The 72,089-nt window shown below is 40.6% G+C and overlaps 1 protein-coding gene and 1 pseudogene across 1 annotated transcript; both read right to left on the reverse strand.

Moving 5' to 3' along the window:
- Positions 1-22,767: 22,767 nt before the first annotated feature.
- On the reverse strand, positions 22,768-23,847 carry LOC123461527 (olfactory receptor 10AD1-like). The gene has a single exon (XM_045152221.1). The coding sequence runs from the start codon at positions 23,845-23,847 to the stop codon at positions 22,768-22,770; it is 1,080 nt and encodes a 359-aa protein (XP_045008156.1).
- Positions 23,848-47,861: 24,014 nt separating this feature from the next.
- On the reverse strand, positions 47,862-47,940 carry LOC123461769 (annotated as a pseudogene).
- Between the last annotated feature and the right edge of the window lie 24,149 nt (positions 47,941-72,089).

The raw sequence follows: 72,089 nt of genomic DNA on the forward strand, positions 1-72,089 counted from the left end.
CTAGCTTACTGGCATCTGAGACTGAGTTTTCTTCCTACTCACATAGAAGTCCAATAATTTGTAACTAGGATCCACATGAGAGAGAACATGTGACATTTGGCTTTCTGTGCCTGGGTTACCTCACTAAGTATAATACTTTCCAAATCTATCCATTTTCCTGCAAATTTCATAACTTCATTTTTCTTTACTGCTGAGTAGAACTGCATTGTATAAATGAGCCACATCTCCATTATCCACTCATCAGTTGAGGGACATCTAGGCTGGTTTCATTTCCTAGCTGTTGTGAACAGAGTGGCAATAAACATGGTTGAGCAAGTATCTTTAAGATAGTGAGATGAGTTCTTAGGATATATGCCTAGGAGTGGTATAGCTGGGTCATATGGTAGAACTATTTCTAGCTATTTAGGAACCTCCACACTTGCCGCGGACTGACTCTCGGGGAGATCAGGACCGAGGGAGAACAAGGGCGAAGGCTCAAGGAGAACTCGGGATTCGGCGAGGAAATGACAGTCAGACACACTCAAGTTGAATATGCTGCTGCAATTTACTGAAGGTTTTATGAAGGTTTTATACAGATTGAACAGGGAAACTTAGCAAGCCAACAAGTGATCTCAGAAATCATTAATCTAAACAATCTTAAGTATTGTTATATTGTAAGCATACATGTAATATTTATCAGGCAGGAATGTACCCATTTTCTGAGAAGCATGTCTCGCACCATTGACCACAACATTATACGAACAGAAACTAGGGTAAAAGGTGTAAGGTGAATAACAGGTTACTTATTTCTTATACCCCAAGGACTGTATAAACACCAAGGCTTACGCTTCCTTGCTAAGTGTTCCCATAAATGGAAGAGAATGCCATAGCCTCCTTTTTCCTTTATAATTTATTCATCTATTACCAAATTCATCATATCCTCCCTCATAGGGGAGTGGAACTAAGTAGATTTTAGCTCTAGGAGTCCACCATCTGCCCTTGATCAAGTATTGAACATATCCCCCAGGAAGTTTCCTGGTGGGAATGCCTAAGTTTTGTAACTCCTTTTCTGCAGAACTGTCATGCTTCTAATGAACATTACCAATTAACATTTCTACTTTCACTTTCTCAGGATCAGTATTGTTCTAAAACATCATAAGCTGTTTCTACTCTACACCATCTAAAAACTGTTCTAGAGTTAATTTTTTATTCCTAGTAGAGTTATACATTTCCTCCATTGCCCTAATCATAGGAGGGGCACATTCAATACTCAAATTGTTACTTTGATTGTGTGCATGATTAATAGTAAGCATAGCGTAGAAACTAGCTGTTCTTTGACAAACAACTAGAAGGGAGCAGGAAAGAAACAGAGCGCAGAACACAGCTCATTGGCACCGGCAATTAGGTCGTCGTGACTTCATGGGCAGCAGGAACCTTTACAGTAACCGACTGCCAAGGGGTCACCAGGGGCATCCCTCCGAGGAGTGCTGGCCCTCTGTCCTCAGCTCTCATCCAGTACAGAAGCATCTCTGCTTGCTACACAGGCGAGGTCGCCGTGGACGTACCACACACTGATTTCCACAATGGCTGGACCAGAATGCATTTCCACCAATAATGCATCCTTGCTAGCATTTATGGTGCTTTCCATCATGGTAGCCAATCTGATAGGAATGAGATTGAATCTCAACATAGTTTTAATCTGCATTTCGATAATAACTAGGGATACAGAACTTTTTTCTAATGTTTATATTCCATCTTTATTTCTTCTTTTGAGAACTCTTTATTTAGTTCCATATCCCTTTTTTAAAAATTGATTTCTTATTATTTAACTTTTTTGGTTCTTCGTATATCCTAGATATTAATCCTCTACCAGATGTATAGCTGGCGAAGGTTTTCTCCCATTCTGTACGTTGCCTCTTTGCTCTATTCACAGTGTCTTTTATCATACAAAAGCTTTGTAATTTCATGAGGTCCAGTGGTTGATCTGTGGTTTTATTTTCTGAGCAATTGGGTTTATAGTCAGAAAGTCATTGCCAAGACCAATATGTTGAAGGGTTTCCCCTACTTTTTTCTCTAGCAGTTTCAGAGTTTCAGGTCTCATATTAAGGTCTTTGATCCATTTGGACTTAATTCTTTTGTATGAGGGAGATAAGGATCTATTTTAATCCTTCCACTGATACATATCCAGTTTCCCCAGCACCATTTGCTGAAGAGGCTGTCTTTTCTCCAATGAGTATTTTTGGCATTTTTTTTCTTTTTGTCAAAGATCAGGTGCCATAGCTACCCAGACTTATATCTGGGGGTCCTCCATTCTATTCCATTGATCAACATGTCTGTTTTTCTGCCAGTACCATGCTGTTTTTGTTATTATGACTCTGAAATATGGGATAAAATCACACATACTGAGACCACCAGCCTTAATTTTTTTCTTTTCAAATTCTTTTTTCTTTAACAACTTTCATTATTATGAAGAATATCCCATGATAATACCCTCTCTCCCACTTTCCCCTTTGAAACTCCATTCTCCATTACATCCCCTCCCCATCTCAATCAGTCTCTTTTATTTCGATGTCATGATCTTCTCCTCCTATTGTGTAGGTACTGTCAGGCACTATGAGGTCATGGATATCCAGGCCATTTTGTATCTGGGGGGAGCACATTGTAAGGAATCCTACACTTCCTTTGGCTCTTACATTCTTTCCTTCACCTCTTCCGCAATAGACCCTGAGCCTCGGAAGGTGTGATAGAGATATTGCAGTACTGAGCACTCCTGTCACTTCTTTCCAGCACCATGATGCTTTCTGAATCATTTCAAGGTCACTACCATCTCTACCAAAGGTGAGAGTAGCATTAATGTAAGTGTATGAACATTAAGAGAAATGCTTACTGGGCACTTTGATTTAGCCAGACAGCATCAAACATTATACCCCTAGGGCTCATGACTACCCCTGTTTTTTTTCTTTTCTTTTCACAATTTTTATTAACATTTTCCATGATTATAAAAAATATCCCATGGTAATACCCTCCTTCCCTCCCCCGCACTTTCCACTTTGAAATTCCATTCTCCATCATATTACCTCCCCATCTCAATCATTGTAGTTACATATATATAATACCAACCTATTAAGTACCCTCCTCCCTTCCTTTCTCTTCCCTTTATATCTCCTTTTTAACTTACTGGCCTCTGCTACTAAGTATTTTCCTTCTCATGCAGAAGCCCAATCATCTGTAGCTAGGATCCACATGTGAGGGAGAACATGTGGCACTTGGCTTTCTGGGCCTGGATTACCTCACTTAGTATAATCCTTTCCAGATCCATCCATTTTTCTGCAAATTTCATAACTTCATTTTTCCTTACCGCTGAGTAGAACTCCTTTGTATAAATGTGCCACATCTTCATTATCCACTCATCAGCTGAAGGACATCTAGGCTGGTTCCATTTTCCAGCTACTATAAATTGAGCAGCAATAAACATGGTTGAGCACGTACTTCTAAGGAAATGAGATGAGTCCTTATGATATATGCCTAGGAGTGCTATAGCTGGGTTGACTACCCCTGTTTTAAGTTTTCAGTATCAGGGATGTATTCCCTCCCATGGAGTGGGCTTCCAGTCCAATTAGAGAGCAGTTGGTTTCCACCATGACAGATGTGCTGCTATTGCACCCAATGGCTCATTCGGCCTGACCAGCCTTATTGTTGTTGCTCAAAATTGTTTTAGATATTCAAGGTTTTTGTGCTTTCAAAGGAATTTTTGGATTTTTTTCCTATTTCCATGAAGAATGTCATTGAAATTTTGATGGGGATTGCATTAAATGTGTAGATTGCTTTTGGTAAGATTGCCATTTTCACAATTTGATTCTTCCAATCCAAGATCAAGGGACATCTGTCCATTTCCTAGTGTCTTCTGCAATTTGTTACTTGAGTGTTTTAAGGTTTTCATTGTAGAGATCCTTCAATTCCTTGGTTAGGTTTATTCCAAGGTACTTTATTTTTATTTTTTATTTTTTTTGTTTGTTTGTTTTTCAAGGTAAAGTCTCACTCTAGCCCGGGCTGACCTGGAATTCACTATGTAGTCTCAGGGTGGCCTCAAACTCACAGAGATCCTCCTACCTCTGCCTCCTGAGTGCTGGGACTTAAGGTGTGTGCCACCATGCCCAGCTACTTTATTGATTTATTTTTTTGATGCAATTGTGAATGGGAGTGATTCTCTGATTTCATCCTTTGTGTTTTTGTTGTTAGAATATAGTAAGGCTACTGATTTCTGTTTGTTTATTTTGTATCCTGCTACATGGCTATGGGTGTTTATCAGCTCTAACAATTTATGGTAGAGTCTTTAGGGTCCTTTATGTATAGAATCATGTCATCTGTAAATAATGATAACTTGATCTCTTCCTTTCCAATTTGTATCCCTTTTATGTATCTCTCTTGCCTTATTGTTTATGCTAAGACTTTCAGTACCATATTAAATAAGAGTGGGGACCGTGGACACCCTTGTCTTGTTCCTGATTTTAGTGGAAAAGATTCAAGTTTTTCTCCATTTAGTATTATGTTGGCTGTAGGTTTGTCTTATATAGCCTTTATTATGTTGAAATATTTTCCTTCTACTCACAGTCCCTGTAGGACTTTCATCATGAAGGGATGTTGGATTTTGTCAAATGCTTTCTCTGCATCTAATGAGATGATTATATGATATTTTCCTTCATTCCATTTATATAATGTATTAAATTTCTTGATTTGCATATGTTGAACCATCTCTGCATCTCTGAAATAAAGCCTACTGGGTCAGGGTGGATGATGTTTCTGTATATTCTTGTATTCTGTTTGCTAATATTCTGTTGAGAATTTTGCATCTATGTTCATGAGGGAGATTGGTCTGTAATTTTCTTTTTTTGTAGGATTCCTTCTTTTTCTCAACACAAACTTTAAAAGCCAGAAGGGCTTGGAATGATGTATTCCAAGTTCTGAAAGATAACAACTGTCAACCAACAGATTGGTCTGATATCCACTAAGTTTGAAAATCTGTAAGAAATGGATGATTTCCTTGATTTTATGACCTACCTAAATTAAATCAAGATGAGATTGATCACTTAAATAGACCTATAACAAGTACGGAGATTCAAGCAGTTATCAAAAATATCCCAACTAAAAAAAGTCCAGGTGAAGATGGAGTCACTAGTGCATTTTACCAGACCTTCATGGAATAACTAATGCCAATGCGTCTTAAACTTTTCCATAAAAGGGAAAAAGAAGGAATCCTACAAAACTCATTTTATGAAGCCAGCATCACCCTGATACCCAAACCAGGCAAAGATAGAACAAAAAAAGAAAATTTTTTACCTCTTTTCAACCTTTTACCCATTATTGAGATCTGGGACAATATAATTCTTGGTATGGGGGAGCTGTCATGACTATGGTAAGATGTTTAGTAGTTCCCGTGGAAGTGCCTTCTATATGCCAATAGTAACTCAATCCTTCAGTGAAGACAACCAAATGTTTTCAAACCTTGCCAAATTTACTCTTTTTTTTTTTTTTTGTTTTTGAGGTAGGGTGTCACTCTAGCCCAGGCTGACCTGGAATTCACTATGTGATCTCAGGGTGGCCTCGAACTCACAGCAATCCTCTTACCTCTGCCTCCCGAGTGCTGGGATTAAAGGCGTGCGCCACCACGCCCGGCCCAAATTTACTCTTGGAGTAAAAATTGTTTTTGGTTTGAGATTCCTCTTCTAGATGATAGATAATAGGGTTAGGGTGTGTGTGTGTGTGTGTGTGTGTGTGTGTGTGTGTGTGTGTGTGTGTGATGGGGAGAGTGAGGTTAGGAATGGAAGTAGAGAGTCTCAGTAATTGTGAGTGCAGCAGTTATATCCTCATTGCTGACACAAAACACCCAACCAAAAGCAGCTTATAGAAGGAAAGGATTTATTTCAGTTCACAGTTTCAAGGGGAAGTTTCATCATACCAAGGAAAGCATGGAAAGAGCAGACATGTAGGTATAACATCTCTTCATCAATAGGGAGGTACAGCAAGTGTGATCCTCTTTGCATTGGCAAGCAGGGATGGACTATAAAATCCTAAGGTTTTTACCCAGTGACACACTTTCTTCATCAAGGCCCCACCTCCCAAAGGTTGCACTAGCTGGGGCTTAAGTAGGATGTTCAATCACAAACACATGAAGCTATGGGGGGCATTTTATATTCAAACCAGTACAGTGAGTATATGTGTGTAAAATGATAGATAAGAGGGAACATCAAAATTATTAACTTAAATTGCACAAGATTCATCTAGGCTAGTGAAAATTTTCAACTGGAGCCAAGTGTGGTGGTCACCCAATGTAATTACAGTACTTGAGAGGCTGAGCTAATTAAGGTTCTGTTTTTAAAAAGAAATGAAATCCATCAGAAATGATCACCAATGAGATTGTTTTAGATGAAATGTCTGACAAAGATTTCAAAAGAATGATTGTATCTATACTCAAATAAATCAAAGAAGAAATCAAAGGGTTCAAAGAAGAAAACAAAAAATTAAAGAAGAAAACAAACTCCTGAAAGAGAACACAGGATACCAGATTAATGAAATAAGGAGGTCATTACAAGACATCAGTAAGGAAATAAAAACACTGAAGAAAAAAAACCAGGCTGAAATTATAGCTCTGAAGAACACAGTCAGTCAAATAAAGAACTCTGTGGAAAGTCTCACCAGTAGGATGGATGACAGAGAGAACAGAATATTTAAACTAGTTGACCAGGTGGCAGACCTATTACAGTCCAACAGAGAGAAAGACAAGCTAATTAGGAGGTATGAATATGAATTTCAGGTAATTGGGACATGATGAAAAGATCAAGCAGAAGAATTCAGGGTATAGTAGAAGGAGAATTCCAATGCAGAGACTTAGTAGGTGTTTTCAACAAAATCAGAGAAGAAAAACTTTCCCAATTGGGAAAGAAATGCCAATGGAGAAACAAGAAGCTTTTAGAACATCAAACAGACACAACCTGGAAAGAACCTCTCCTTGCCATGTTATAATTAAACTACTAAACATGCAAGCCACAGAAAATATATTGAAAGCAGGTAGAAAGAAAAAGCAAATCAGGGCTGGAGAGATGGCTTAGTGGTTAAGCGTTTGCCTGTGAAGCCTAAGGACCCTGGTTCAAAGCTCAATTCCCCAGGACCCACGTTATCCAGATACACAAGGGGGAACATGCGTCTGGTGTTTGTTTGCAGTGGCTGGAGGCCCTGGTGCACCCAATCTCTGTCTCTCTCTCTCTATCTGTCTCTTTCTCTCTTAGTCTGTCACTCTCAAATAAATAAAAATAAACAAGAAAAAAAATTAATAAAAAGCAAGTCACCTACAAAGGCAAGCCCATCAGAATAACTGCAGATTACTCAACATAAAAATTTAAAAGCCAGCCGGGCATGGTGGCATATGCCTTTAATCCCAGCACTCGGGAGGCACAGGTAGGAGGATTGCCATGAGTTCAAGGCCACCCTGAGATGACAGTTAATTCCAGGTTAGCCTGGACCAGAGTGAGACCCTACCTCGAACCCCCCCCCCAAAAAAAAATTTAAAAGCCAGAAGGGCTTGAAATGGTGTATTCCAAGTTCTGCAAGATAATGACTGTCAACCAAGATTAGAGGAAATAGGGTAAAATAAGCCATACTCAAATAACAGTTAAACCAATGAGTAAAAGGAAAATAGGAAACACTAAAAATTAAGAATGGCGAGAATACATACTTTTCAATAATAACTCTTAATGCCAAAGGCTCTAATGCCCCAACCAAAAGAACAAGACTTGCAGACTAGATTAGAAGGCAGGTCCTGCCATTTGTTGCCTCTAGGAAACTCATCTCTCAATAAAAGACAGACACTGTCTCAGGGTGAAAGGTTAGAAAATGGTATTTCAAGCAAGTGGGCCTTGGCAACAAGCAGGGGTTGCTATCCTAATATCTGACAGGATAGATTTCAAATCAACATTAGTAAGGAAAGATAAAGAAGGTCATTTTATACTGATTAAAGGAACACTCCAGCAGAAGGACATTACAAACCTAAACATATATGCAGTAACATGGGGGCTCCCAGTTTCATCAAACACACAGTATTAGACATAAGGTCACAGATAACATCAAACACAATTGTAGTGGGTGACTTTAATACCCCACTCTCATCAACTGACATGTTATGCTGTCAAAAAATAAACAGAAAGACATCTGAATTAAATGTTGTCATGGAACAAATGGACCTAACAGATATCTACAGAACATTCCATCTCAATGCTGCAGAATATACATTTTTCTCAGATCACATGGAACATTCTCTAAAATAGACCATATATTAGGACACACAACAAATCTCAACAAATAAGGAAATTTGAAACAATTCAATGTACTCTATCTGACCACAGTGGGAATAAATTGCCAATCAGCAACAAGAAAAGCTACAGAGCATACAGAAATTCATGGAGACTAAACAGTACATTGAATGAACAATGGGTCATTGAAGAAATCAAACAGGAAATCAATAAATTCATAGAATCAAATGATGTTGATAATACAACATACAAAATCCTTTGGGACATAATGAAGGGAGTCCTAAGAGGGAAATTTATAGCTCTATGTGTCTATATTAAGAAATTAGAGAGTTCACAAGTAAACATTTTAATGCTTCACCTTAAGGCTTTGGAAAAAGAAGATCAAGGCAAACCAAAAATCAGTAGACAGGAAGAAATAATAAGTATTAGGACAGAAATTAATGAAATAGAAACAAACAAACAAAAAAACCAACCCAAAGAATCAATGAAACAAAGAGTTGGTTCTTTGAAAAGATAAACAAGATTGATAAACCCTTAGCAAATCTGACCAGAAGAAAGAGGGAAAAAATAAAACATTAATAAAATTAGACATGAAAAAGGCACTGTTACAACAGATACCAAAGAAATTCATAAAATCATTGAGACATACTTTAAGAATACATATGCCTCCAAGTATGAAAATCTGAAAGAAATGGATGATTTCCTTGATTCATATGACCTATCAAATCAGGATGAAATAAACAATTTAAATAGTCCTATAACAAGTATGGAGATCCAAGCAGTTATAAAAAGTGATGCACTGGTGAATTTTACCAGACCTTCATGGAAGAAATAACACCACTGCTTCTCAAACTTTTCTATAAAATAGAAAAGGGGGGAATTCTACCCAACCCCTTCTATGAAGCCAGTTTCACCCTCATACTAAAATTAGACAAAGACAGTACAAAAAAAGAAAATTACAGATCAAAATCCCTCATGAACATAGATGCAAAAACCAAGGTAACCCAAGCCCAGAAAGCCAAACATCACCTGTTCTCTCTCATATATGGATCCTAGCTACAAATGATTGGACCTCTGTGTGAGTAGGAAGAAAACTCAGTTGCAGAGGCCAGTAAGCTAGAAAGGAGATATAAACAGAGTAGAAATGGAGGTGGTGACTTAATAGGATGGTATTGTATATATGTAAGTACAAGTACAGATTAATGGAGGTGAAAAGGCCTAAGTGAGGTCAGGGGAAGAGATTAAATAAAGGACAGGTGAAGAAAGGGATAATCAAAATCTAAGAGGATATAAAAATGTCATATGGAAATCAACTTTTTTTGGACAATGGAATACTCAGAAGCCATAGATTGTTACTAGAAAATTTTCAGTGCCAGGGATGGGATACCTCCAGTGAGTTGTTAGCCAGGGAGGTTCCTGATGCCCCCCAAAACATTACAGGACATTGCTAAGGCCCTTGGTTTCCCACCAGGAATATATAGCAAGGCCCTATTGCTGAAAATTCCACATACTTGGGCTGCAAGGTCAGTGGTAAATCCTGCTTGAACTGAGCTGAAAACTTCCTCCATGTAGACCAGCTGACAGAAAAGTGGAAAAAGCCATGCTGAATGCAATTGAATGGGAGAGAGAGAAATTGCCAGTGAAGATACTCAACAGTGGATACTGCAAGCCTTATATTTGGCCAGCCAGGCTAAATGAGTTAATGGGCACAATATTGGCATGTCTGTTATGAGGGAAACCAATCACCCTCTAATTTGACTGGAGGCTTGCTCCCTGGGAAGGAATATATCCCTGATACTGAAAACCTACAACAGGGGTAGACATGAGCTCTAGGGGTATAATGTCTGCTGATGTCTGGCTCATCAAACTGCCCAGTAAGCACTTCTCTTAATGTTCCTACCCATATATTAATGCTACTCTCAATCTTTGTTAGATAACTTATCTTTTCAAATGGCAGTGTCTTTGTGATGACTCAGAAGGCACCATGGTTCTGAGAAGAAATGACAGAGCAGTGCTCAGCACTGAAATATCTCCATCATGCTTTCTAAGGGTCAAGGTCCATTGCAGAAGAGGTGGCAGAAAGACTGTAAGAGCCAAAGGAAAGGTAGGACTCCTTACAATGTGCTCCTCCAGACACAAAAATGGCCTGGATATCCATGCCCTCACAGTGCCTGACACTTCTATACAAGACCATCATAATAGGTGGAAAAGATGATGAAATCAAAATAAAAGAGACTGATTAAGAGGGGGAGGGGATCTGATGGAGAGTGGAGTTTCAAAGGGGAAAGTTGGGGAAGGGAGGGAATTATCATGGGATATTGTTTACAATCTTTGGAGTTGTCAATAAATTAAAATATTCTGAACAAAATATTGGCAAACTGAATACAAGAATACACATAAAAGATTATTCACCCTGACCAAATTGCCTTTATTCCAGGGATGCAGGGATGGTTCAACATATGAAATCAATAAATATAATACATCATATAAATGGTCTGAAGGACAAAAATCACATGATCATATCAATAGATGAAGAAAAGGCATTCGGAAAAATCCAACATCCTTTCATGGTAAAAGTATTTCAGAAAATGGAATAGAAGGAACATATCACAACATAATAAAAGCTATTTATGACAAACCTACAACCAACATAATACTAAATGGGGAAAAACTTGAAGCTTTTCCACTAAAGTCAGGAACAAAACAAGGGTGTCCACTATCCCCACTTTTATTTATTTATTTATTTTAAAATATTTTATTTTTATTTATCTATTTGATAGAGAAAGAGTGAGACTGAGAGAGAAAGAGAGAGAGAGAGAGAAAGAGAGAGAGAGACAGAGAGGGCACCAGGGCCTCCAGCCACTGCAGACAAACTCCAGATGTGTGTCTCCCCTTGTGCATCTGGCTAACATGGGCCCTAGGGGATCGAACCTGGGTCCTTTGGCTTTGCAGGCAAATGCCTTACCTGCTAACCCATCCCTCCAGACCCCTACTTTTATTTAATATAGTACTGGAAGTCTTAGCTATAGGAATAAGACAAGAGACACTCATAAGAGGGATACAAATTGGAAAGGAAGAGATCAAATTGTCATTATTTGCAGATGATATGATTCTGTACATAAAAGATCCTAAAGACTCTATCAGGAAACTGTTTGAGCTGATAAACACCTTTAGAAACATAGCAGGATACAAAATGTACAATTGGTAGCTTTCCTTTTTACTAACAAGAAACATGTGGAGAATGAAATCAGGGAATCTCTCCCATTCACAATTGCCTCAAAAAAAAAATTACCTTGGAATATAGTTAACCAAGGAAGTGAATTAAAGAAGGCTCAAGGAAATGGAAAGACATCCCATGTTCTTGGATTGGAAGAATCAATATTGTGAAAAAGGTCAATCTTACCAAAAGCAATTTACACATTTAATGCAATCTCCATTAAAATTCCAATGGCATTCTTCAGAGAGGAAAAAACAATCCAAAAATTCATTTGGAAGATTGAAAAACCTCGAATAGCCAAAACAATTTTGAGCAGCAAAAATAAGGCTGGTGGCAACACCATATCTGATAATAAGCTATATTACAATGCCATAGTAACAAAAAAAGCATTATATTGGCACAAATACAGACATGTAGATAAATGGAACAGAATAGAGGATGCAGATGTTAATCTAGGTAGCATCTGATTTTTTTTTTTTTTCATTTCTAACTTAGATGTTTTTTTTTTTTAAATATTTTTTGTCAGGTGTGGTAGCACAGACCTTTTTTTTAAAATGTAATTTATTTATTTGAGAGTGACAGACACAGAGAGAAAGACAGATAGAGGGAGAGAGAGAATGGGCGCGCCAGGGCTTCCAGCCTCTGCAAACGAACTCCAGACGCGTGCGCCCCCTTGTGCATCTGGCTAACGTGGGACCTGGGGAACCAAGCCTCGAACTGGGGTCCTTAGGCTTCACAGGCAAGCGCTTAACCGCTAAGCCATCTCTCCAGCCCAAGATGTTTTATTCTATCATTTCTTGTGTTCATGTTTAGGTATTATTTTTTTTTAATTTAATTTATTAGTTTTCAGTAAATACAGGCAGTTTGGTACCATTGTTTAGGCTCATCTGTGATCTACCCCCTCCCATTGGACCCTCCTTGTTGATGAAAATGGGTCGTGCATTGTGGAGTTAGCCCCCTGTTATTGGTATGATAAATATCTCTGCAAATCATGACCCAACATGTGACTCTGACATTCTTTCCGCCCCCTCTTCTGCAAAATTTCCCTGAGCCATGTTGGGTTCATTTTTGGTCTGCTTCAGTGCTGAGGTGTTGGGGGCCTCTGAGGGTTTGGCTCTCTGATTTGGTAGAAGTTGATTTTTCTCTGCATTGGTCTCCTTCCCCTTTGTGCTGATATCCGATTCATAGGAAAAACATCACCCTTGCTTGTTTCGCCAGTTGTCCTTAGTTTGAGTTGGGCCCCTTTTGAGGTATGTTGGGGCAGCTCTCTTCTTAGGATCTGTATCTATCTGGAAAAGAGAAGCAGATTCTCCAACAGAGAGTAAGTTAGCACCCGGAGAATTGAGATAACACTTCCTTTTTTTTTTTTTTTTTTTTAAATTTTTATTAACATTTTCCATGATTATAAAATATATCCCATGGTAATTCCCTCCCTCCCCACCCCCACACTTTCCCGTTTGAAATTCCATTCTCAATCATATTACCTCCCCATTACAATCATTGTAATTACATATATACAATATCAACCTATTAAGTATCCTCTTCCCTTCCTTTCTCCACCCTTTATGTCTCCTTTTCAACTTACTGGCCTCTGCTACTAAGTATTTTCATTCTCACACAGAAGCCCAGTCATCTGTAGCTAGGATCCCCATATGAGGGAGAACATGTGGCGCTTGGCTTTCTGGGCCTGGGTTACCTGACTTAGTATAATACTTTCCAGGTCCATCCATTTTTCTGCAAATTTCATAACTTCATTTTTCTTTACCGCCGAGTAGAACTCCATTGTATAAATGTACCACATCTTCATTATCCACTCATCTGTTGAGGGACATCTAGGCTGGTTCCATTTCCCAGCTATTATAAATTGAGCAGCAATAAACATGGTTGAGCATGTACTTCTAAGGAAATGAGATGAGTCCTTTGGATATATGCCTAGGAGTGCTATAGCTGGGTCATATGGTAGATCAATCTCTAGCTGCTTTAGGAACCTCCACACTGTTTTCCACAATGGCTGGACCAGATTGCATTCCCACCAGCAGTGCAGAAGGGTTCCTTTTTTTCCACATCCCCGCCAACATTTATGATCATTTGTTTTCATGATGGTGGCCAATCTGACAGGAGTGAGATGGAATCTCAATGTAGTTTTAATCTGCATTTCCCTGATGACTAGTGACGTAGAACATTTTTTTAGGTGCTTATATGCCATTCGTATTTCTTCCTTTGAGAACTCTCTATTTAGCTCCTTAGCCCATTTTTTGATTGGCCTGTTTGATTCCTTATTAGTTAACTTTTTGAGTTCTTTGTATATCCTAGATATTAATCCTTTATCAGATATATAGCTGGCGAAGATTTTTTCCCATTCTGTAGGTTGCCTCTTTGCTTTTTTCACTGTGTCCTTTGCGGTGCAAAATCTTTGTAATTTCATTAGGTCCCAGTGGTTAATCTGTGGTTTTATTGCCTGAGCAATTGGGGTTGTATTTAGAAAGTCTTTGCCAAGACCAATATGTTGGAGGGTTTCCCCTACTTTTTCCTCTAGCAGTTTCAAAGTTTCCGGTCTGATGTTAAGGTCTTTAATCCATTTGGACTTAATTCTTGTGCATGGCGAGAGAGAAGAATCTATTTTCATCCTTCTGCAGATATTTATCCAGTTTTCAAAACACCATTTGCTGAAGAGGCTGTCTCTTCTCCAATGAGTATTTTTGGCATTTTTATCGAATATCAGGTGGCTATAGCTACTTGGGCTTACATCTGGGTCCTCTATTCTGTTCCACTGATCTACATGTCTGTTTTTGTGCCAGTACCATGCTGTTTTTGTTACTATGGCTCTGTAGTATAGGTTAAAATCAGGTATGGTGATACCACCAGCCTCTTGTTTGTTGCTCAGTATTATTTTAGATATTCGAGGTTTTTTATGATTCCAAATGAATTTTTGGATTGTTTTTTCTATTTCCATGAAGAAAGCCTTTGGAATTTTGATAGGGATTGCATTAAATGTGTAGATTGCTTTAGGTAAGATTGCCATTTTCACGATATTGATTCTTCCAAGCCAGGAACAAGGGATGTTTCTCCACTTTCTAGTGTCTTCTGCAATTTCTCGCTTGAGTGTCTTAAAGTTCTCATTGTATAGATTCTTTACTTCCTTAGTTAGGTTTATTCCAAGGTATTTTATTTTTTTTGATGCAATTGTGAATGGGAGTGATTCTCTGATTTCATCCTCTGTGTGTTTGTTGTTAGCATATATGAAGGCTACTGATTTCTGTGTATTTATTTTGTATCCTGCTACATTGCTGTAGGTTTTGATTAGCTCTAACAGCTTGCTAGTAGAGTCTTTAGGGTCCTTTATGTATAGAATCATGTCATCTGCAAATAGTGATAACTTGATTTCTTCCTTTCCAATTTGTATCCCTTTTATGTGTGTCTCTTGCCTTATTGCTATGGCTAAGACTTCCAAAACTATATTAAATAGAAGTGGAGACAGTGGACACCCTTGTCTTGTTCCTGATTTTAGTGGAAAAGCTTCCAGTTTTTCCCCATTTAGTAATATGTTGGCTGTAGGCTTGTCATAAATAGCCTTTATTATATTGAGATATGTTCCTTCTATTCCCAGTCTCTGTAGGACTTTTATCATGAAGGGATGTTGGATTTTGTCAAATGCTTTCTCTGCATCTAATGAGATGATCATGTGGTTTTTGTCCTTCAACCCATTTATGTAATGTATTACATTTATAGATTTGCGTATGTTGAACCATCCCTGCATCTCTGGGATAAAGCCTACTTGGTCAGGGTGAATGATCTTTTTGATATACTCTTGTATTCTGTTTGCCAATATTTTGTTGAGAATTTTTGCATCTATGTTCATGAGGGAGATTGGTCTGTAATTTTCTTTTTTTGTTCTATCTTTGCCTGGTTTTGGTATCAGGGTGATGCTGGCCTCATAGAAGGAGTTTGGTAGGATTCCTTCTTTTTCTATTTCCTGGAAAAGCTTAAGAAGCAATGGTGTTAGTTCTTCCTTAAAAGTCTGGTAAAAATTCAGCAGTGAATCCATCCGGGCCTGGGCTTTTTTTAGTTGGGAGATTATTGATAACTGCTCGGATCTCCATGTTTGTTATAGGTCTATTTAAGTGATTAATCTCATTTTGATTTAATTTAGGTAGGTCATATAGATCAAGGAAATCATCCATTTCTTTCAGATTTTCATACTTTGTGGAGTATATGCTTTTATAGTATGTCCCTATAATTTTTTGAATTTCTCTGGAATCTGTTGTGATGTTACCTTGTTCATCTCTGATTTTATTAATTTGTGTCTCTTCTCTCTTTCTTTTGGTCAGATTTGCTAAGGGTTTATCAATCTTGTTTATCCTTTCAAAGAACCAACTCTTTGTTTCATTAATTCTTTGGATTGTTCTTTTTGTTTCTATTTCATTAATTTCTGCCCTAATCTTTATTATTTCTTCCCGTCTACTAATTTTTGGTTTGCCTTGTTCTTCTTTTTCCAAGGCTTTAAGGCGAAGCATTAGGTCGTTTACTTGCGACCTTTCTAATTTCTTAATATAGGCACTTAAGGCTATAAATTTACCTCTTAGAACTGCCTTCATTGTGTCCCAGAGATTTTGGTATGTTGTGTTCTCATTATCATTTGACTCTATAAATTTTTTGATTTCCTTTTTGATTTCTTCATTGACCCACTCATCATTTAGTAGTGTATTGTTTAGCTTCCATGATTTTGTGTATGCTCTGTAGCCTTTCTTGCTACTGATTTGTAGTTTAATTCCATTGTGGTCAGATAGAATGCAAGGAATTATTTCAATTTTCCTGAATTTGTTAAGATTTGCTTTGTGTCCTAATATATGGTCTATTTTAGAGAATGTTCCATGTGCTGCTGAAAAGAATGTATATTCTGCAGCCTTTGGATGAAATGTCCTGTATATATCTGTTAGGTCCATATCTTCTATGACCTCATTTAGTCCAGATGCCTCTCTGTTTATTCTTTCCCTGGATGACCTGTCAATTGATGAGAGTGGGGTGTTAAAGTCACCCACCACCACCGTGTTTGGTGTTATCTGTGACCTTAGTTCTAATAGTGTTTGTTTGACGAATTTGGGAGCCCCCATGTTAGGTGCATATATGTTTAGGATTGTAATGTCCTCCTGTTGGAGTGTGCCCTTAATCAATATAAAGTGACCTTCCTTATCTTTTTTGACTAACTTCGGACTAAAGTCCACCCTGTCTGATATTAGGATAGCAACCCCTGCTTGTTTTCTAGGCCCATTTGCTTGAAACACCGTCTTCCAACCTTTCACCCTAAGATAATGTCTATCCTTTGTAGAAAGGTGAGTTTCTTGAAGACAACAAATTGTAGGATCCTGCTTTTTAACCCAGTCTGCAAATCTATGTCTTTTCGTTGGAGCATTGAGACCGTTGATATTAAGAGATATTATTGAAAGGTGTGTATTTATGTTTGCCATTTGTGTGTGTGTGTGTGTGTTACTTGTTCTACCTGTGCTCTCTTCTGTTAACTGGTATTTGAGTATGGCTGGTTTTTTCTAGGTTCCTTATATGTGTGCTTTTCCTTTTGTTCAGCATGGAGGATTCTATCAAGTATTTTCTGTAGAGCTGGTTTTGTCTTCAGATATTCCTTTAACCTGCTTTTGTCATGGAATGTCTTTATTTCTCCATCTATTTGGATGGATAACTTTGCAGGATAAAGTAACCTTGGTTGACAGTTGTTATCTTTCAGAACTTGGAATATATCACTCCAGGCCCTTCTGGCTTTAAAAGTTTGTGTTGAATAATCTGCTGTAATCCTGATGGGCTTGCTTTTGTAGGTAACTTGATTTTTCTCTCTAACTGCTTTCAATATTTTTTCTTTGGTTTGTGTGTTTGGAAGTTTGAGTATAATGTGGCGAGGAGAGTTTCTTTTTGGGTTTTGTCTGGCTGGGGTTCTAAAGGCTTCCTGTATCTGTATTGGCACCTCTTTCCCAATTTGGGGAAAATTTTCCTCTATGATTTTGTTGAAGATGCCTACTATGCCTCTGGAGTGGAATTCTTCTCCTTCTACTATGCCCTGAATTCTTATATTGGATCTTTTCATAGTGTCCCGAATATCTTGAAATTCCCACTCATACTTTTCTATAAGTTTGTCTTTCTCTTTGTTGGACTGCATTAGGTCTGCCACCTGATCTTCTAGCTTAGATATTCTGTCTTCTCCCTCATCCATCCTACTGGTGAGATTTTCTACAGAGTTTTTTATTTCATTAACTGTGTTCTTCATTGCTAGTAATTCTGACTGGTTTTTCTTTATTATTTCTATTTCTCTATTTATGTCTTGTATTGCCTTCTTTATTTCATTAAATTGGTGTCCTGCCTCTTCTTTGATTCCTTTGATTTCCTCTTTGATTTCCTCTTTGATTTCTTCTTTGATTGTTTTCATGTGTTCTTTGACCTCTTTGAACATATTTATAATTATTCTTTTGAACTCTTTCTCAGGCATTTCCTCTAACTCTTTCTCACTGGAGGACATTTCTGATGCATTAATACTTTTAGGTGGATTTATATCGTCTTGCTTTTTAGTGTTTCTTGTGTTATAATGTATATATTTTTGCATCTTGGATTAAGTTAGTGCTTGGATTTTCTAGCTAGCTGTGTATTCTTAGCTGTATCAATTGATTTGGTGTAATATATTTTCAGGGTAGGACCTTAAGGTATTAGGTGTGGCTCTTAAGACTTTCAGAGTATCTACAAAGATGTTCTTAGGGGTTGAGTTTCCCTGCTATAGGAGTATTCAAGCAGGCTGAGTGGAATAATATATTGGTAGATTCTAAAATTTAGCTAAACACTGTACCCATTCCATCAAAAACAGCCCCGAGTATGTATTCAAGAGTAGTTATTATAATGACCAGATCCTCTATCAACAAAGAGGTTTAGATTTCTGGTCTGTTGAGGTATCCAAGTCAGCTTGTGACCAAGTGAGACCCTTCCCTGGTGCAATCCCAGTTACCTTGGGTGATTGTGGTCTCAGTCAAGTTGCTGCCTGGGTCGTCGGGCTGCTGTTCTGATTTCTGGAGCTGGGCACTTGCTTTTCCTACGGGGCAAACTGAGCCGCTGCCGCCGCCTCTGCAGCTGTTGTAGGCGCCACCCCCGGAGCCCCCACCGCTGCTGAAGCTGCCGTTGCCGTGTCCACCGCTGCTGCTCACCCCGAAGCCGCTGCTGCGGGATCTGTCACCGCTGCCGCTCCTGGGTCCGCTGCTGCTGGGGCCACTGGTACCGGTGCTGGAGCCGCTGAAGTTGCTGCCAAATTCTGCTCCTGCTTGGGTCCCGCCGTCAGCCCAAGTTGGCGTGGCCGGGTCCCGGGCCGCTGCTGTGTTCGCTGGAGCTGGGTTCAGGCGGCAGGGGAGGGGAGGGAGCCGCGCTGTTCTGGTTGTATCGTTTCTCCACGTGTGCTTTTACTTCGCGGTCTGCTCCTCCCTCCGTTGCTCGCTGCCGCTCTCCCCTCACGTTTCCCGAGTTGCGGAGAGCGCGGTGTGAGGGGAAAATCCCGCACCTGGCTTGTCCTGCGGCTCGAGCCGAGAGTCCGGCGGTTTTCTGCCGCTCCGCGGTTGCGGCGGGTAGCCGAGCGGCCCGGAGCCGCTGTTCCCGCCTGTGCAGGCTCTGGATGCTCTGGAAGTCTTCTACTTCTCCGCTGCCGCCTCAACTTCCTATACACCTCACTTTTTAGTAAAAGTGTGTATTTTGCTGAGTTTTTTTTTTTGGTCTTCCCCCCCCAGGCTGTTTTGGCGTGGTACCTACGCCGCCATCTTAACCGGAAGTAACACTTCCTTTTTTGATAGACAGTATGATAGGTGTAGTAGTCTCACTCATCTACAACACTTAACCTGAATCTACCCAAGATACCTTACATACCCAGCAAGCACCTCATGGACTAGACAATAAGATGGATGGGAGGGTGGGGAGGGCATCGAAGGGTGGAAAACAGTAATCTGGACCCAAACGGCAATGGTACCATAAAATTCTACTGCCTAAAAGACAGACCAAATGGCTGAACCTTCACTAGACCCTTATAGGAAACACCTGAACCACAAGACACTGGAGAGGGTAGGATCAAGACTGACCTAAATCTTGTACATCTTCCCTCCCTCCCTCTTCCCCTCTCCCCTCTATCTCTCTCCTCTCTAACTCTTGTATATTAGTTATGTTTTTCCTCAACTTCTTAGTGGACACTGACCTGTAACCCCCACTTCCAGCTTGGGCCTACCATCCACAATGAGCTTTTGATCAAAGAAACCTACAAGGTTTCCCAAAACAATGACAGACTTCTGTCAGAGTACTTGATGACCTACCAAAGGCCAGTGGTAAGACCCTATTGCTGAAGACTCCATACGCAGCTGACATGTAAAATGGAATGACATGGCTGGAAGCCAGGAGAGAGTCAGTCCCCAGACAGTCAGCGTGTCTAGTGCCAGAGATGCTACATAGGCGACTGGGGGAAACGACCAAGATCTGTCCAAGCAACGCATTGTGTAACCTAATTAGCAACAAATAACTTGATGTGATGCCCACACAAGTGCAATAGTGGTACACAGCCATGGTGAGGAACCAATTGCTCTTGATTTGGCTAACTGATCCCCTCAGTGGTACTAGATCCATAGCTGGAGCTGGGAAACAAGTCAGAACCATACCCAAACACAAGCCCACTCTACAATATCAAGCTACCATCAATCACGGGGTATAAGAGGGCATCTGATTTTTGACAAAAAGCCAAAAATATTCAGTGGAGAAAAGACACCCTCTTCAACAAGTGGTGCTGGGAAAACTGGATATCTATATGTAGAAGGGTAAAATTAGATCCTTGTTTCCCTCCATGCACAAGAATCAAACACAGGTGCATGAGGGACCTTAATATCAGACCTGAATCTCTGAAATTACTATAGGAAAAGTTAGGAGAAACCCTTCAACATATTGGCATAGGGTAATGACTTTCTGAATATAACCCCAATTGCTCAGAAAATGAAACCACTAATCAGCTACTGGGATTTCATGAAATTACAAAGCTTTTGTACAGCAAAGGATGCTGTGAATAGAGCAGAGAGACAACCTGCAGAATAGGAGAAAATCTTTGCCAGCTACACATCTGACAGAGGATTCATATCTTCTGAATACACAAAGAATATACAAAGAACTCAAAAATATAGAACAATAAGAAATCAAGCAACCTAATTAAAAAATAGGTTATGGACCTAATAGAGTTTTTGTTGGAAGAAATACAGATGGTATATAAATATCTTAAAAAAGTGTTTTATATCCTTAGCCATCAGGGAAATGCAAAATTAAAACTACTTGAGATTCCATCTCTCTCCTGTCAGAATGGTTACCATCAGAAAAACAAATGACAATAAATGCTGGCAAGGATGCAGGAAAAGGGGAACCTTCTACACTGTTGGTGGTAATGTAATGTGGTCTAGCCATTGTGGAAATCAGTGTGGAGGTTCTTGAGACAGCTAAAAATAGATTTATCATATGACCCAGCTGTAGCACTCCTAGGCATATATCCTAATGCTCTTCTTACCACCTTAGAGATACTTGCACAACCATGTTTATTGCTGTTCTATTCACAATAGCTAGGAAATGGAACCAGCCTAGATGTCCATCCAGAGATGAATGGATAACAAAGATGTGGTACATTTACACAATAGAGTTCTATTCAGCCTTCAAGAAAAATGAAATTTGCAGGAAAATGGATGGATCTGGGCAACCCAGGCCCAGAAAGCCAAACATTGCATGTTCTCTCTCATATGTAGATCCTAGCTACAAATGTATAGACTTTTGTGTGAGCTGGAACCAAAAATTAGTAGCAGAGGGCCATAAGCTAGAAAAAGGCTATAAAGGAGGGAGGAGAGGGAAGGATTTAAGGGTATGGTGTTGTATATATATAAGTAGAAGAACAGATTACTGGGAGGGGAAAGGCCTAAGTGATGTCAGGGGAAGACACTGTGTAAAAGAAGGGTATGGGGGAGGGTCAATTAAAATTCAAGATATTCTGAATAAGACATATAAATCTACTTTCTTGTATAATGGTACATCCAGAAGCCATAGATTGTTACTAGAAAATTTTCAGTGTCAGGGATGGTATACCTTCCAGTGAGTTGTTGGATAAGGGAAGTCCCTGTTGACTTCAAAACATTACAGGCTATTGCCAAGGTCCTTGGTTTCCCATGAGAAAGAGATGGTCTGACCCTATTGCTGAAGACTTCACATGCCTGAGTGGCAACATCACTGAGAAATTAAGCTGAAACATTCTCCCTGTAGACCAGCCAACTGAAAACTGGAAAAAACTGAACTTTACACAGCCTTATGGGAGACAGAAGTCATCAGCAATGGAAACAGTGGACACTGGAAACCTCAAGTTTGGCCAAACAGGCCAAATGACCAAACGAGTGCAATAGTGGCATGTCTGCTCTGAGGGAAACCAACTGCTCTCTAATTGGACTGAAGGCCAGCTCTATGGGAGGGAATACATGCCTGGTACTGAAAACCTAATCAAAAGCCTATGGCAGGGGAGGTCATGATCCTTAGGTGTATAAAGCCTGCTCTTGTCTGGATAAATGCATATATTATTCTCACCAAATCGCCCTGAAAGCACTGTACTTAATCTTCACATTCATATATTAATGCTACTCTCATATCTTGTTAGAGAAGTTTCTCTTTTCAGATGGTGATGACCACTGGGATGACCTTAAAGGCAACATATTGCTGTGAAGAAGGGGCGAAGGAGTGTCCAGCACTGAAAACATCTCACACCCTCCAAGGCTCAGTGTCCATTGAGGAAGAGGTGGTGGATAGAATGTAAGAGCCAAAGAAAGGGGACCACTCCATACATACAACTGCCCAGAGAGAAATTGGCCTCCATATCCATGACCTTGCAGTGCCTAGCAAGGCCTACACAAGAGCCTTATAATAGGAAAAAAAGATAATGACATCAAACTAAAAGAGGGAGTAATGGAGAGAGTGAGAGGATATGATGGAGAGCAGAGTTATGAAGAGGAAAGTAGGGGAGGAGAGGGAAATACCATATGTTGTTGTCGGTAAGTATAGAATTTGTCAATAAAAATGTATATGCATATATATTAAAAAATATGAGCTGTACAAGAGGGAAGACCTTGGAAGTCAGAGTTGGATGCCAAGGAAACCACACATACTTTTCTGGAAATTTTAAGCATTGGAGAGTCAAGGCTGGGAAAGGGGAAATGCCACTCCCCAGGGAAAGGAACTTCTTCAGTGACCTTCCTGTGAGACAGACTCTTCCTGAGCCACACCGCTTCTCCCAAGGGCCCTCCTCATGGCACCCTGCATTTCCTTGTTGCACAAGCTATAGATAGTGAGGTTGTACATGGGGATGATGATGGTGTAGAGCAGGGAAAAAGGCTTGTCTTTGTCAGGCCCGTGTATGCTGCAGGGGTTCATGTAAGAGAACATAGCCGAGGTGTACAGAAGTATGACCACGGTCAGGTGGGAGGCACAAGTGGAGAAGGTCTTTCCCTGCCCTGAGGAGGAGGCTCTGCTGAGTATGGAGGCCAGGACGCGGGCATAGGAGGAGGCGATGAGCACCATGGGGCTGAGCAGCACCACAATGGCATCGGCAAAGATCAACTCCATACTAAACTGGAGGTCCCCACAGGAGAGGACCATCACAATGGGGGCCTCACAGAAGAAGTTTTCTATGTGGTTGTCTTTGCAGAAGGGATTCCGAAATGATATGTACTCAAGAAAGATACCGTTGATCAGCCCAAAGATCCAGGAAGTACATACCAGTCTGATACACACCTGTTGGCTCATGACGTGGGCATAGTTCAGTGGGTGGCAGATTGCAACATACCGGTCATAGGCCATAAAAGCCAAGAGGATGCACTCTGCCACGCCCACGAGGAAGACCAAGTACATCTGGGCCATGCAAGAGACAAAGGAAACAGTGTGGTTCTTGATGACCAGGTGGATCAGCATCTGGGGGATGGTGGTGGTGATGAAGCAGATATCCAGGAAAGACAGGTGGCCGAGGAAGAAGTACATGGGGCTGTTGAGCCTGGGGTCAGTCCAGGTGATGAAGATGATGAGGCCGTTCATGGCCATGGTGAGGCTGTAGAGAGCTAGGAAGAGTGAGAAGAGAAGTGCCCGAGTGGAAGGGGAGCTCCGCTCAAAGCCCACCAGGATGAACTCTGTCACTGTGCTGTCATTCCTTAGGTCCACTGTCTGGGGTCTGTTGGGTAAGGGGGACAGGAAGAGCACAAGGGAGACAGTGGTGTGGTAACATAAGGTACTTACCTGGGCCCAGTAACCCTCAGGAGAATACAAGAGCATTTACCAAAGTGATGGTAAATGTTTTGGAACTTACTGAGCTCTAGTAAGTTGGGGGTTAGTGACTTGGTGATGATGCCAGGGTAACCACAGGCTGTGTACACGGAATCATAATTTTACAAGTTGGGGAAGTGATGGTTCCACTTTTCTCTGTGTGGTTAGATCTGTGAAGGATTAGTTAGGAGCCAGATGCATTCAGAAGTGACTAAAGAAAGCAACTATGCCTGGGACTCCAGTCAATTGAGTAAAGATTTAAGAAATTGGAGAATTTTAGTGTGTGATGGAGGTGATGGTAGCTGTTACTTTAAATAATGATATTTGTAGTTACCATCTGTGAGAATTTTTTAGAAGAAAACGTTCATTATTTTTGTATATGATTTAAGATGATGAATAGGTTGACAATTCAGGGAGAATAAAAGCATTCCAATGCTTACAGTTGTCACTCAGGTACAAATGGTTGGCACCCTACTGGAGATAATCATGTCTAGCTCTCCCACTTATACCTGTTGTATAGAAATTTTCTCTGAAGGAAAAACATTCCTTTCTGGGCAGAGGAGAAGAGGAGAGGGGCATATAACACTTGGGAATTAAGCAACTTTGCAGTCTCAGGAAACTCTTTAAATTTACAAGACTCACAAAATCCATCTGTAAGTAACACTTAGAATAAACAATTATTGGAGAAGGTGAGTCTATGGCCTGCCAAGCTGCCTGTAAGGTATGTAGTGAGCTCTAGGTATGAGGTTTTCACAGATCATCACCTATGCTCAGGTGGACTTTTTTTTCTTTTACTGTTTATTTACTGGAGAGATATAGTGAAAGAATTGACATGCCAGGGCCTCCAGCCTCTGAAAATGAATTCCAGACACATATGACACCTTGTGCATCTGGCTTACATGGGTTCTGGGGAATCAAACCTGGGTCCTTAGGCTTCTCAGGCAAGGGCCTTAAACACTGAGCAAACTTTCCAACCCTGGGGTGGGCTTTTTGATGATGCAGCTGCCTTTGAGTTACCCATGCCTCTGTAAGTACCCCTCACCAATACTCTGTAAGTGCCCCTAAGAAGCTCATTGGTTCCCAAGTTGGATTTTGGTGCAATTGTTTCTTTGGTCTATCACCAGTGTCTTAAGTGGGGGGTGAATAGATATATGTTCATGTCTCCCTAGGAGAAGGCCACATAATACTTGTCATCTTAACATGAGGTAAGATAGAACCAAAGATGCATTAGGGAGAGATTGATTGTGTGGTCCTTGCCATGGGTAGCAACTAAGGCTGAACCCTCCGAAGGTGGAAGAAGACACAACATGGCTACCCTTTCCCATGTGGGGTGGGGTGGGATGCTTTCTGTGGTGAGGTATTTGCATAGGTCTTGCAGTGTATAGTAAGACATGTAAGTAAGGTTGAGTCACTGGAAGGTGGAGTCTGTGACAGGATCCTGGGGTGGCAGTCCTCCTCTGTGTGGTATAAAATGGCATGCTGCTTTATAGTCAGGTCTACTACGAGAATCAAGAGGCCACCCAAGAATGGTTGAGGTCTAGATCACATATTGCAGTACCTGAGAGCAGTGTGTACGGGGTGAGGGTGTTGGCAAGCTGCCACAGGGCCGAGATAGCTACCTAGAAGGAACTTGACTATACAAAGGAGTCGTAATGTGAAAAGGTTATGCAGCTAGCCTTCTCTGTGCCAGCCTCTGATTTGGCTGGTAAAGTGGATGAAAAAGAGGATATTCTGGGCATGGTGCCTCACGCCTTTAGTCCCAGCACTTGGGAAGCAGAGGGAGGAGGAACACTATGAGTTCAAGGCCACCTTGAGACTACATAGTGAATTCTAGGTCAACCTAGGCTACAATGAAACCCTACTTCAAAAAACCAAAAAAAAAAAAAAAGTTTCTTATGGCTGAGAGGCCAAAAGGGAAAAAGAGCATAAGTTAGATCAATGTTAAAGAATCAGGCCTAGGGCTAAGGAGATTGCTCAGTAATTAAAGGCAGTTGCTTGCAAAGCTTGCTAGCTTGGGTTTGATTTCCTAGCACCCATGTACAGCCAGATGTATAAAGTGGCACATGGGTCAGGAATTTATTTCTTAGTGGTTTTAGTGTGTCTATTGTCTTCTCTCCCTCAAGGAATCAATAAATAAAAATGCTGAAAAGAATCCCTCCTATAAATTCCAAAACTTGAACTCTATGGGAAGAATTGAACCATTTGGAGGCAGAAACAAGGTAAAAATGATAGCATGTCTGATCCTCGATATAGAGGAAGGGAAAATCTATGATTTACCATGCAGATATCAGAGGCTGTGATAGTCAGGGGGTATTCTTCTCTGCCCCTAAACTGCTTGAGTTGGGAAGGACTTTATTTTTGTTTGTTTTTAGACTAGGCTGAGTTGGAATTTACTATATAGGCTCAGGCTGGCCACAGACTCATAGCAATCCTCCTACCTCTACCTCCAAACACACTGGGATTAAAGGTGTGCATCACCATACCTGGCCAGACTTTTAAGCAAGAAGTGAAGAATCTTTTGTAGCATGGGCTGTGAGGCTGGGTATGGGTACAGATAGTGTCAGTCTGAGTAATGTAACACTTTTCTCCTTAGAACTAAGTCTGTATAACTTGGGCCAGTATTCAGGGGATCGGTCCCTGACAGACTGGCTCCCACACCCACTAGGGACACTTGGTTAACACTGTCTGAAATTCCCATGACTATACAATACAATACAATACAATACAATACAATAGAGGAAAGAAAAACATTACTTGGACATGAGTCAGGTGGTGTTTGAGGCCCAGTTCACCAAGCCAGACAGGACTGTTAACAGGAAAGTTAAGAAAGTTCATTCAACAGGGCTTTGCTGGACCCCATGGTGAGTCTTACCTTTACGTGGTAGGAGAAAACCTAGTAGATGAGATTGCAAATTGGGTTCATAAAGTGGTGAAGCATTCAAGAGAAGAGAGAAAGGCAAAACGAAGGTACCTGTTCAAGTTACTCAAAGACAAATGTGGTAATATTTGTCGAGCTGAGGTTCTGAAAAAAATGGCTAGAAAGGCAATGCTGTGTAAATGAGCTAATGGAAGACTTTAAAGCCAGAATAATAGTATTCTTAAAGTGGAAGTTGTTTGCCTAGCTTAATGGTCTCACAGCATCCTGGTGTAGCTGAGGGAGAACCAAAGGGCAAGGCTGAAGCCATGATGCCAGCTCTTTAGTGTCAGACCAGGGGAGCCAACTGGAGCAGCAGACACAGCAGTGGGTAAGAGCGTAGTCTCATTCCCCCCTGGTCCTGGGCCAGGATAAACAGCTTGAGTAGGCTCCACTGAGGCTGTCAGGGGTGAAAAGAGGTACATAAGCCCTATGAAAGCACCCTGAAGTAAGGAAGTTGGATGAATCCTGGAAAATGTGTGTGGATCATGGAAGGCTAGATGGGGTAGTGCCTCTCATCTGTGCTATTACCCCCAATACTGGTCTTTTGAAGAAATGGTTGATGTGAGTGAGCAGTGCAGTCTCTTCACTCTGTGTTTGACCTTGTGAACACTTTCCTCAGTATCCCCTTAGCTGCCGACTAATGAGGTCAATTGGTTCCTGCTTGGCAGAGAGGGAAGTGGGCCTTTAGAGATCCTGCTAATCTCTAAAAACAGTTTATGTAGTTATAATGCTCTGATGATTTATATTAATTATCAACTTGGTAGAGAAAGAGGAACAGGAGAAAAATAGCTTTCTTTTGTACAGGCAGTCAGCCAGGAACAAAACCCCAAGGAGAACGTGGCTGCCTCCTTGCCTGTCCTGGCAGGATTACAACTCACATCTGATCCAGCCTCATCCAAGATGGCTACAAGCATAGCTTAGCTTAACGGGAGCAGAGCTTGGGGAATTGTAACTCAGAGAAACAGGTGTCTCAGCTGGTCACAAAGGTGCCAAGTCACATACAGAAAGATAATAATCTGACTACTCTGTGAGGCCAATAAAGCCCAAGATAATGTTTGCTCTGGACAGGTGTGGTGGTTTGATTCAGGTGTCCCCCATAAACCTAGGTGTTCTGAATGCTAGGTTCCCAGCTGATGGGGATTTGGGAACTAACACCTCCTTGAGGCAGTGTATTTTTGGGGGTGGGCTTATGGGTATTATAGCCAGGTTCCCCAGGCCAGTGTTGGGCATACTCTCCTGTTGCTATTGTGCATCTGATATTGGGCAGGAGGTAATGTTCACCCTTGGCTCATACTATTGTTTTCTCCTGCCATCATGGAACTTCCCCTTGAGTCTGTAAGCCAAAATAAACCCCTTTCCCCCCAAAGTTGCTCTTGGTCAGATGATTTCTGTCAGCAGTGCGAACCTGACTGCAACAACAGGCAACGTTTAACTCTCCACGATTGCTGCAGTTGAAGTTCTAGTAACACAGGTGCGTCTTTTGGGAACCTGTCCATGCCTCTGAGTGTAACTCATTCTCTTATATGCCAGGGCTCCCTCGTACTTACAGTTTAGCCTCTTATTTGCCTCCATTTCAACAGACCCAGCTATTGCTTCCTTGTAACCACTTCAATATCCATAGGCACCTATCTTATCTTTCTGTGCTTCCAGCTGTAAACTTCTTTATGCTGATGCAGAAATACAGATGTGGGCCCTGACACCCTATAAGAAAAAGCCTCCAGGAGAAATCTGCCCCATTTCCAGCTAAAAGAAGTTAAAGGATTATTATGGTAAATTAGTTCTGTTCTAAAGGATTATTAAAAATAGAGACCAGGGCTGGCGGGATGGCTTAGCGGCTAAGGTGCTTGCCTGCAAAGCTGAAGGACCCAGGTTTGATGCCCCAGGACCAATGTAAGCCAGATGCACAAAGTAGCACATGTGTCTGGAGTTTGTTTGCAGTGGCTGGAGGCCCTGGTGTTCCCAGTGTCTCTCTCTATGCCTCTTTATCTCAAATAAATAAAAATCAATAAATAATTCAAAGATAAAAACATATACAAAAAAAGAAGACACCAGAACAAAGCCAGAAGATTAAAGCATTTCACAAGCAGGTTTGTGAAAGTCAACTTAGAATGGTGTGGGTTAAAAAAATTTGCTTAAAGAGCAAAAATTTTATGTATTGTCAAGATAATTGCTTATAGTTTCTAGGAAGTCTGCCAGGTCTTTAACTACTTAAGAAACCAAGTCAAAACAGAGTGAACAAAACTCACCATAGTGCTGAGAAGAAGTGACAGTGGAGTATCCAGAACTGAGACATCTCTATTACAACATCCAAGGCTCAGAGACAATTGTGGAGGAGGTGGTGGAAGGAATGTAAGAGACAAAGAAAGTGGAGGACTGCTATCATTGCTGCTTACCAGATACAAAGTGGCCTGGATATTCATGACCTCCTAATCTGGTGACTTGATGCTCTAACAGTCTCACAAAAGACCAGATTTAGCAGCTGGGCATGGTGGTGTATGCCTTTAATTCCAGTACTTGGGATGCAGAGGTAGGAGGATTGCTGTGAGTTTGAGGCCACCTTGAGATTACATAAGTGAATTCCAAGTGAGACCCTACCTCAACACCCCCCCCCAAAAAAAGGACCAGATTTAGACAATTTAAAACTCCAATGTTAAGAATCTCAGAGCTCGTTCCCACCTACCCTCCCTTATCACCTGGATATGCTAAGACCTGATCCCCTGGTATGGAAACTGAGAATACCTCTGAACACCTCCACAACACCTTCTCCTCACTGGGTAGTCACCCCTCCCCTGTGAACATGAGCACGAACCCCCAGATGCTGCCATTCTATCTTTTTTTCCGGCCTTCATTGCTGAAGGTGCATGTCTCGTTGTTTCTGGCAGTGTCTCTGAATCTCTCCCTCTTTTCTTTGACTCAGCCTACCACCTGTCTTTCTCCCAACATGCACCTTCCATTGTATGCCTGTCCTGCTTTATTTCATTCCCTTTCTCTCTCTCCTGCTTCAGCATTCCCTCATACTCCTTCTCTCCCCTCTTCCAGCCCACCGCTGCGCACACAAACCTACCCTTGCTCCCTGGCTAATCCACCATGCCATCACTTTGGGGCATACAGGCCCACAATCCACCTGTGACTCTCCTGATTCCTCCCCTCTCCCTCCTGTACCATCCCACTCAGAGTCATTAATAAAGGATTTCTCTATACCAATAAACTGTGTCCAGAACCTATGTTTGAGTCTCTAATGTAATGGTGTTTCCACCTGGTCTCAGAGGCATTACCGGGATTGACTACATTCTTGAGATGTCTCTTTTCCCCACCTCTGCCAATGCCACAGACTCTGTCACACCCACCCTTCTTTCTTCCATGTAAAACCTGCTAGATCATCAGGACACCTGTGCCACTCTTGTTTCAGAAATCTCCATGCTCAGTCAGGTGACAGTTCCCTACCACAAAGTTTGGATGGGGTACAAAGAAATTTGATCCAACTGTCATGGTTCCTGTTTGAACTAGGGTCAGACTTTCAGAGCAAACTTTAGGGGATGCCCACTATCCCTGATTCTCCCCATCTAGCTAAGATGTCAGAACAAATTCTCTCAGATATATATTATTTAGAACTAGGTAGCTCAATAATTAGGACCCATGCCTTGTCCCTCAGACTCTTGTATAATAAAATGTCAACATGGTGGGCTCTTTCCTTCTGCAGACCTCCTCACACTCCCTGCCCACATTTCATGACACTTTATTCCAAAGCCAGACTAATTCAAGGCTAAAGCCTTTTCTCCGAGCTAGCTGCCAAGCTGATGGGGTGATGCTCCGCAGCAAGCCACAGACCACATCCAGACTTGCAGATGAGTCTGAAAATCAGCATGCATTCACCTGGCCACTTCCTCCTCTCAATCTAAACAGAAAAAGTTTCCCTAAAATCGGCCTGTAACTAAAAGGCTTTAAAAATATCTGCCAAATTTTGCTCCTGGAAGGACATTCTAAAGATCAATGAAGCCTTTCCCTCTCTAAGAAAAACAGCAAAGCAAAACCTTGAGACATAAAAACAATTTTTTTTTTTTTTGAGGTAGGGTCTTACTCTAGTCCAGGCTGACCTGGAATTCACTATGGAGTCTCAGGGTGGCCTCACACTCACGGTGATCCTCCTACCTCTGCCTCCAGAGTGCTAGGATTAAAGGCGGGCGCCACCACGACCAGCACAAACTATTTTTTTTTTTAAAGGGACTGAAGAGATGGCTTAGCGGTTAAGGTGCTTGCCTGCAAAGCCAAGGGACCTATGCTTGATTCCCCAGGACCCATGTAAGCCAGAAGCATGAGGTGGTGCATGTGCCTAGAACTCTTGCAGAGGCTGGCGGCCCTTACATGCCCATTCTTTTTCTCCCTTCCTCCCCCCTCCCCATCTCAAAATAAATAAGTAAGTAAATAAATAAATAAAAGTAAAATATTAGGGCTGGAGAGGTTGCTTAGTGATTAAGGCACTTGCCTGTGAAGCCTAAGGACCAGGTCTCATGTAAGCCAGATGCACAAAAGTGGTACAAGCACAAGGCCGCACATGCCCATAGCATCTGGAGTTTGATTGCAGCGGCTGAGGCAGTGGTGCACCGGTTCTCTCTCTCTTTCTCTCTCCTTTTGCTATCTCACTATCTCTAAAAATAAAAAATAAAAAAATAAAATAAAATATTAAAACAAACAATAACAACAACAGCAACCCTGAGACATGAAGAGCCACCTTGTAATGAAATTAGCAGTAGATTCTGCCCTTGCCGCCACCTAGTGCCAGCATTTAAATAAAAATATCATACTGCTAACATTTGCTTTTGCACATTTCTTTATATAGGCTTATAACTGAATACTCAATAATATTAAGTTCCTTTCAATTTGCAATGTGAATTTTAGAATTCAAAAGCTCTTTGTGATTCTTACATGTTTTATGCCCAGTTTATGTAATCTGTCTTTTTTGGAATAAAATCTGTCATGCGTATTTAAATAGGGCGCAATTTGTCTTGTGTTCATGTTGTCTGTATAATCATTTGTGTTTTATGCCCACGAGCTACTTGACTGAATTTGACCATGAGATGGTATAGTTTTAGAGTGTGTACCAAGATGTATTTTGAGGTAATAGTGAATTACAAAAACATTCTGAATTCCTTAAATTACATCATAGCTTGAATTAAAGGTTAGATGGTTCCTAAAATGCTTATTACTTGGGCTTAGTAGTTGGATGATCTCAAATGCTTATAACAAATAATTTAGATTTATTAAATAGATGTTTTTGTAAATATTTTAAACTTTTTGGGGGGTATTTTTGAGGTAGGGTCTCACTCTAGCTCAGGCTGACCTGGAATTCACTATGTCATCTCAGAGTGGCATTGAATTCACAGAGATCCTTTGACCTCTGCCTCTCAAGTGCTGGGATTAAAGGCACGCACCACCACCATGCCTGGCTTATTTTAAACCTTTAACAAATAATTAATTTGGATCATTTGTAAGACACAGGACTATCAATACACTTTGTCTATGTTAATCAAAATTCTTCTAGGTAATGCAGATATCTCATGTAATAGTTGTCTTACCAGCACTTAGGAGTCAGAGGTAGGAGGATCGCCATGAGTTTGAGGCCACCCTGAGACTACATAGTGAATTCCAGGTCAGCCTGGGCTACAGTGAAAACTTACCTCGAAAAAACAAAAAAACAAAACAAAACAAAAGAGCCGGGCATGGTGGTGCACATTTTTAATCCCAGCACTGTGGAGGCAGAGGTAGAGGGAATCATTGTGGGTTCAAGACCACCCTGATACTACATAGTGAATCCCAGGTCAGCCTGGGCTACAGTAAGATCCTACCTCAAAAAACAAAAATAAATCTGTTGGGGCTGGAGAGATGGCTTAGCAGTTAAGGTGCTTGCCTGTGAAGCTTAAGGATCTGGGTTTGATTCCCCAGTACCCATGTAAACACAAGGTGGTGTATGCATCTGGAGTTCATTTGTAGTGGCTGGAGGCCCTGGAATGCCCATTCTTTCTCTCTTCCTCTTTCTCTCTCTCTTCCATTCAAAAAAAGGCTGATATGTCAGCCATAATTCTTCTAACAAATAAATAAATAAATTTGTCTTTGTACTGCCAAATATAAGATTTCATTTTTTTTTTTTGAGGTAGAGTCTTGCTCTAGCCCAGACTGACCTGGAATTCACTATGTAGTCTCAGGGGTCTCAAACTTGCTGTGATCCTCCTACCTCTGCCTCCCAAGTACTGGGATTAAAAGCGTGTGCCACTACACCCAGCTAAGGTTTCATTTTATTCTTGTATTGCTAAATATAAAATTTATTGAGGTTCATACATTAGTTGCTGATTTTAATATTTCATTTATTTATATATTTGAGAGAGAAAGAATGAGGATGAGTCGGCCAGGGCCTCCCTCCAGCTACTGCAATGAGAGGACTCCAGACACATGTGCCACCTTGTGCATCAGGCTTTTTGTGTGGGCACTGGGGAATCGAACATGGGTCTATTGGCTTTGACAGCAAACGCCTTAACCACTAAGCAATCTTTCCTGCCAAGTTGCTGATCTTTTGATAAGATTATATTTAAGTATCATATATAAAACACTATAACTTTTAGGTTAATTATTAAACTGAATGATGCTAATTCTGCCAAGTGTTCACTGCTGGCTCTATCATTTAAATTTTATAAAATAAAAACATAAAATTGCTTTATGTTAATCAAAATGCTACTAATGCACATCAGATTAATTGCTACTGAGTAAAGAAGATAGCTTGTCCAGTTGTGCTCTTTTTTTCCAAAGCAAATTTATCAGTGGTTATATTTTGTCTAGCTTAGACATAACGGATTATTTTAAAGATGTTCTAATTTATCAATGACCAGGTTCTGCTCTACTCTTAATATAATCAAAACAGTCTTTATCAATATTAATTCCATCGGATATTTCAAAAAGGTCCTATTGCTCAAATGTAAATAGACAAATAAATTAACTCTGAAGACATGGTATCTCTTCCAGGATATAGTTTCATACTCAAGACATTTGCCTTCATCAGAAAGAAATGGTCCTCTGAATTCTACTGTTCCATAAGTCTAAAGCCTGACTAATCTGTCTCCAACCTTCTTTGAGTAATTGGCATGCTTGACTGTAAAGGTATACAGGTTAACAAAAATGTTTTAAAACACATGCCAAGTATTTTTCCTGCTTTTGAGCACCATTGCTAACTATTTTCTAGGTACTTACTAATCCCCAGTTAAATTGATTAAGTCTATTGATAAAAATGTCTCAAAATGTTATTAAGCTTATTTATAACTACCAAGTACAATATACATGCTTCCTGTCTTAAGTTTTCATTCAAAAACTATTTTATTACTCTACTTCATCTATATCTACTATGATATACATATTTTCTGCCCTAAATTTTCATTTAAAATATTCCATTTACTTTATTCATAACTGCTAGATACAATATACATGACTTCTATCTTAAATATTCATTTTAAACTACTTTTGATTATAGCTTCCATCTACTAATAAAAATGTCTCAATGTTACTAAGCTTTATGTATGACTGCTAAATAGAACATACACACTTTCTATCTTAAGTTTTCACTTAAAAGTCTTCTAATTGTAGCTTCTTTTGTTTTCATCATAAAAAGACATAATATTAGCAATCTGTTTAGATTGTCATTATTTGAATAAAAGCCAAAAATACAAGACTAATATAACTGACCTTCTGGGGCCCCTTTTACTGTTAGCCCAAAGCCTATCCTGAAGGGCTGACTTCCTGCCTGCTCAGCAGAATCTGTAACAGACTCTAGGAGAAAGACTCTTAGCCAAGTGGGAAAACAACCTGCCATGTACACAAAGCACAACATGATGTTTGACAAATGGGGAACAAAAGCTGAGGCTTCAAAAGCTACACCTGTGACTAGATGCAATGGACTGTGGCAAATGTGTAGAGCTAAATACTGTAGGTCCAGAGCCAAATTACCATTGGGCTGTATTAGCCTTATAAACTTGCCAAATAATAATTATTATTATTTTAGTTTTTCAAGGTAGGGTCTCACTCTAGCCCAGGCTAACATGGAATTCACTATGTAGTTTCAAGATGGTGGCCACCACACCTGGCCGACTTATTCTTTTTTGTGTATGAATTGCCATATCTGTGATTAGCTAAGATACCCTTTGTCCTGGGCTACAATCCTCTTAGTTCTACTCCCTTTAAGCTAGACCCATACATGACCTTGCTTGTTTCCTCTGAGGTATAACTCATTCTCTTGTATTCCAGGGCTCATTCACATCACTATTTTTATGCTTTCCAATATTGTAAGGACAAATACCTCTCTGAGGATGACAGTGCTTCCTATTTGCCTGCCCACTTGCACAAGCTATTTCAGCACATCCAGTTGTTGCTTTTTCAATAACCATTAAAAATTATTTATTTTATTTATTTAAGATATATGTAGAGAGAGACTGATAGAAAGAGAGACAATGGGCATGCCAGGGCCTTCAGATGCTATAAACGAACTCCAGGTGCATGGTGAATTGAATCTGGGATCATTTGCTTTGCAAGCAAGTGCCTTAACTGCTAAGCCATCCTTCCAGCCTATTTTTGATTCTTATATTCATAGGCCTTTCTCTATACCTCTGCTGACTTGATTCTTCTAAACCATGCCAGCATTCCACATAGACTTTGTTATCCTTGCGATATAAGAATACAGTTATAAACTCTGACACCTTATAATGGAGATGCCTCCAATGTACCCCCCCCCCATTCTTAGCTAGAAGAAGTTAAAAATATGACCAATATACCTCTGAACCATTGAGGCTTCTTCCAAAAATAATTGTCTTTATGTTCTTTTCTTTCCTCTTGGTTTTTTGAGATAGGGCTTCACTCTAACCCAAGCTGACACTATGTAGTTTCAGGATGGCCTTGAACTCACAGTGATCCTCCTATTTCTGCCTCCCAAGGGCTGGGATTGAAAGCATGCACCACCACACCTGCCTTTCTGTTTTTCTTTTAAATATTTTATTTATTTATTTATGAGAGAGAGAGATTGAGAGAGACAGAGCAAGAGCGAGCCAGGGCCTTCAGTCACTGCAAACAAAACTCCAGATGCATGTGCCACCTTTTGCCTCTGGCTTTTGTGGGTCCTGGTGAATTGAACCTGGGTCCTTAGGCTTAGCAAGCAAGTGCCTTAACCACTAAGCAACCTCTCCAGCCCTCTGGTCTTTTTACTTTTTTCTTTTTTGAGAGAGAGAAAGAGAAAGAGGCAGAGAGAGAGAGAATGGGTGCACCAGAGCTTCCAGCCACTGTAAATGAACTCCAGAAGCATGTACTGACTTGTGTAACTGGCTGATGTGGGTCCTGGGTAACTGAACCTCAGTCCTTAAGTGTCACAGGCAGACACCTTAAACACTGAGACTCCAGCCCTGTTCTTTTTTCTTTTCTTGTCTTGTCTTTTTTTTCAAGGTAGGATCTCACTGTAGCCCAGGCTAACTTGGAATTCACTCTATAGTCTTAGGGTGGCCCTGAATTCATAGTGATCCTCCTACCTCTGCCTTCTAAGTGCTGGGATTAAAGGCATGCACCATCATGCCTGGCTCTGATATATATATACACACACACACACAGAAGGACAGAGATAGAATGGAAGGTGCATGTTGAGAGAAAGACATATACATTGTATATGTATATGTACATGTATATGTACATGTATATATATATGAAGATGCTGGGAAGTTAGACTCTCAGAACTCTCTTCTATCTCTCCCTACTACTACCTGGCTATTCTAAGACCTGGGAGAGCCCTCTGTTTTGTAAACTGAGAATACTTCTGAATAACTCCACACACCCACCAGATTCTCCCCTATGGACACGATCATAAAGTGAAGATGCCACCATTCTTTTTTTCTCTCTCGCTCTCTCTTTTTCTGGCCCTGTTTCCTGAAGGTGCATGTCTCTTTATCTCTGGTAGTATCTCTCCCTCTGTCTATGGTAGCCTTAGCCTCTCATCTATCTGTCTTTCTCTCAACATGCACCTTCCATTCTATCTCTGTCCTTTTGTCTCATTCTCTTCTCTCTCTCCCTCAGTGTGGTTTAAATCAGATTTCCCCCCTAAACCGATAATGTGTTTTTTGTTTTTGTTTTTTAAGGTGGAGTCTCATTCTGACCCAGGCCGATCTGGAATTCACTATGTAGTCTCAGGGTGGCCTCAAACTCACAGTGATCCTCCTACCCCTGCTTCCTGAGTGCTGGGATTAAAGGCGTGCGCCACCACACCTGGCTAAATAATGTGTTTTGAATGCTTGTTTCCCAACTGGTGGCAATTTGGGAGGTGGAGACTTGCTGGTGGGGGCGTGCTCTTTGGGGCGGGCTTAGGGGAGGGATAGCCAGCTCCCCATTGCCAGAGTTATGGTCGCTTTCCTGATCCTCTTTTCCACCTGCTGTGGCAGAAGTGATGTCCAGCCTCTGCTCATTCTATGCTGTCCTCTGCCTTCATGAAGCTTTCCCTTGAGTCTGTAAGCCAAAATCAAAACTTTCCTCCCATCAGCTGCTTTTGGGCATGTGTTTTGTCTTAACAATGAGCAGGTAACTATCTCTCAATATATATATCTATCTATCTCTTTCTCAGCTTCAGACCCTCTCCTACCTATTCCCTACCCTTTTCCAGTCAGGCCACTGTGAGCACAAACCTAAACTTGCTCCATCGCTAATCCACTACACCACTGCTTCTGAAAACATGGTGTCTCAATCCACCTCTGACTCTCCTGGTTCCTCAATGCCTCTTCCTGAACCACCCTGCTATTAGCGACTAATAAATGATTTCTCTATATGAATAAACTATATCCCAGAACCTCTGTTCAAACTTATAACCCCTAATATCTTAAAAGTTCTCAAGAATCTTCCATTGGTCTCAGATAATAGAATGAACAAATTTCAGATTTTTCCCTTACAAATTACGGAGCTTACTATGAAACCTTTCCAAATTTTAAATCCCATTACCTTACTGTCAGATCTTAATGTTGGTTCAAAAATGGAAGTAACTTTGTGGTGGTAGAACATAGGCTTTTCAGGTATACAATAGAGAGGCTCACAGAGGTCATAGAATCTGGGCCTTTTGTGAGTAATTCCACATCAACTTGAAAGTCTGAACCAATTGTCCTCACTAGGGGTTCTCCTGCTGAAGATGGACATGAGACTGTATTTATACAGATTTAGATGAGGATTCCATAGACACCCTAGGGGTATGGTTAAGTAGCCTAGAAACAAATTGTCACTCCTTTGACCCTCCCAATGGAATCCTTAATGGGTTTTGTCAGGCCACACATTTGGGGTCCAACAACCTCCAAATTCTAATTAAGCCTCTTTTCACAGGCTTGGGAATTCTTCAGACCTTGAAGTCCATTTCCAAAGTGTGTCCCCTCCCTGCTGTTAGACCATGCCTGAAGGAGTTTTCAGACCCCCTCTCCACTTTACATCCTGCCCAGTATAGCTGGGGGAAGATTTCAATCACATGCCTCTCCCCCATGAAATAGATTCAAATATCTACTAGCGCCAGTGGATATTTTCACCAGGACGATAGAGAAATTCCCCACAAAAACAGAAAGGACCTCAGAAGCAACCACTGTCCTCAGAGAACACAATATTCTTCATTCTGGGCTTGCCCTGTCCCTACAGTTGTATAATAGTCTGGCTTTCATTTCCAGGATCAGGGTGTGAGTTAGGCTTTCAAAATTAAATATTAGTTCCACACAGCTTGACACCCTCAATCTTTTAGGAAAGTTAAAAGGGCTAATTTAACCCTTAAGAGAACTCTCGTTAAGCTCACACTTGAGACTCACCAGTCTTGGCTCACTCTCTGCCAATTATGCTTTATGATCCCACATTATTCCCAGATCTACACCCCATCTTAGCCCCTTTGAAGTTCTGTATGATAGGCCCTTCTCCAGCAGATTCTTATGAGATCCAGAGACCTATTAACCGTTTCAGTACTTTCTATCACTGGACCAATCAAGGCTGTCACTGAGTGCCAGGCTACGTGCAGCTCCAAGTCGGAGTCTACCTTTTTAGTGTCACTTCTTCACATTGAAATTAGGTCCATCTTAAAATTCTCCCACAAGATAAAAGACCACTTGCAACTATGTGAACTGGACCCTATTAAGTCTTGGTTACATTTCCAACTGCAGTCGTTATGGTCTTACAACCCTATGACAGATCAGTTAGGCCCATCAGGGCCCTCAGACAGCCCTTCTCAGTGCCAAAGCAGTTCTAGAAGGAAAGGGATCTCCCTCTTGTCAATGATTTCACCTTGCTGATCTGTCAGGGAAGAAATGTAGAGGCCAGAAGATAAAAAACAAGGGGTTGCTCTGGAGAGGTGGCTTAGCTGCTGAGTGTTTCCTGCCCGAGCACAAGGGCCTGTGGGGCAGGCAGGGGTGGGGGTGGGGGTGAAACTGCTGAATTCGACTTCCCAGACCTACTTAGCTGCCAGTGACTACATACATCTGTAAACTCAGTCCTGGAGAATTGCTGGGGCTGGTAAAAATGGTAAGCTCTGGAATCAGCCTCAAGGAAAACGAGCAGGTGAATGATGGAAGGGACGTCTGATGTTTTCCTCTGGCCTACACATGTGTGGATGTGCATGTGTGTACATACACTCACACATACACACACACACACAACATCTACTACACACATGCAGAAAAAAGAGTCAAAAATAAAAAGGGGTCTGGAGAGATGGCTTACTGGTTAAGACACTTGCCTGTGAAGCCTAAGGACCAAGGTTCAATTCCCCAGTACCCATGTAAGCCAGATGTACATGGTGGCACATGCATCTGGAGTTCATTTGCAATGGGTAGAGGCCCTGGTGTGCCCATTCTCTCTCTTTGTAATAAATAAATTAAAAAAAAATAAAAATAACACATTTAAAAAATAAAAAGAAAAATGCTCCACTCTCTAACAATTGGTCCCTGGCTTTTTGGAGCCTGACCAAGTTACTTGTGAAGCCCTATATGAACAATTAGATCCCAACTTCTAGAACTTCACTAAATGGCCAGTCTCAGGAAGGATAAATGGTATTATCAAATTTACAAAAAGTGAGCTGCTTACCTTTTATCTAGTCAAATATAATCCAACACAAATGGCTCAGGAGGCAAGGCAAGATAAATTTTCTTAGTTATTATATTAAAAACCCCAGTTCCCATGGGGAAGAGGGACCTTCACTCTTTCTGACAATTCACCCACTGTGTTTCTGTCTACAGTATTTACTCTTTATTAAATATTTTGTGTCCATTCTGGCTAAATACTTTTATCCTTGCTCCTTGGATTTGTTATTCCCTTCATGACACTTGCCTTTTTCCTGACATGAACCCTCCCCCCCTTTTTTTCTTGAGGGAGGGTCTCACTCTGGCCCAGGCTGACCTGGAACTTACTATGTAGTCTCAGGGTGTCTGGAACTCACGGAGATCCTCCTGTCTTTGCCTCTCCAGTGCTGGGATTAAAGGAATGCACCACCATGCCCAGCAAACCCTTTCCTCTTAATATGGCTCCTAGAAACATCCACCCCCCTCAAGCCTCCACAAAAGAAACAAGGAAATGGGGAATCTATGCTCCTTACCACAATTTCTGAAATTCCATGTGTTATTTCTCCACATCCTTTCCACTGAAAATAAGAAAAATGCCAAATAAACAGGAAACTTGACACACACAACCATTAAGTGGAAGGTTCAAGAGAGATGGAAATGAGAGAATGTAATGAGAAAGAACATTCAAGATCTCATGAAGCAATACAGACAGGAAAAGGTGAGAGCCAAGGAACGCAGACTGCTATGCAGGGAGGCATGAAGAGTGTGAAAATGGAAGGTTCGTTTAGGGAAGTTATCATGAGACACAGATCCCAAGAGCTTCCACCTACAAACAAGGGAAAGAGACAAAAAGCTGAACAAGGAGTCAAGGAGGCTGAGGGGAGGCGGGCCCGACGGACTGGTGATGTGGAACCAGATCTACTGAGCCACAAGCCTCCCCAGGCTCTAAGAAGAAGAGATGGAGCTGGGTCATCCCCCTTTCCTCAGCCTCTGGAACCAGCCAGACCATCTGCCCCTTGAGCACAGCCGGGAGGGCAGTGGGCAGACAAGAATCTTGACGGACATAGGAAGATGAAGTGACTGACAGAAGAGTCAGGACAGTAGAGATTGGACCAGTTCTCTAGAGAGGGAGAAACTTAACGGAAGGCAGGGTACCAGAATCAAAATCCATGACCTCTCTCTGTGGCCACTGTGTGCACTGTCCCTGTGATGCGACTGCGGACAGTCTCTGAGGGAGCCAGGGAATGCTCAGCTCTGGGGATGCGCAGGAGCAAGGTCAGCGTCCTAGCAGAAGTGAGCCCTTCACTGACCTTGGCTGCGGGTCTCGGCACACACTGATGAGGACGTTGACTATGCAGGCTCAGACACCGAAGAGGAATGCTTCTTCAAAGCTGGACTATCCTTCTTTTCTCTAATCCAATAACTTTTCTTTGAAAACTCTGTGGACTACTGCATTAGCTGCTATTTAAGTTCTGCAAAACCCCCCAAAAAACTTCAGTAATTCTCTCAACGGCCTCAATTCTCAGCAGCACTTCTTCTGAAAAACTTTGACTGTTTATGTTCTCACTTGTTCTAAGTGTGGAGAGATGTCCCCCACTTCAGATGTTTTTTACCATCCATATTCCAGTTTGGGTCTTACCAACTGTAATCTACATGAGGCATTTTGGCAGTACAACTCAGTTTGTGCATGATAAGGAACACAAAGTAAGCATTAAGAAACAGACTTTCCAGCATAAGATGCCTGATGCTCCTTCATATAGATATTTAAAAGCTCCCGAGAAAGCCAGGTCTAGCTCTTAAAAAAATATTTTTATTTATTTATTTGAGAGAGAGAGAGAGAGAGAATTGAGGCACCAGGGTCTCCAGCCACTGCAAACAAACTCCAGACATGTGCCACCTTATGAATCTGGCTTTATGGAGGTACTGATGAATTGAACCCAGGTCATTAGGCATTGAAGGTAAGTGCCTTAACTCCTGAGCCATCTCTCCAGCCATCTTCTAGATCTTTAAAAGAATCTGTTTCTAGCCAGGTGTGGTGGCATCTGCCTTTAATACCAGCACTTGGGAGGCAGAGGTAGGAGGATGCTATGAGTTCAAGACCACCCTAGACTACCTAGTGAATTCCAGGTCAGTACAGCAAGACCCTGGATCCTGTTATACTGGGGGCCCTCCTCAGTGATGTTAGAGTATTCAGTGTGGGGCATGAAGGCCTCAGTCAGTCCCTGTGGTGTAGCATGGGTTGGGGAGAGATGACCATGCCTCAGTGAATGACTACCCACTCTGTTGTTCTTAAAATCTTTCTGTACCCTCTTCTGCAATGTTCCCTGTATTGGAAGTCTGATTTAGTGTTGAGTTCTCTGTAGCTTCTGGATTTCTGCTTTGATAGGTTTTGGTTGATTAACATGCCTATTACCACAGTCTTGGAGCTGGTTGTCAGGGTAGCAGTAAGAGCAGTCATGTCACCTCTTCCTCTACAGTTTCTTCTGGTCCCTGGCAACTGTAGTAGAGGTGGTAAGTCTCATAGTGAGTAGTCAGCTATCTTCTAGTCTTATCAATGGATCTTGGCTCTCCTCTTTTTTCTCTGTCATTTGTAAGATAAAACAGATTCTCCAACCAAGAGTAAAAGCAGCTTGGGTTAATGGGGGTATTCAATGTCTTTTGAGAAATTTTTTGGCATGCAAACCCACTCTTCTTCTCCAGAGAGCAGTGGGAGCTTTTCTATGACGTCTGAGTTTCCTGACCAGGATTCTGATTTGATTTCCAGTACCAGATATATGAGGTTTTTTTGTTTTTTTTTTTTGTTGTTTTGTTTTTTTCCCACACCTCACATCCAATCAGAGAACAGTTGGTTACCTGCAGAGGCTGTGTGCCACTATTGCACAAGTGTGTACTTCTTGTCCGGCTGGTTGATTTTGTAGTCTGCAGGGTCCCCTGCTTATTCATGCTGTTGGTGACTCTATTCCTCTAGTTGCTGCTATTGGGCTCTCTAGCACTATGAGGGCTAGCCAGGGGGCTACTAGTTTCCCTTTTGGTTCCAGCATGGTGTTCTGATGTCCTATGGCCATAGCCTGTGGTATCTTCAGCAACAGGGTCTTACCTTTCAGCTCTTATAGGTAATCAAGGGTTTTGGCAATGCCCTACATTGTTTTAGGGACCTCATGGGTTTTCCTGGCCAACAGCTCACTGTAGTGGCAACCCAATTCTGGACCTGGGATTTACTGGTCAGAGTCCATGGTTTTAAGGTTAAGTTTTTTTTCACCTCCTATCTGTACTGTTCCCTTTCCCCCTTCTTACTTTATTGGTGGTTGCATCTTATAGAATGCTAGTCAGAATGAGGGTTTCTATGGAACTGACATGTTATCTTAACTTTTGTGTGTAATACCTACCCTCCATTCCCCATACCCCTTCAAACTCCTCCCATCCCTGATATTCTGTTGTTCAGTCTCTAGGAAATGGTGTTTTTTTGTTTGTTTGTTTGTTTATTATGTTATTAGTTTCTAGCTTTAATGCATGATGATTAGATATAATGCAGGGAGTTTTGTCAATTTTTTGAATTTGTGGAGGTATAATTTGTGCCCTAATATATGATCTGTTTTAGAGAAGGTTCCATGAGATGCTGAGAAGAATGTGTATTATGCAGAATTTGGGTGGAATGTTCTCTAGATGTTTGTTAAGTCTAATTAGTCTATGGTATTATTAAGCTCAATTATTTCCCTGTTAACTTTCTGCTTGGATAATTTATTGGTGATAGTGGGGTATTAAAGTCCCATACTATGATGGTATTGGAATTTTTTTCTGATTTGTTGTCAAGTAGGTTTTTGTTTTATAAAATGTGCTTAACCTGCATTTGTTGCATGTAAATTTATGGTTGTGATATGCTCTTGTTGGATCATTTCCTTGATGATTAAGAAGTGGCTTTGTCTTTTTAGATTAGTTTCAGTTTTAAGTCTATTTTGTCAGGTATTTGTATAGCTACACACATTTGTTTCTTATTTCTGTTCACGTGCCAAGTAGTTTTCTACACTTTCACCCTGAGGATGTGTCTATTCTTAATGATGAGGTGGGTTTCTTGAAGGTATTAGATGGATAAATCCATTTTTATGATCTACCCAGTTAACCATGTGTTGATTGGGGAGTTGAGACTACTGGTAGTTATGTGTCTCTGTCTGGTTTTGGTATTAGAGTTTCAATGTAATCCCCATCATGCTGAAGGTTTTGTGGGGCTTGGTGCCTTCTTGAGCTTTGTACATTTTCACGTATTTTCTAATTTTGGTTATTTTTTCCCCCTTTTATAGAATCTTGATTTTGGTGGTTTAATTTTTATGTGTGGAGCATTCCCTGAAGCATTCTCTGTAGGGTTGGCTTTGTACTTATATATTCATAAACTGACTTTTAGCATAGAAAGTTTTCTTTTCACCTTCGATTTTTAGGGAATTTTATTTATTTATTTCATTAGCTGATTTCTTCCTCCACTTTTAGCAATTTTCTTTGTTTTCATTATCTAGAGTTTTAACTATAATGTGTCATGGAGAGTTTCTTCCTTCTTTGGTCTTGTGTATTTGGTGTTCTGTGAGCTTCTTGTATCTGTATAGGTGTATATTTTGTGACAGTAGGAAATTTTTTTCAATAATCTTCTTGAAGTTTTCCTCTGTGCATTTGGCCTGTACTTTTCCTCTTCTTGTATGCTCATGATCTGATATTTGGACTTTTGATATTATCCCACAATTCTCTCACATTCTGTTCACACAAGTTTTTGAACTTAGCATAGTTTTTGGACCCTGGTCAATTTCCTTGTGGGGTCTTTGAGGGCTGAAATTCTTTGCCCCACATTATCTACTCTGTTAATAAGACTTTCTGGGTAGTATTTTAAAATGGCTAGGGAGTTTTGTAATCAGCTTCACACTGGTGGGATAAACACAGTTTATGGGAGGAATAGGATTGATTTCAGGCTTACAGATCCAAGGTAAGTTCTATAATGGTGAAATACAATGGCCCCTTGTCACAGATCCAAATAGAAAGAGAAGAAACTACCACCAGTACCAACAAAAGCAAGCTCCAAAAACAATAACAAAACTGTTGGGATTGGGTACAGCTACTGGCCACAGGCTTGGGGAGTGGGGAGGGGAATCCTGCTACTGGGGAATGGGCCTTAATCAAGGAGAATGGGGGACTAAGTATGGGGGAATTCCCAGACTGACTGGGCATACATCCAGGGAGTATGGGGAACTATTTGGCTCACATGAATGTGGATGGTCTCACATGGCTTTGTTGATGGTCCAGGTAGAACCCAAGCACTCTGTATACCTTTAGGCTGGAATTCAGATCCACCCCCAGTAACACCTTAGGGCTGTACCTCAGATTCACCCAAGGAGACACCTTTTCCCGCCAGGCAGCTGGAAATCCAAGTTACAAGATTTAATAAAGCATTTGAGTCTATTGGGGTACATAAATTCAAACTATACAGGAAGCATTGATTTTTTTTATTTCTATTGCATTTTTCTGTATCATACCCATCCTTTTATTGAGTTCCATTTTCAGACCTAGGTTTTATTTTCTTGGAATTTGTTCTCATATTTGTTCATGTCCTCATTAAGCTTAAGCACTGGATTGTTGAGATCTTCTAGTTGTTATCTGATTATGTTTGCTCAATAAGCTTATCATGCTTTCATTTTGGAATTCTTTGTTTTCTTATTTTCTCGATTGTTATTAACATTTTCCATGATTATAAAAAGTATCCCATGGTAATACCCTCCCTTCAGCCCCCCCCCCCCACTTTCCCCTTTGAAATTCCATTCTCCACCATATCCCTTCACCATCTCAATCAGTCTCTCTTTTATTTTGATGCCATGGTCTTCTCCTCTTATGATGGCCTTGTGTAGGTAGTGTCAGGCACTATGAGGTCATGGATATCCCGGCCATTTTATGTCTGGAGGGAGCATGTTGTAAGGAGTCCTACCCTTCCTTTGGCTCTTACATTCTTTCTTCCATCTCTTCTGCATTAGACCCTGTGGTGGTTTGATTCAGGTGTCCCCCATAAACTTAGGTGTTCTGAATGCTAGGTTCCCAACTCATGGAGATTTGGGAATTAACGCTTCCTGGAGGGAGTGTCTTGTTGGGGGCAGGCTTATGGGTGTTACAGCCAGTCTCCCTATGCCAGTGTTGGGCACACACTCCTGTTGCTGTGGTCTACCTTATGTTGGCCAGGGGGTGATGTCCATCCTCTGCTCATGCCACCGTTTTCCCCTGCCATCGTGTAGCTTCCCCTCGAGCCTGTAAGCCAAAATAAATCTCTTTTTCTCACAAGCTGCTCTTGGCTGGGTAATTTCTACCAGCAATACGAACCAGACTGCAACAGTAAAGTGGTACCGAGGAGTGGGATTGCTACTAGACCCCTGACTGTGTGGCTTCAGCCTTTTGGAGCTGATTTTCTTTTTTTCTTTTTTGGTTTTTCAAGGTACAGTCTCACTCTAGCCCAGGCTGACCTGGAATTCACTATGGAGTCTCAGGGTGGCCTCGAACTCATGGCAATTCTCCTACCTCTGCCTCCCGAGTGCTGATTAAAGTCATGCACCACCCCGCCCGGCTTGGAGCTGATTTTCAAGAGGACTGTGGAAGGAGTTGAAACCTTGGCCCAAGAGATGCCTTGCAGTGCTGTAAGTACAGCTTGATGGACTATCCTGGTCAGAGCTGAAAGACCTAGGCAGTAAGAACTATGGACTGTGAGGTTTGGCTTATGAGGGTGAGAAAGAGCTTTGCCTGGTCTGGGCTAGCAGTTTGTGTGAGAAGCTTGCTCTTATGCCTGTGTCCTGAGAAGTTGTGCAGGGTTGCTTTGTGTAGAAATGAACTGGTGTGTGCAGAGGGATATGGCACAGAAAGTAAAATCTTTGGGTGAACTGTTGCCCATTCAGCTGCAATTGAGAGATTACAACCTTTGAGACTGAGCTAGCTGATCTGTGCTGGGGCAACAGAAATAATATAGACTTCTTTGAAGGGGCTGAGTGCTCAAGGAGTGTCCTGTTCTTCAAAGTCTGCTTTATTCCTCCCTGGATTAACAAACTGGCATCCTACCTGGTATCGTGGAGTATAAGAAATGCTAGAAAGAGGGTCATTGAGTTTACAACACGGTCTTGTGTTTTGGAAATGGCCATGGGCACTGTGAAGCAGGTTTGCTGGTTGCCTGCATAGAGACCCCATGGGGCCAGGAGGATAAACCGTGGATTGCAATGGAGACCCAGTGGAGATGCTGGGACCATGAGATGGCTGCCAAGGAGCTGCCGGCCCCCCGATGAAGTTTCCCAGGACTGTGAGTAGCCTAGCTGGAGGGGCGGAATTGGAATGCCAGAGACTTGTTGCTGGTTAGAATTATCGGACTTGAAGATTTGTCACTGGCTAGAGTTGCTGGACTTGAAGCTGCAGAGTTTGATGTTTGACCTGGTTGTTTTAAATCTTGTATTGGTTGAATGTTTCTTTGCTGTGCCCAATGCCATCTTCTGCAGTGTGAATATTTATTCTGTGCCATTATGGGTTTTTTGAGGTTATTTTTTGGTATTATGGCTCAGTTAAAAGATCTTGAACTATGGGGATGTCTGAACATCATTAGGATTGATAAAAACTATGGGGACTTTCAAAGTTAGAAGAATGCATTACATTTTACATCATGTATGATTATCAGTTTATGGGGTCAGGGGTGGAATGTGGTGGTTTGATTCAGGTGTCCCCCATAAACTTAGGTGTTGTGAATGCTAGCTCCCCAGCTGATGGATATTTGGGAATTAATGCCTCCTGGAGAGAGTGTATTGTTGGGGGCGGGCTTATGGGCTTTATAGCCAGTTTCCCCATGCCAGTGTTTGGCACACCCTCCTCTTGCTGTGGTCCACCTTATGTTGGCCAGGGGGTGATGTCCACCCTCTGCTCATGCCATCGATTTCCCCTGCCATCAAGGAGTTTCCCCTCGAGCCTGTAAGCCAAAATAAATCTCTTTTTCCCTGAAGCTGCTCTTGGTTGGGTGATTTCTACCAGCAATGTGAACCGGACTGCAACATCTACATAGTCAGAGAAACTTCTCTAGTAATGAACTATAGAAATTATCCCTAAAAGTATAGTCTTAGGTCCTACCTTTTACTTCAGGTGATAACCAAGTGCTTTGACAGAAGCCCATCTTGTTTTGGAGACCTTGTAGTTCTCTCTGATCAACAGTTCAATGAGGGTAGCATGGATTTCTGGTACTGCAAGCTACAGGTCAGAACGAAACTTTTTAAAGGGTGGGCTAGATCCCACCCTCTCTGGGGCTCTTCTTTTAGACATTCTTTCTATACTCCTGTTGAGGGTAATATCTTTCTATCTACCTTCAATGAGGAAGGTTTCTATGGTACTAGTTCATTTCAGGTTTAATTTTGTGTTTATTTCCTCACCCTCTACTTCCCCTCCTCCCAAACCCTTCCATCCTATTGTCTGGGCCTCAAGTTGCTTATCTAGTATGCCAGCAACTCAACATCATCCAGGTTAGGAACCGCAGATGAGTGAGATTATGTGGCATTTGTCTTCCTGTGATTGTGTGTGTTGCCTGAGTATGATATGTTCCATGTCCATCTATTTTCCTACAAATTTCATTGCACCATTTCTTTCTTACTGCTGAGTAGAATTCCATTGTGTAAATGTACCACAACTTCATTATCCATTCATCCAATAATGGGCTTCTCAGTTGATTCCAGTTCTTAGCTATTATTGAATTGAACAGCTATAAACATGGTTGAGCAAATATCTCTGTAGTGAAGCATTGAGAATTTAGGGTAAATGCCCAGTAAGGGAATAATGGGACTGTTGGTAATTTTACAGCCATATTTTTCAGGAATCTCCATATTGACTTCCATAGTGGTTATATAAATTTGCATTCCCACCAACAGTGCATGAGGATTCCTTTTTCCCCACATCCTCACCAACATTTGTTGTCATTTGATTTTTTTTTTTTTTTTTTTTTTGAGGTAGGGTCTCACTCTAGCCCAAGCTGACCTGGAATTCACCATGTAGTCTCAGGGTGACCTTGAACTCACGGCGATCTTCCTACCTCTGCCTCCCGAGTGCTGGGACTAAAGGTGTGCACCACCATGCCCAGCTGTCATTTGATTTTTTTTTAAATGATTGTCATCCTTACTGTAGTAAGGTGTAATCTCATAGTTGTTTTAATTTTATTTCCCTGATGGTTTGGGATGTTGAACATTTTCTTAAGTGTGTATTGGTCATTTGTACTTCTTCCTCTGAGAACTTGCTATTCAGTTCTCTACCCAATATTTAGAGTGGGTTGTTTGATTTTTTTTTTTATTCTTTAGTTTTTTTAAAGATTTAATTTTTATTTATTTATTAGAGACAGAGAGAGGGAGAGAGAGAAAGAGAGAATGGGTATGCCAGGGCCTCCAGCCATTGCAAACAAACTCTAGATGCATGTGCTACCATGTGCATCTGGCTTAAGTGTGACCTAGAGAATCAAACCTGGGTCCTTAGGCTTCACAGGCACGTACCTTAACTGCTAAGCCATCTCTCCAGCCCTAGTGTTTAGTTTTCTAAATTCTTTATAGATTCTAGATGTTAGGCCTTTCTCAGTCATATAGCTTGTGAAAATCTCCCATTCTGTGGCTAATCTATTGGCTTTGCTTATGGTATATTTGTGCAAAAGCTTTTTAGCTTTATGAGATCCCATAGGTTAAGAGATTTTTTAATTTCCTGGCTTTCTGGGGTATTATTCAGAAAGTCTTTCCCTACTCCTATATTGTATAGAGGGCCTCCTATTTTCCTTCCAGTAGGTGAAGAGTTTTAGGTTTTATTTGAAGTCTGTAGTCCATTTGGAGTTGATTTTTGTATATGGTGAGATGAGTGTATCTAGTTTCATTTTTATACATGTGGTTATACAATTTGTCCAGTACTATTTGTTGAAGATGCTGTCTTTTCTCCTGTTTACATTATTGGCACCTTTGTCAAAGATCAAGTAGCTATAGTTACATGGCCTAAGGTCTGGGTCTTAAATTCTGTTCCATTGGTCTATATTTCTGTTATTATGCCAGTACTATGCTATTTTTGGTACTATGGCTCTGTAATATAGCTTTAGGTTGGGTATGGTGATGACTCCAGAGGTTTTACTTTTGCTGAGGATATGTTTGGATATCTGAGGCCTGCTGCCATTCCATATGCATTTTGAGATCATTTTTTTCTATCTCTGTGAAGAATGATGCTGTAATTTTTATTTGTATTGCATTAAATCTGTATATTGCTTTTGGTAGAATTGCCATTTTAACAATATTAATTCTACTTATCCAGGAGCATGGGAGGTCTTTCCATCTGCTCAAGTATTCCTCAATTTCTTTCTTAAGTGTTTTTGTGTTTCCATTATATAGATCTTTCACATCCTTGGTGTAGTGGTTTGACTCAGGTATCCCCCATAAACTTAGGTGTTCTGAATGCTAAGTTCCCAGCTGATATAGATTTGGGAATTAATGCCTCCTGGAGGGAGTGTATTGTTGGGGGTGGGCTTATGGGTGTTATAGCCAGTTTCCCCTTACCAGTATTTGGCACACTCTCCTGTCCCTGTTGTCCACCTGATGTTGGCCAGAGGGTGATGTCCACCTCTGCTCATGCCATCGTTTTCCCCTGCCATCATGGAGCTTCCCCCTTGAGCCTATAAGCCAAAATAAACCTCTTTTTCCCACAAGCTGCTCTTGGTTGGGTGATTTCTACCAGCACTGCAAACCTTACTGCAAAATGTGGTTATTGTTATTCAAAGGTGTTTAATTTTTTAGTGGCTATTGAAAATGGGACAGCTTCGCTGATTTCCTTCTCTGTGTTGAAGTCAGGCTCCTGTTGCTGGCAGAAAACACCTGACCAAGAGCAGCTTATGGTACAAAGGGGTTTATTTTGGCTTACAGACTTGAGGGGAAGTTCCATGATGGCAAGGGAAAATTATGACATGAAAAGAGGGTGGATATCACCTTCTGCCCAACACCAGATAAACAACAGCAACAGAAGAGTGTGCCAAACACTGGAAAGAGGAAGCTGGATATAATACTCATAAGTCTGCCACCAAAAATACACTGGCCCCAGGTGTTAACTCCCAAATTTCCATCCTCTGGGAACCTAGTATTCAGAATATTTAAGTTTATGGGGAACACCTGAATCAAACCACCACACTCTGTATATTTGTACTTTGTATATAGAAAGGCTACTAATCATTTTTGTATGTTGATTTTGTATCTGCCATTTTGCTGAAGAAATTAATCACCTTTAGAAGTTTTGAGATGAAGACTTTTGGGTCACTTATGAATAGGATCATGTCATCTGCAAGCTGACCTAACTTGACTTCTTTCTTTCCTATTTGTACACCTTTTTATTTCTTTATCCTGTCTTATTGCTTGGGCTAGGACTTCTAGTACTATGTTGAAGAGCAGTGGTGAGAGTGGACACCCATGTTGTGTATCCGATCTCAATAGGAACTCCTGAGTCTTTTTCCATTAAGTATTATTTCAGCATTAGATGTTTTATATACAGCTTTTGTTGTGTTGAGATATATACTACCCATGCTTAGTCTTTCCAGTGTTTTTATCATGAAGTGATGACTTTGTATTTTGTCAAAGGCCTTCTCCGCATTTATTGAAATGATCATGTGGTCCTTGTGATTAAGTTTATTTATGTGGTGTATTATATTCACCGATTTCCATATGTTGATTCATCCCTGCATCGCTGGGATAAAACATACTTGATCAGGGTGGATAATGCTTTTGTTGTGTTCTTAAATTTGGTTTGTGAGGATTTTTCTCAGGATTTTTTCCATATTTTTATTAAAAACTTCCACGATTATAAAAAATATCCCATGGTAATATCCTCCCTCCCCCTACTTTTCCTTTGAAACTCCATTACCCATCATGTCCTCTCCCCTTCTCAATCAGTCTCTCTTTTATTTTGATGTCATGATCTTTTCCTCCTCTTATGATGGTCTTGTGTAGGTAGTGTCAGGCACTGTGAGGTCATGTATATCCAGGCCACTTTGTGTCTGGAGGGAGCATGCTGTAAGGAGTCCTACCCTACCTTTGGCTCTTACAGTCTTTCCACCACCTCTTCCACATTAGACCCTGTTGCTCAGGAATTTTTAATCTGAGTTTATCAGGGATATAGGCCTATAGTTTTCTTTACTTGTATCTCTTTCTGGCTTTGGTATTAGGGTGATGCTAGCTTCATAAAAGGAATTGGAGAGCATTCCCTGTTCTCTGATTATGTGGAACAGTTTGAGAAAAATTGGTATTAATTATCTTCCAGCTCAAATGTTCTGTCTTCCACATGAGTGACTGTTAGTGAGGGCTTCTAGAAAGGTTTTTAAAAGCTGTATTAGATTTTGGCTTTCTATTGTGTTATTTTGCATCATGCCCATCTTATTTTGAAGTATGATTTCAGTTTAAGGTCTGATTTTCTTGATGTTTCCCCGGATTTCATTCTTGCATTTGATCATGTCTTTATTAAGTTTAGTCAGCTGGTTACTGAGATCTGCTATTTGTTGACTCATCCCAATTCACTTATCTTTCTTTTGAGTCTTTTCTAGTTTTCTTCAAGTAAGTTAAACTTAGTGACAAAAGCTGTGTCCTCTAAGCAATGATTCATCTCAATTTCTCTTACGTGATTGTTAGATTTTTGATCATTTGCTTCCAGTTCAGCAATTCTCTTGATCAGAATAACATAACTTATTGTGTCTTAATTTGGGGGTTAAATTTCTATTGTTTTCTCTATGATTTCATTGGAGGCTTCCACTATAGGACAGTCATCATTGGTGGAGATCTCTCAGTTTTCTGACTTTTTTTTTTTTTTTTTTTTTTGGTTCTTCGAGGTAGGGTCTCACTCTAGCTCAGGCTGACCTGGAATTCACTATGAAGTTTCAGGGTAGCCTCAAAAGTTTTCTGACTTTTATTGGCTTCTTTGCATTGTGGTCTACCCATCATGGTGTAAAAGTCTTATTTTATTAAGGAAAAAGCAAGTATTTGTCCTTATAGGATCTTCAGTGAGTGTTCTATTTTTTTTTTTCTTGAGGCATGTAAGCCAAACAGACTAGCCTTTTTTTAATGAGAGAGAGAGAGAGAGAGAGAGAGAGAGGGAGAATGAATTGGTGTGCCAGGGCTTCCATCCACTGCAATTGAGCTCTAGACACATGCACCACCTTATATACACACTTGCATCATTTTGTGCATCTGGCTTATGTGGGACCTAGAGAGTTGAACATGAGTCATTAGGCTTCACAGGCAAGTACCTTAACCACCAAGCCATCTCTCCAGTCCAAATGTTCTGTTTAAACATGAACTGGAATGGAGTAGGATGGGGCTTTAACTGCAGATGTGCAGATTGTGGAGATTGCAAGTACATCATAAGTACCTGGGAAACTGGGAGGTAGGGAACTGGGAGCTCAGGGCTACTCACTCCACTTGTACACACTCTTCAGCACAGGGGAGCCAGGGGCTGGGGAACCAGGAGCCAGAAAGCTGGGGAGCCAGGGTCAAGAGGCCCGTTCCTACAGTGGCATGTGCATATCTGGTTCAGGGGAATAGGGAAGTGGTGACCCAGGGCCAGTCAGTCAGGAAGCTAAAGCAAAAGGCCTGCTTCAACAGCACACATACAGGATTCAGGCTGCCCCAAACCAGTAGCAATGGTACCAGAACTAGGGAATTGGGAGGTGTGGAATTACCTGGGAGCTCTGGCCTACACACTCTGCATGCACACCCTCCAGAGCAGGGAAGGAATCCAGGAGTTGGGGACCCAGGAAGGTCAATCAGGAAGGTAAAGCAGAATGCTTGATTCCACAGCATGCATGCAGGGTCTAGGCCACACCAAGCCAGCAACAGGAGTACCAGGACAAGGGAACTAGAGGTGGGGAATGAGAACTGGGAGTTCTGGCCTACTCAGTCTGTGCACTCACCCTCAGGAGCAGGGGATCCAGTAGCTGGGAACTCAGGGGCCATTTAATCAGGAAGCTTAGTAAACTTTTCTTCACATGCACTCTCCAGAGTAGGGGATCTGGGAGTTGGGGAGCCAGAGGCAGGTCACTAAGGAAGGTAGAGCAAAAGGCTTGCCTTAGCAGTACACAGGCAGGGTCCAGGCCACCACAAACCAGCAGCAGGGTACTGAGACCAGGGAACTTATTTATTTATTTATCAGAGAGAGAGAGGTAGAGACAGTGGGCATGCCAGGGCTTCTATCCACTGCAAACAAACTCCAGATGCACTAAGTGCATCTGGCTTACGTGGGTTCTAGGTAGTCAAACCTGGGTCCTTATGCTTCACAGGCAAGCGTCTTAATTGCTAAACCATTTCCTAGTCCTGGTTGTTTTTTTTCTTTATTCTTTTACTTTTTTATTGTTGTTCAGTTTAGGAATCAGTATAATTCTGGTATCATAGAATGAATTTGGTAATTGTAGTACTTAGCTTCTTGTTGCTGGGACAAAACACCTGACCAGAAGCAGTTTATAGGAGGAAAGGGTTTATTTTGGCTTACAGTGTAAGAGAAAGTTTCATCACGCCTCAGAAATCACGGCAGGGCTGGCAGCTGGAGTGTCACATCTTGTCACAGCAGCAGAAAGGAAGTAGTCAAAGTGACCTGAGCTCTAAACACCCAGTGAGCTAAACCTCGAGGTCCACCCTAATTAGTATATATCCTTCAGCAAGGCTCCACCTCCCAAAGGCTCCACCAACTGGGGATTGAATAGGGGGCTTAATCACGAATATTTGAGGTTATGGGAGACATTTTACATTCAAGCCACCACAGTAATGTGACTTCCCTTTCTATTCTGTGGAACAATTTGAGTTGGTATTGGATCTTCCTTAAATGTCTGAAGAATTGAGCAGTGAATCCATTTGGTTATGTGCTTTCCTTTGTGTGAAGACTTAATTACAGCTTTAATTACATTGTTAATAATGGGTGTTTAAGTTATCTTGATATCTTAAAGAAGCCATTCTGACTTGGGTAATATTATATGTCATTGTTTTAGTTTTTATTTATTTATTTTTGTTGAGGTAGGGCTTCATTGTAGCCCAGACTGACATGGATCTCACTCTGTAATACCTGGCTGGCTTTGAACTCAAAGCCATCCTCCTACCTCTACCTCCCAAATTCTGGGATTAAAGGTATGCCCTCACACCTGGCTCAATGTTGTTTTGATTCACATTTCCCTGATGTCTAAGGATGATGCACATTTTCTTTTTAAAAATATCTTTCTTTTTTTTTTTTTTGTTTTTTTGAGGTAGGGTATCACTCTAGCCCAGGCTGACCTGGAATTCACTATGTAGTCTCAGGGTGGTCTTGAACTCACGGCAATCCTCCTACCTCTGCCTCCCAAGTGCTGGGATTAAAGGTGTGCGCCACCATGCTCGGCCAAAAATATCTTTCTTATTTATTAATTATTTATTTAAGAGAGACAGAGATGTGGGAGAGAGAGAGATGGAGAGAAGGGAGAGAGGACAGCACTTTTGCTGCTGTCATTGAACTCCAGATGTGCTGCTTTATGCATCTGGCTTTACACAGGTACTGGGGAATCAAACCCAGACCATCAGCCTTTGCAAGCAAGTGACTTTAGCCATTGAGCAATCTCTCCAACACTGAACATTTCTTAAGTACTTCTTAGCCATTTTAATTTCTTTTGATAACTGCTTGTTCAGTTCATTGGCCCATTTGATAATTGGAAATTTAACTTTTTTGGTATTTAATTTTTGCAGTTCTTTGTAAACTCTCTTTATAACCTCCCTATCTAAAGTATAGCTGACAAAGATTTTTCTTCCATTCTACAGGTTGTATGTTCACTTTGACGATGGCTTCTTTTGCTGTGAGAAAACATTTTAATTTCATATAGTCCCATTTGTTGGTTCTTGGGGCTATTTCCTGTGCTATTGGAGTTCTGTTAAGAAAGATTGCTATGCCTACACCTTGGACTATATTCCCTCATTTTTCTACTTGCACAGTCTGCATTTTTGGTTTTAAATTGAGGTTATTAACTTTAATTTTTTTGTGTGTATTCTATTAGGTCTTTTAAATTTATAATCATGTCAATCTCAATAGGAATAGTTTTAAATTTTTTATTTCATATATATTTAACAGGTTATACTCTTTTATTCTCTCTCCTGCTCCTGTTACCCTGAGGGCCCTTCTCAATGGGCTTATGGTATTCACTGTCTGGTCACGAAGGCCTCAGTCAGCCCTGTGAGGTCGCAGGGGGACTGTATTCCTACGGCCTCTGTGGCTGTTACAATCTTTCCACCCCATCTTCTGCAGTGTTCCCTGAGCCATGGAAGGCTTGTTGGAAGTCTGATTTAGTGTTGTGTTATCTGTAGCTCTGGACTTATGCTTTGATAGATTTTGACTGATTATCATGTCTCTCATCATCACCCTGAGGCTGATTGTCAGGCTAGAAGTAAGAGTAGTATTCATGTTGCCACTTCTGCAATTTCTACTGGGCTCTGGCAGATGTAGTAGAGGTGGAACATCTCACGGTGGGCAGTCAGCTGTCTTCTTTCTTAAAAAAATATTATTTATTAATTCGTAAGCATAGAGAGAAGAGAAGAGAAACAGAGGGGAGTAGGGGAGAGAATGGGAGGTCAGGTCCTCTAGCCACTGCAAATGAAGCCCAGCTGCACGCAGGGACTCCAGATACATGTTCCACTTTGTGCATCTGGCTTCATGGGGGTCCTGGGGGAACAAACTGGGATTTGGCTCTGCAGGCAATCACCTTAACTGTTGAGCCATCTCTCTAGCCCTCTTGTATTAACATTGGATCTTGGTTCTCCTTTTTTAATCTGTAAATAAAACAGATTCTTCAACCAAGAGTGACAGCAGCTTGGTTTAAAGGGGGTATGAAAAGTTCTTAGAGAGTTTTTGGTGTGCAAGCCCACTCTTATTATTATTCAGAGAACAGAGGCTTCTCTCTGAAGTCTGAGTTTCCTGATCAGGGGATTCTGATTTGGTTTCCAGTACCAGATATCAGTGCTCTCCCACCGAGCAGACCTTACATCCAATCAGAAAGCAGTTTGTTACCTGCAAAGGCTGCATGCCACTACTGCACTTCTTGTCCAGATGGTTGATTTGTAGTCTTCAGGGTCCCCTGCTTATTCATGTTGTTGAAGACTGTTGTCCTCCAGTGGCTCCCGTAGGAGTTTCCAGCACTATGAGGGCCAGCCAGGTGGGAGCTAGTTTTCCTTTTGGTTATATCACGGTTTTGCAATGTCCTGTAAATGCAGTCTGTGGTGTCTTCTGTTGGATCAGAGTTGGGGCTGAACCAACTAGAGCAACGTGGAAATGAGACTATATGACCTCAACAGCCGATAGTTCCTTGGAGAACAAGTGGGTGAACAGTGAAGGATGGCAAGCCCCATTCCATGGGTTATAGATTTTAGTATTCTATCCTTGTTTTCTATGTTTAGTGTTTTATTATGTGACATAGGGTGTCCCTCCTATCTCTCAAATATATACATTCAAGAAAAAGAGTTTTGCCATGAATCCATCTAGTCTTGGCTTTTTCTTTGAGGGGAAACTTTTAATTATACCTTCAATCTCATTGGTTGTAATGAGTGTGTTTAAGTTATTGATGTCATCACATAATTTTGGGAGGTTATATGTGTTTAGAAATTGTCCATTTCTTCTAGCTTTGCTAGCTTTTGGAGTATAAGTTTTCAAAGTCTTCTCTAGTGGTGCTTCGAATTTCTTTGGGGTCTGTTTAACAACTCCATTTGTACCTCTGATTTTGTTCATTTGGATTTTATTCTTTCTTTTTATTAGCTTGGTTCAGGATTCATCAATTTTATTTATTTTTTCAAAGAAATAACTCTTTGATTAAGTCTGTGTATTGTTCTTCTATGGTTTTGTTGTTGGCTTTTCTACAGCCTTGAGGTGGACTGCTAGATTGTTTGAGATCTCTATAGTTTCCTGACATGGATATTTATAGTTACAAACTGTCTTCTTGGAATTGCCTTGGGCATGTACCAGAGGACTTGGTAGATTTTAAATTTTTATTTATTTATTTATTTATTTGAGAGCGACAGACACAGAGAGAAAGACAGATAGAGGGAGAGAGAGAGAATGGGCGCGCCAGGGCTTCCAGGCTCTGCAAACGAACTCCAGACACATGCACCCCTTGTGCATCTGGCTAACGTGGGACCTGGGGAACCGAGCCTTGAACTGGGGTCCTTAGGCTTCACAGGCAAGCACTTAACTGCTAAGCCATCTCTCCAGCCCGACTTGGTAGATTTTGTTACCATTTTAATTGTTTTTAAGAACATTTTTGGTTTTTTCATAAGTAATTTCAGTGAGGGAGGTGGTAGGTATGGGCACATCAGGACTCCTTGCTGCTGCAAAGAACTCCACTTGGCATCACTTTGTGAATCTGGCATTACATGGGTACTGGAGAAGTGAAGCCATGCCACAAGGCTTTACAAGCAAGCATCTTTAACTGATCCATCTCCCAAGCCCTGTTTCTTGGAATTTATTTATTTGATTTCTTGAATAAACTGTTTATCACTCAAACACTTGTCTCTAAGCATTTGTGTAGTTTTTGTATTTTCTCTGTTAATTGGGTAGTGTTTATTAAATATGAACATTTAAACACCTGAGTATGCAAATGTGTGGGTTTGAAAGCTGGGACTGCTTCTCTGATTTCTTTCTTCATGTATGCCATTGGTAGACAAATGCTCTTGATTTTTTCTATATCCTGCCCCTTTGCTGAAATCATTTATCAGCGCTAAGATTTTTTTTCTTCAAATAAGGCTAGTTTGACTTCTTGAAGATGTTTTGAATGAGAAAATGTGACAATGATATGAAAAATTTGCAGTTATAGGGAAAAGGTAAGGCTCTTTGTAAATTGGGCTTGCCATACTTCACTCTCTGGATGAGACCAGAGAAAGATACATATAATAAATCACTTATATTCCAGATTTAATCATTTCAAACAAGGGAATGATAGTCCCTTGATGAATTATAACACGGCACTGGCTAGCACATGGTAGTTAGGTAATAGAAATTACTTTGCACTTCCAAACTTTTCTCCCCAGGGGAAGCTGATGATAATGCTGAACACATTCTGAGGAGGCCCTTGTTTGAACCCTGTTATCCTTCCTCCTTCTCTAGTGTCTGTGGGAATAGGCCTATGGGGAAAGAAAGGTGGATTGAAGCCCAGACTATCAAGGCCTCATTAACATTTGCTACTTTTATACCCCCAGAGGTTAAAAATGTACAAATCTCTAATGGAGCTTTACTTCAATCAATTAAGGTCAGCCTGAGCTTTTCTTTGACTATAAATTAGTCTCAAGAGGCTAGTTAGGAAGTTGTCTACTGCTTCTGTCTAAGGGACATACCCAAAGGGTCAAGGCAGGAGCAGCCAGGTTTTATTAAGAGTGAGTGAAAGGCACATGCCCAAGAAATAATGCTCCAAGAACCCTCAGGAAACTTGGCATTTCCAGCACTATCTGTCCCTTTTGTGTAACTCCAGCCTGTCTCTGGAAGACCCTCTGCTCTCCTTAAATCATCCATTTGTAGTACTTTCTGTAGAGGTTAAGAAGGATTTGTCTCTCACTTTGGGACACACCTGATAACATGCTTGTCTCTTCTAATGTATCCTAATCACCAATGGCCAGGTTAAATCCTCTTTTGGAAAAAGACTTTCACCTCTGTGTTCTTTTCATCACAGAATGTTTTAAATTCCTGAAAAAAATTATTTATAACTTATTTCTTTTTAATTAACCCTTCTCCCAACCCTTCCTCCTCTTCATCTACCTGTGACCCCAGTTATACCATTCCATCTCCAGTAACCCTTGCCTCTATTTACTTATCTATTATCCCCTTCTCTTGAACCTTCCCCTCTCTTCCTTCCTTTATGATCCCTTTGTAGCTTTCTGGGCTCTGCTACGGACTCATACTCCAGCTCACACACAAGCCTAAATATTTGAAGGGAGGATCTGCATAAAAGAGAGAACATGCAGCATTTGACTTTCTGAGACTGGGTTATGTCACTTAGCACATATTTTCCAGACCCATCCAGTTTCCTTCAGTTTTTATTTTTCTTTATAGCTGAATAAAGTACAATTGTTTATATGTGTCACATCTTCATTTTCCATTCATCAATTGATGAGCATCTATGCTTATTCCCTTTGCTAGATATTATGAATAGAGCAGCAATAAACTTTGATGAGCATGTATCTCTGTAGTAAAGTGTGGAGTCTTTAGGGTATATGCCCAGGAGTAGTATTGATAGGTAATATGGTAGGTCTATTTTTAGCTGTCTTAGAAAACTCCACACTGAATTCCATAATGGTTGTATCAGTTCACATTCTGACCAACAATGGAGAAGAATCCCTCTTTTCCCATATCCTCACAGGTATTTGTCCCTAGATTTCTTGAGGATATCCATTCTGACTGGACTGAGATTATATATCATAATAACTTTAATTTGCATTTCCTTGATGCCTAAGGATGTTGAACATTAAAAAATACTTATCTGTACTTTGCATTTTTCTTTTGAGAACTATTCAGTTCTATTGCTCATTTTTATTATTATTGGAGGGTTTTTTAGACAGAAAGAGAGAGAATTGGTGTGTCAGGGCCTCAGCCACTGTAATTGAACTCCAGACCCTTTTGCCACCTTAATTGGCATGTGAAATTTTGCACTTGCCTCACCTGTGTGCATCCGGCTTATGTGGGATCTGGAGAGTTGAACATGGGTCCTTAGGCTTTGCAGGCAAGCACCTTAACCACTAAGCCATCTCTACAGCTCCGATAGCTCATTTTTAAGTGACACTTTTAAAACTTTTATTAGCAAAAGGTTTTAGCCCATGAGCAATTAAGGAGTATTCAATTCAGCTTGGAATTCAAAATAGTAAAAAGTACTTCTTTAGGTAATTTTGCTTCACATATTAAATCTATATATTTTGAGAAAATATTGTAGTGTTTCATGGGACTTCTGGTCAAATAAGATATAAGAAAATGGGTTCCAAAGCTAAGAGATAACTCAGTTCACTTTTATTTGAGATCTAAGGGAAGAGTGTTAGTGATGATTAATCTCTGGTTGTCAACTGACAGGAATTAGAATCACCATGTGGGTGGCTTGATTCAGGGGTCCCCCCGTAGGTGTTCTAAATGCTAGGTTCCCAGCTGATGAAGATTTTAGAATTAATGCCTCTAGAAGGCAGTGTATTGTTGAGGGTGGGCTTATGGGTATTATAGCCAGTTTCCCCTTGCCAGTGTTTGTCACACTGTCCTGTTTCTGTTGTCTACCTGATATTGGCAAAGGGGTGATGTCCACCCTCTGCTCAGGTCGTCATTTTCCCCACAAGCTGCTCTTGGTTGGGTGATTTCTGCCAGCAGTGTGAACCTGACTGCAACACCATGGAAACAAAGCTCTTATCATGTCTGTCAAGTGTTTTCTATATTAGCTTGGTGGACCTACCCTAACTGTGGGTGGAACCATCCCATGGGCTGGGTTCCTGAACTGAATAAAAAGGAGAAAGGCAACTGAACATTAAACATTCATTGCTCTCTACTGCTGACTTGATTATGTGAGCTGGCTTCTTGCTCCTGTCATGCCTTCCTTGCCATAATGGATTTTGCCCTCTAGAACTATAAGTCTTTTTCTTTTAAGTTGCCTTTGGTTGGGTATGATTTTGTTATTTATTGAGAGCTTTACTGTATGAATGTATTACATATTGGTCATGTCCCTATCAGGTTTTGCTTGTATGTTCCCTCTCTCCCACCCCCTTCCACTGATGGTCCTCCTCAGTGGGGTTATCAGTGTCCACTGTGGAGGCATGAATGGATCTCTCACTCTCTGAGGGTGGGGTGCAATAACTCAGAATACACCTTCCCAACATATAGCTTTTGTTTTCTTCCTGCTTCATCTTCTGCAATGTTCCACAAGTCTTGGAAGGAAAGTTGTAAGCCTCTTGACTTCCTTTTCTTGTCATACCGATGGACATTGGTTCTCTGAGGTCTTTGCTGCCTTCTGTAAAAATCAGATTATCTAACCAAGAGTAAGAGGATCATGGATCAAAAGAGAAACAATAAACATTTAGAGGACTTTTGGGAAAACCTCTCCATTTACCTGAAGACTAGTGGGAGCTTCCCTCTAGAGTCTATAACTTTCTCTTTTTTTAATTTATTTTTTATTGACAAATTTCATAATTGTAGACAATAACCTATGGCAATTCCCTCCCTCCTCCCACTTTCCCCTTTGCAACTAATTCTCCACCTTCCCCCTTTCAATCAGTCTCTCTTTTATTTTTTCCAGTTTATTTTTACTTATTTATTTTTTAAATTAAAATTTTTATTAATTAATTTTGTACTCAGTGAATACAATCAAGTTGATACCATTGTTAGGCTCATCCATGTCCTACCCCCTCCCCCTAACCTCTCCTTGTTGAAGTATATGGGCCATGTATTGTGGAGTTAGCCCACACTGATGGGTAGGAGAAATGTTTCTGTATATCATGACCCAACATGTGGCTCTGACATTCTTTCTGGCCCCTCTTCTGAAAAATTTTCCTGAGCCATGTTGGGTTCATTTTGGGTCTGCTTCAGTGATAAGGTGTTGGGAGCCTCTTTCTCTCTGGATATCTGATTTGGTAGGAGTTGATTGTTCTCTGTGTTGATCTCCTTCATCATTGTGTTGGTATCCAGTTCACCAAGAAAACAGCACCCTTGTTTGTTTCACCAATTATTCTTAGTTTCAACTGGGGCTCTTTTGAGGTATGATGGGGTGGTTCTCTCCTTAGGATCTGTGTCTATCTGAAAAAGAGAAGCATATTGTCCAACAGAGAGTAAAGTTAGTACCAGACAAATGGGATAACTCTTATTATTTTATAGAGAATTTAATAGATATAGGCCCTCCTGTAGCCCACGCTTGGTGGTAGCTTTGTAATGGGGAGTGGGCTTATGTTTGGATATGGTTCTGACTTGTTTCCCAGCTCCACCTATGGGTCACGTTCCCCTGAGCAGTTCAGTCAGCCATATCAAGAGCAGTTGGTTTCCTACCATGGCTGTGAGCCAGTATTGCACTTGTGCAAGCATCATGACAGGTTATTTGCTGCTAAGTAGGTTAGACCATGAGTTGCCTGGACAGATATTGGTCATTTTCCCTCAGTCACCCATGTAGCACCTTCCGGCAGTAGATGCACTGGCTGTCTGGGGACTGACTCTCTTCCAGCTTCCAGCCATGCCATTCCATTTTACGTGTCAACCACATAAGGTGTCTTCAGCAGTAGGGTCTTACCAGTAACCTTTGGTGGGTCATCAAGTACTCTGACAGAAATCTGTCTTTCTTTTAGGGAACCTTAAAGGTCTCTCTGATCAAAAAATCATTGTGGATGATAGCCACATGCTGGTACTGGTACAGGTCAGTGCCCACTAAGAGAAGGAAGAAAAAGATAAGTCATATAAAAGAGTTAGAGAGAAGGAAGAGAGAGAGAGAGAGAGAGAGAGAGAGAGAGAGAGAGAGAGAGAGAGAGAGAAGCAGTAGAAGATTAAGGTCAGTCTTCATTGTACCCTCTCCAGGGCCTTGTGACTCAGGTGTTCCCTCTAAAGGCCTTGTGAATGTTCAACCATTTGGTCTGCCTTTTAGGATGTAGAATTCTATAGTACCATTGCTGTTTGGGTCTAGATTTGTGTCCCCCACTGTTGGTGGGAATGTAAGATGGTACCACCATTTTGGAAAGAAATATGAAGACTCCTATAAAAGCTGACTGTAGAGTTACCAACAGACCCAGTTATTCTCTTACTGAGCATGCACCCTAAAACCTTTAATCCTCAGTCCAGAGAGATTTGCTCAACTACATTTAGAGTGGCTCAATTCGTAATAGTTTAGAGCTGGAATCAACCCAGATGTCCATCACTAGAAAAATGGATAACTAAGATGTGGTATATCTACACAATGGAATTCTACACAGCAGTAAGAAAAAATGACAGAGTGAAGTTTGAAGAAAAATGGTTGAACCTGGAACAGATCATTCTCAGTGAACTTACCCAATCACAGAAAGATAATTGCCACATAGTCTCACTCATCTACAGCACCTAACCTGAATCTACCCAAGATGACACCATACCCAGCAAGCATTTTGAGGACTAGACAATAGGGTGAGTGGGGAGGGAGAGGATGGGGGACACAAATCTCTTTTAATTTCTTGACATCATATTTTCTTCCTATTATGATGGTCTTGTGTAAGTAGTGTCAGGCACTGTGAGGTCATAGAGATGCAGGTCATTTTGTGTCTGGAATAGTGCATTGTAAGGAGTCTTCCCCTTCCTTTGCCTCTTACATTCTTTCTACCACCTCTTCCACAATGGATTCTCAGCCTTGGAAAGTGTGGTAGAGATATTTCAGCGATGAGCACTCTTCTGTCACTTCTTAGCACCATGGTGCCTTCAGAGTCATCTCAAGATCACTACTATCTGAAAATAGAAGCTTCACTAACCAAAAGCAAGAGTTGTGTTGGGCCTTGAGAGGCCCAGATGTGAGGCCTAATGGAACTTCCTGAGCCTAGCTAAAGTTTGGCGACCTGTCTCTGGCCAGCTATGACTCAGCAGGGTGCCAAATTGCCTCTGTCCTGCTACATCTGCAAAAAAAGTTCCTGTGCGTGCTTAGAACCAATCACTTCAAAAGTCGCGATATGCTATTGATCCTTAAACCTCATCCTTTCAGCAGTGAATCCATCTGGGCCTGGGCTTTTTTTAGTTGGGAGATTTTTGATAACTGCTTGGATCTCTATGGTTGTTATAGGTCTATTTAAGTGATTAATCTCATCTTGATTTAATTTAGGTAGGTCATATCAATCAAGGAAATCATCCATTTCTTTCAGATTTTCATACTTTGTGGAGTATAGGCTTTTATGGTATGTCCTTATGATTTTTTTGAATTTCTCTGGCATCTTTTGTGATCTTACCTTTTTCATCTATAATTTTATTAATTTGTGTCTCTTCTCTCTTTCTTTTGGTCAGATTTGCTAATGGTTTATCAATCTTGTTTATTTTCTCAAAGAACCAACTCTTTGTTTCATTGATTCTTTGGATTGTTTTTTTGGTTTCTATTTCATTAATTCCTGCCCTAATCTTTATTATTTCTTCCTGTCTACTGATGTGACCAGATGAGACCCTTCCCTGATGTAATCCCAGTTACCTCTGCTCCTGCTTGGGTCCAGCTGTCGATTCAAGTAGGCATGGCCGGGTCCCTGGACCACTGCCCTGTTCGCTGGAGCTGGGCACAGGCAGTGGGGGAGGGGAGGCTGCCTATACTGCTGTAGTTCTCTCACTGTTCCATGTGTTCTTCTACCTTGTGATCTGCTCCTCCCTTGTTCACTGCTGCTCTTCCTTCACGTTTCTTGAGTTTGCAGAGAACTCCCGTGTGAGTGGAAACTCCCCTCACCTGGCTGTTCCTGCGGTTCAAGCTGCCGCAGCTGCTGTCCCTTGCCCTCCAGTGCCTCCTCTGCCAGCTTGTGTGGGATCTCTCCTACTTCTCTGCTGCCATTTCAATTTCCCATACACCTCATTTTTTAGTAAAAGTGTGCATTTTGCTGTGGGTTTTTTTTTTTTTTTTTTGGCTTTTACCCCCTCGGCTGCTTTGGCATGGTACTTACGCCACCATCTTAACCAGAAGTCCCCAGGTGTATAACTTTCTATGTGTAGGCTTCTGACTTGGACCTCAGTACCAGCTGTGAATTCCCTCCCACTGAAGTGGGATGGTGGGCAAAAAAGTGGGTGAGGGTCTCTGCTCATGTTGACTTTTAGGCCTTGGATAACTATCAAAAGGGGTCCAGATAGATGGAGTTATTCTGTTATAGGACCCTCTGAGGTGAACTGGTAAAACTGTAAATGTCCAGAAGGTTGTTTACATTTTGTAGTTTTGATTTTTATGTCACATTTAGATAGAGTTTAATGAAAGAGAGAAAATTAGTTAAAAATATCTTAATCTTGTTCACCTTGATATTGATATGGGAATTATGGGCTTAAAGAACTGGAACCAGAGACGTAATGGAGAATCAGTCTATTTATACATCAATGTGAGTCCAGGGGAATCTCTTTCAAAGCCTGAGAAAATGGTTAATTAGTATAGAGATATCTGTAGCTGTGTTATGAAGTTAAGAAGAAATGCAAGATAATTTTAGTACTAGCCAGAAGCTGTAATATAAAGTATGGCCTTGAAACAGTATAGAAATTTTAGTGTTAGTACAAAAGACTATGCAGTATGGGACATAACCAACCTAAAAGCTCATTACAGTATAAGATATAACTTTGGACCAAGAGCTTTTAAATTTTATTTTATCATAATATGAGGTATGGCACTATAATTAATCATAGCATGAGGTATGACACTATACCTAAATTTAACATCTTATTATAGAGACTTAAGTTTGAGCTGTGTAAACAACTAAGGTGAGAGAACTACAGAGAAACAGCTTTTTAGAAGGTAGGTGTATCTTATTCTTTAAATATATAATATTTATAAGTATAAGCAGAACATGTTAGCAGTTTTGAAAATAATATTTTTATCAATCAATCTAAACCAATTAATTTAATTTAGAAATTCTCAAGAAAAGACAAGTAAGATAGCATAAAGTTCTGGTATTTGTATTTGATAACATCTTTGATTAGATCCTTGTGTGGGTACCAATTACCCAGGGAAGGTTGGAAGCAGGGCAGTTGAGTTTGAAATAATTTATTTTAAATGAAGACCATTATTTGAGCATGGGGCTTATCCCCTGAGGTAGAGAATATGTCTTACAAGTTAATTTATTTATGAGCAATGAACTTGAGATACCAGAAATGAGATGGTTATTTACTTCTTTGATGATACATAAAAGAGCAGAATTTGGTCATTGTTGAACTAAAACAAATGAGCTCTAATACAACCTTTTACAAATCTGTTTTTAAAGAGAAAACACTGTTGAACAATCAACATTTTTATTTTAAATAATGTTTTTAGTTTGAGAACCTTATTTTGGGTAATTAAACATTAACAAGTGAACCTTTATTTTAAGGTTCAGTTTTACCCAATAGTTAGAACAGTTCCTTTGATCTGTTTTCCTGCCAGCTAACAGTTCCTGGAAATCATCAGAGACTAGGGAAAGAAGCTATAATTAGACTTATCTAGATTGTATGATGTCTTGTCACTTTCTAGTTCTACCTGAAGACTGTCTTTTGGGTTTTAAAAAATATTTTATTTTTATTTATTTATTTACTTGACAGAGAAAGAGGGAGAGAGAGAGAGAGAGAAAGAATTAGCACACCAGGGCCTCCAGCCAGTGCAAATGAACTCCAGATGTGTGTGCCCTCTTGTGCATCTGGCTAATGGTGGGTTCTGGGGAATTGAACTGAGGTCCTTTGGCTTTGCAGGCAAATACTTTAATAACTAAGCTATCCCTACAGCCCCATCTTTTGTTGTTTAATCTTACTGTTTACATCCTCACAACTTTTTGCACTTGTATTGACCATTTAAACATCTTTTTTTTTTTTTTTTTTTTTTTTTTTGGTTTTTTGAGGTAGGGTCTCACTCTAGCTCAGGCTGACCTGGAATTCACTATGGAGTCTCAGGGTGGCCTTGAACTCACGGTGATCCTCCTACCTCTGCCTCCCAAGTGTTAAATATCTTTCTTAATAACACTTTGTGTATCTATTAGAATAAAATTTTATTAACTAAATTTTTTATCTGATGGAAAAACATATGAAAGCAGAATATATAAGAAATCTATTGTTGTAAGCAAAGAAGCATATGCTCTATCAAACAAAATTAAGACTTTGTCCAATGGAAAACATGTAAAGTTAGCATTTGGATATAACTTAATTATAAGCTATAAGTATCTCATTTAACATAAAATTCTTTTGTAAAATATTTTGTGAACATTAGTATAAAAGTAGAGTAATACATAGGGAGATACCTGAGACTCCACATCAAACTTACACCTCTTCAGAGAGCACAGGCAAAAACCAGATAGGTGGCATTGTAGACTCATTACCTGCCTCATTGGAACCTCCACTCTGACACTCTGGGTGGAGGCTCCCCCAGAATCTCCTGATCTATCTATTGCTGATAGTGGAGTATTGAAGTCCTCAACTATTATGGTGTTGGTGGTTATTTCTGTTTTATTGTTAAGTAGGCTTTGTTTTATGAATTGTGGTACCTGTGTTTGGTGCATAAAGATTAATGATTATGATATCCTCTTTTGGGATCATTTCCTTAATAAGAAAGAAGTGGCCTTCATTGTCTTTTTTTGATTACTTTTGGTTTGAGGTCTATTTTATCCAATATAAGTATAACTACACCTGCTTGCTTTTTATTTCCATTTGCTTGGAATATCATTTTCCACCCTTTCACCCTGAGGAAGTGTCTGTCTTTAGTGGTGAGGTTGGTTTCTTGAAGACAGAAGATTGAGGGGTCTAATTTTCTGATCCACCCTGTTAGCTTATTTCTCTTGATGGGTGAATTAAGGCCATTCATATTTAGGGTAATAACTGTGAGGTTTGATTTAATACCTGCCATATTGTGGTGGTTTATGTGGTTTGGTGTTTTCTTGGCCTTTGTATCTTTTGTGCCTTCTTAAAGTTGGGTTATTGTGATCTGCTTCTCATAGGTCCTTGAGGTTGGTTATTTCAATCTTCTGTTTGGAGCATTCTCTGAAGTATTCTCTATAGGTTTGGCTTTGTGTTCATATAGTTGTAAAGCTGAGTTTTATTGTAGAAAGTTTTTCTTTCAGCATCCAATTATGAGAGATATTTTTGCTGGGTAGAGTAGTTTGGGTTGGAAGCCATAAGTTCTTAGAGTTTGCAGTGTTCCGTTCCAGGCCCTTCTGGCTTTTATGATTTCCCTTGAGAATTCTGAAGTAATTCTTATGGGGTTTCCTTTATATGTAACATCTTGTCTCTCCCTAACTGCCTTTAGGACTTTCTCTTTGTGATCATTGTTTAGAGTCTTAATGATAATATGTTTTGGAGAATTTCTGCTTTGGTCCAGTCTGTTTGAAGTTCTGCTAGCTTCTTGTAATTTGATGGGACTTTATTTTGAGAGTGGGAAAGTTTTCTTTGATAATTTTGTTGAATAAGTTTTACATGCCTCTGGTCTGTCTTTCTTCCCCTTCTGGTATTCCCATGATCCAAATGTTGGGATGCCTAAGGGTATCCCCCAAGGTTTTTTGTCTTGTTTTGTATTTGTTTTTGCTGAGGATTTGTTTGAGGATACCCAAGTCCTACTGCCAGTCCATGTGAATTTTGAGATCATTTTTTTAATCTCTGTGCAGAATAATGCTGGTATTTTATTGGCAATGCATTAAATCTGTATATTTCTTTTGGTAGAATTATTATTTTCACAATATTAATTCTACCTATCCAGGAGCATGGGAGGTCTTTCCATCTTCTTAAGTCCTCCTAAATTTCTTTCTTGAGTTTTTGTTTTGTTTTTATTATATAGGTCTGTCACATCCTTGGTAAGTGTTTTTTCCAAGGTAATTAGATTTTTTCTGTTGCTATTGAAAATGGGATAGCCTCACTGATTTCTTTCTCTGTATATTTGTCATTTGACAAGGCATATAGAAAGACTACTTATTTTTGTTCATTGATTAGATATCCTGCCACTTTACTGAAGTAATCACATTTAGCTTTTTTTTTTTTTTTTTTTTTTTGGTTTTCCGAGGTAGGGTCTCACTGTAGCCCAGGCTGACCTGGAATTCACTATGGAGTCTCAGGGTGGCCTCAATCTCACAGTGATCCTCCTACCTCTGCCTCCCAAGTGCTGGGATTCAAGGCGTGTGCCACCACACCCGGCTCACATTTAGAAATTTTAGGATGCATACTTTTGGGTCACTTATGTGTAGGATCATGTCATCTGCAAAGCCAAACTTGAATTCTTCCTTTCCAATTTGTATCCATTTTATTTTATTTTTTCTTCTGTCTTATTGCGTCAGCTAGTACTATATTACAGAGCAGTGGTGAGAGTGGGCACCACTGACTTCTTCCTGATCTTAATGGAAACGCCTTGAGTCTTATCCCATTAAGTATTATTTGGGCCTTGGATGACTTATAAATAGCCTTTATTGTGTTGAGATATAAACCCTCCATGCCTATTCTTTCTAGCATTTTGATCATGAAGTGGTGTTGTGTTTTGTCAAAGGCGTTCTCTACACAGTTGTATTATGTTGACTGATTTGCATATGTTGAACCATGCCTGCATCCCTGGGATGAAGCCTACTTGATCTAGTTGGATAATGCTTTTGACATATTGTTGAATTCGGTTTGTGAGGATTTTGCTCAGGATCTTTGCATCTAAATTGATCAGGGGTATAGGCCTATAGTTTTCTTTTCTTGTTGCATCTCTGTCTGGTTTGATATAAGGGTGATATTAACTTCATAAGAGGACTTGGGGAGGATTATCTGGTCTTCAATTACGTAAAACAGTTTGAGAAAAATAAGTTTCAGTTCTTCAATGAAGGTTTAATAGAATTTGGCTGAGAAGCCATCGGGTCCTGGAATTATCTTTTTGGAGAGATTTTTGATTACCTTTTCAATCTACATGGATGTGATAGGTTTGTTTAGGAAATTAATATGTTTTGAGTTTAGTTTTGGTAGGTGATATGTGGCTAGGAATTCATCCATTTCTTCTAGCTTATCAAATTATTTGGAGTAGAGATTTTGGAAGTATGATGATGATTCTTCCAATTTCATTGATATTTGTTGTGACTTCTTTTTCATTTCTGATTTTGTTAATTTGGGAGTTATCTCTCTCTCTCTTTCTTTTTTTTGCTTGATCAAATTGTCCTGGGGTTAATCAATCTTGTTTATTTTTCAAAGAACCAGCTCTTTATTTCATAGATTTTTAAAAATTCTTTTCTTAGTTTCCAGTTAATTAATTTCTGCTCTGATCATGGTTATTTCTTTCTGTCTGGAAATCTTAGGGTTGGACTCTTCTTGTTTTTCCAGTTCCCTTAGGTGGAAAGTTAGGTTATTAATTTGGGATCTCTCTGTCTTTGTTATAAAGGCATTTAGCACTGTGAACTTTCCCCTTAGTCCTGCCTTCATTGTGTCTCATACATTTTGGTAAGTTGTATTTTCATTATCATTCAATTCTAGGAATTTTGTAATTTCTTTTACATTTCTTCCACAACTCATTCATTGTTTAAAAGTGTGTTGTTTAATCTCCAGAAGCTGGTGGGGTTTTTGATGCATCTCTTGTTGCTTATTTCTAGCTTTAAAGCATTGTGATTTGATATGGTACAGGAAGTTACTTCAATTTTCCAGAATTATGGGAGCATACTTTATGTCCTAGTATATGGTGTATTTTGGATAAGGTTTTATGGGCTACTTCAATTTTAATTATTTTTAATTTTTTATTGAAAGCTATACTTACAGACAATAAACCATGACATCTCCCTCCCCTCCCCCATTTTCCCCTTCAAAACTCTGCTCCCCATTATATCCTCTGCTTTTCTCCATTAGTCTCTCTTTTATTTTGATGTAATTGTTTTTTTTTTTCCTATTGTAAGGGTCTTATGAGGGTATTGCTAGGCACTGTGAGGTCATGGATATAGAGGACAATTTCTGTCTGGACAGTTGCATTGAAAGGAGTAGTAACCTTCCTTTGGCTCTTAAATTCTTTATGCCATCTCTTCTGCAATGGAACCTGAGCCTTGGAGGGTGTGATAAAGATGTGTCAGTTTTGGACACTCCTCCATCACTTTTTCTCAGTACTGTGTGGCCTTTTGGGTCTTCGGTGGTCACTGCCATCTGAAAAGAAAAGCTTCTCTAGTCAGAAGTGAGAGTAGCATTAATATATGAATCTGAACATTAAGTGTACTGCTTTCAGGGAAGTTTGGTAAGAATAATGTATGCATTTAACCAAACAAGAGCAGGCTTTATACCTGTACAGGTATAAAGGCTCTAAGGCTCATGACCTCCACTCCCATAGATTTTTGATTAGGTTTTCAGTACCAGGCACATATTCCCTTCCATAGAGCAGGCCTTCAGTCCAATTAGAGGGGAGTTTATTTCTCCCATAACAGACATGCCATTCAGTTATTTGGCCTGTTTGGCCAAACTTGAAGCTTCCAGTGTCCACTGTTTTCACCACTGATGACTTCTGTCTCCCATAGGGTTGAATCTAGTGCAGCTTTTTCCAGCTTTCACTTGGCTGGTCTACAGGGAGAAGTTTTTCAACTCAGTACCAGCTTGATTTCTTAGTGACCTTGCTTCCCATGCATGTGTCATCTTCAGCAATAGGGTCTTACTATCTG

This window comes from Jaculus jaculus, chromosome 6, assembly GCF_020740685.1.
Source record: "Jaculus jaculus isolate mJacJac1 chromosome 6, mJacJac1.mat.Y.cur, whole genome shotgun sequence".
NCBI lineage: Eukaryota > Metazoa > Chordata > Mammalia > Rodentia > Dipodidae > Jaculus > Jaculus jaculus.

Coding starts and splice junctions, on each gene's coding strand:
- LOC123461527 (XM_045152221.1), bottom strand. CDS start 23,847: ATGCTCTTGTATTCTCCTGAGGGTTACTGGGCCCAGGTAAGTACCTTA.